Below are 72089 nucleotides of genomic sequence, written 5' to 3' on the forward strand. Positions count from 1 at the left end.
GCGCACACAGTAAACAATCATTCATAGTGCACAGAGTAAACAATCATTCACGGTGCACAGAGTAAACAATCATTCACGGTGCACAGAGTAAACAATCATTCACGGTGCACACAGTTAACAATCATTCACGGTGCACAGAGTAAACAATCATTCACGGTGCACAGAGTAAACAATCATTCACGGCGCACAGAGTGAACAATCATTCACGGTGCACAGAGTAAACAATAATTCACGGTGCACACAGTTAACAATCATTCACGGTGCACACAGTTAACAATCATTCACGGCGCACACAGTTAACAATCATTCACGGTGCACAGAGTAAACAATCATTCACGGCGCACACAGTAAACAATCATTCACGGTGCACAGAGTAAACAATCATTCACGGTGCACTGAGTGAACAATCATTCACGGTGCACAGAGTAAACAATCATTCACGGCGCACAGAGTTAACAATCATTCACGGTGCACAGAGTAAACAATCATTCACGGTGCACAGAGTAAACAATCATTCACGGCGCACTGAGTGAACAATCATTCACGGTGCACAGAGTAAACAATCATTCACGGTGCACACAGTAAACAATCATTCACGGCGCACAGAGTAAACAATCATTCACGGTGCACTGAGTGAACAATCATTCACGGTGCACACAGTAAACAATCATTCACGGTGCACACAGTAAACAATCATTCACGGTGCACAGAGTAAACAATCATTCACGGTGCACAGAGTAAACAATCATTCACGGTGCACACAGTAAACAATCATTCACGGTGCACTGAGTGAACAATCATTCACGGTGCACAGAGTAAACAATCATTCACGGTGCACACAGTAAACAATCATTCACGGTGCACTGAGTGAACAATCATTCACGGTGCACAGAGTAAACAATCATTCACGGCGCACACAGTTAACAATCATTCACGGTGCACAGAGTAAACAATCATTCACGGTGCACAGAGTAAACAATCATTCACGGTGCACAGAGTAAACAATCATTCACGGTGCACACAGTTAACAATCATTCACGGTGCACAGAGTAAACAATCATTCACGGTGCACAGAGTAAACAATCATTCACGGCGCACAGAGTAAACAATCATTCACGGTGCACACAGTAAACAATCATTCACGGTGCACAGAGTAAACAATCATTCACGGTGCACACAGTTAACAATCATTCACGGTGGACAGAGTAAACAATCATTCACGGTGCACAGAGTAAACAATCATTCACGGTGCACAGAGTAAACAATCATTCACGGCGCACAGAGTGAACAATCATTCACGGTGCACAGAGTAAACAATCATTCACGGTGCACACAGTTAACAATCATTCACGGTGCACAGAGTAAACAATCATTCACGGTGCACAGAGTAAACAATCATTCACGGTGCACAGAGTAAACAATCATTCACGGCGCACAGAGTAAACAATCATTCACGGTGCACAGAGTAAACAATCATTCACGGTGCACACAGTTAACAATCATTCACGGTGCACAGAGTAAACAATCATTCACGGTGCACACAGTTAACAATCATTCACGGTGCACTGAGTGAACAATCATTCACGGCGCACAGAGTAAACAATCATTCACGGTGCACTGAGTAAACAATCATTCACGGTGCACAGAGTAAACAATCATTCACGGCGCACAGAGTAAACAATCATTCACGGCGCACAGAGTAAACAATCATTCACGGCGCACAGAGTAAACAATCATTCACGGTGCACTGAGTAAACAATCATTCACGGCGCACAGAGTAAACAATCATTCACGGTGCACAGAGTAAACAATCATTCACGGCGCACTGAGTAAACAATCATTCACGGCGCACAGAGTAAACAATCATTCACGGCGCACACAGTAAACAATCATTCACGGTGCACAGAGTAAACAATCATTCATGGCACACAGAGTAAACAATCATTCACGGTGCACACAGTAAACAATCATTCACGGTGCACAGAGTAAACAATCATTCACGGTGCACTGAGTAAACAATCATTCACGGTGCACACAGTAAACAATCATTCACGGTGCACAGAGTAAACAATCATTCACGGTGCACACAGTAAACAATCATTCACGGTGCACACAGTAAACAATCATTCACGGTGCACACAGTTAACAATCATTCACGGTGCACAGAGTAAACAATCATTCACGGTGCACAGAGTAAACAATCATTCACGGTGCACACAGTTAACAATCATTCACGGTGCACTGAGTGAACAATCATTCACGGCGCACAGAGTAAACAATCATTCACGGCGCACAGAGTAAACAATCATTCACGGCGCACAGAGTAAACAATCATTCACGGCGCACAGAGTAAACAATCATTCACGGTGCACAGAGTAAACAATCATTCACGGTGCACACAGTAAACAATCATTCACGGTGCACACAGTTAACAATCATTCACGGTGCACAGAGTAAACAATCATTCACGGTGCACAGAGTAAACAATCATTCACGGTGCACACAGTTAACAATCATTCACGGTGCACAGAGTAAACAATCATTCACGGTGCACAGAGTAAACAATCATTCACGGTGCACACAGTTAACAATCATTCACGGTGCACAGAGTAAACAATCATTCACGGCGCACAGAGTAAACAATCATTCACGGTGCACAGAGTAAACAATCATTCACGGTGCATGGTGCACTGAGTAAACAATCATTCACGGTGCACACAGTTAACAATCATTCACGGTGCACACAGTTAACAATCATTCACGGTGCACACAGTAAACAATCATTCACGGTGCACACAGTAAACAATCATTCACGGTGCACACAGTTAACAATCATTCACGGTGCACACAGTTAACAATCATTCACGGTGCACAGAGTAAACAATCATTCACGGTGCACAGAGTAAACAATCATTCACGGTGCACACAGTTAACAATCATTCACGGTGCACAGAGTAAACAATCATTCACGGTGCACAGAGTAAACAATCATTCACGGTGCACACAGTAAACAATCATTCACGGTGCACACAGAGTAAACAATCATTCACGGTGCACACAGTTAACAATCATTCACGGTGCACAGAGTAAACAATCATTCACGGTGCACAGAGTAAACAATCATTCACGGTGCACAGAGTAAACAATCATTCACGGTGCACACAGTAAACAATCATTCACGGTGCACACAGTAAACAATCATTCACGGTGCACAGAGTAAACAATCATTCACGGTGCACACAGTTAACAATCATTCACGGTGCACAGAGTAAACAATCATTCACGGTGCACAGAGTAAACAATCATTCACGGTGCACACAGTAAACAATCATTCACGGTGCACACAGAGTAAACAATCATTCACGGTGCACAGAGTAAACAATCATTCACGGTGCACACAGTAAACAATCATTCACGGTGCACAGAGTAAACAATCATTCACGGTGCACAGAGTAAACAATCATTCACGGTGCACTGAGTAAACAATCATTCACGGTGCACAGAGTAAACAATCATTCACGGTGCACAGAGTAAACAATCATTCACGGTGCACAGAGTAAACAATCATTCACGGTGCACTGAGTAAACAATCATTCACGGTGCACAGAGTAAACAATCATTCACGGTGCACAGAGTAAACAATCATTCACGGTGCACACAGTAAACAATCATTCACGGTGCACAGAGTAAACAATCATTCACGGTGCACTGAGTAAACAATCATTCACGGTGCACACAGTAAACAATCATTCACGGTGCACAGAGTAAACAATCATTCACGGTGCACTGAGTAAACAATCATTCACGGTGCACACAGTAAACAATCATTCACGGTGCACAGAGTAAACAATCATTCACGGTGCACACAGTTAACAATCATTCACGGTGCACAGAGTAAACAATCATTCACGGTGCACAGAGTTAACAATCATTCACGGTGCACAGAGTTAACAATCATTCACGGTGTTAACAATCATTCACGGTGCACAGAGTAAACAATCATTCACGGTGCACACAGTAAACAATCATTCACGGTGCACTGAGTGAACAATCATTCACGGTGCACACAGTAAACAATCATTCACGGTGCACACAGTAAACAATCATTCACGGTGCACTGAGTGAACAATCATTCACGGTGCACTGAGTAAACAATCATTCATGGTGCACAGAATAACTTAATAGACTTTCCCAACAAAAAACATGCATGCATACAGCTGGGTTGAATGAACTAGTGAAGTGCCAGTTTCCTATGACCCAAGTCACAGCTTTAATATAACTGTATCATTTCCTGTTTATTTACATCCCTTTTCCAACAAAAAATATTTAACTTACTCAAGATTTGTTTAACTGGGCAGTTGTTGCTAGTAAATGTGCAAACAAAATTTTCATCAAGGAAAACAGAAAGAGAAATTTACCTTCAACATCATAGTCCACCTCGTCTGTAGCCTTGTACAGCTTCTTGTCCTCAGCGAGCCATTTCTGTGTTATCTATAATCGAAGAAAGCACCAAAGTCATTTATATCAGTTGTCATGGATCTACTGGTTTGTTAAATTAGTACTGTGCATAGTTCATGTTAGGGGAATCAATCATTGGTAATAAAAGTAAACAAGAAAAAGAAACAAAGAGAAATAAAATAGCTACAGTAATCAGACTAGAACCAATTCCAGTTGGAGATATTTCCGAACAATCCAATGTTACCACATTTCAGCTATTTTGTTTTTATGATTAGTCTCAAAAGAAGCAGGTAACACCAGGGACCAAGGACAACTTATATAGGATATTTGAAAGATTCAGTCAAGTCTTCTCAACAAATAGTGATACCACACTCCTTATACTGACCTCTATAATAGACTTGTGGTCATCAATAACCTCTTCCTCCATTTCCTGCATATGGTTGACAACTTCATGGAATGTCAGCATTTCATCTGTTACCTCCTCCTACAAAAAACCCAGAATATTCATTCAACCGGTATACTGGAAACACCATGCAAAATGCATGACACAGATCAGGACAACGTGCATAAACCTCTGACAAAACTGGGTTAGATATGACATCTGTTGGATTTTAAAATATGAACTAGTAAATGTACCACCTGCAGACTGATCCAGAAGTGGCCCATTATAACCAATTTCCTTTACCAGAGTCCTAGAACAAGGGGCAGAAAAGTTTGCTACCTTGGTATGCCTTTACAAGCCAGCTCTTAATCAAGCAGAGGGGGCTAATAGTAGTTTGCATATCCCAACCCATGAAGTGAATAAAGTGTGGCTAAATCACTGTCAATATGAGTTTTTTTTTATTCAATTATTTTCAAACACTTGCTAGCGGAGCTTACACTGTATAACATAAAATAGGAGATTTTGGATGTGGATTAAGCTTCGCTTCATTTATTTGGCACCTTGTCTGAAAGTGCTTACATAAAATATAATTCAATACTTTGTCAGTATTAAAATGCAGATTCTTCTGCAATACAAGCAGGTTATTTTGTAGCTCAAAAAATCTGACTTAAGTATGACAAGAACCCTAAAATCAAATACACAAAAAAAAAAAACCCCGTCCAAACATCTTCCTCACAAAATGTTTCAAAAAGTGAAGAATTTATGTAACATCAATGTGATCATGGTTACTTCATCTTTGTAATAATATAGGTCACATGTAAATAGTATCTGTATGTAGTTGCAATAGAAAAATCAATCATCAATAAGTTTTTGACAGTTAAACATTCTAAAGCTGCACCTGTATACAGGCAATATATGGAACTGATTCATTACAGCATACTGATTGCGATTTTCGTTGAACATGCACAGGGTTAAAAGTTGGCATCCTGGACATTTGAGAAATGTAAACACATCCTATCTCAATATCTTGAAATTGCCATTGAAAACAAACATCACTGTTAACAGGTTATTAAATAGTACATTTTGTATCTACATAATGACGAGTATGGTGAACCCAAGACCTACAACAGGCTACAGCCATAGCACAGTCCTAGTAGTGACAGTAGATATTCTGTACTGGTATTGGCAGCGAATTGTACACAATTACTGTTACGTTACTTACATTAGAGGTTTTGAGCATCTGTAGATCACTGTTCTGTGGAGACATAGCACCAAGGTTGTAGTTGTTGGGAAGGGCTACCTCTGATGGCTTTCCTTCTACAGGTCCTCCCGGCCCCAATTCCTTCACTCTGAAACAATAACAGTCAACATAACAAAACAATCATGATATTTCAGTTATTTCTTTCTTTTAATCAAAATGGAATTAAATAATAATGAAAAAAAAAACACTGAAAAAAATCATACCTGATACCAAATATAGATTAGTATGACTTTTAAAACCAGGAAACATTTGTTACCTAACATCATCTGCTGTCACTTGTATCAAGTTGATCTTTCTCGGGTAAGGTAAAATGACTAACAGTAATGTTGATATTTCAATGATGGATAAAGTACCTATCATTAAGTAGATCATTTAATGTTTGGTTATTTAACTGAGATCAACAACTCATAGTGATTGTCTTCACCAACTTCATCCATACATCCTATTATTACTTCACATTTAAAAATCCTTGTTACTTGTGTTTATGAGGAATACCGAAAATCTAATAAATTGCATCGTATAATTTTCTTAATTTTCTTTTCTGTATGCTTATAATAATATTCTGAAAAACTTCATGCAATATATACAAGAGACACTGATTTCTTTACCCTGAAGAAGAACTCTAATTTGAAAGGCAATCAAGAATCGGTCTCTAAAAGAATATTGGTCTTTGCTCAGCTATGTGCCTGAAATCTCAAAATCACCCCATCTGAGGATATTTATATATAAGTATCAGGTTTTCTTTTTCAAAAAGCAAAGGCCAAAAAGTTAATTTTGAAATTGAGGACAAAAATTGACATACATTTTGTCGTGATATCAAATTACTGTTGTGCATAGGAGCCTCCATACAATACAAAGTGAACATAACTATGACATCAATATAAACTACATCTAATATGGGTGTTCATGCAATGTCTTAAGCTTATATGGAAACCAGTACAACATTCTTAATACAAAATACTGTATAGAATGCGAAATGCTTATTGCAAAATGTTTTGACATTAAAGTAGTTTGATAGGAGATAATCTATTGAGACAGGTTACACAAATTGTCCATGGTTCCTTGTAGGCCTCAAGCTGTTATAAGAGTATCCGGAATTTCAATTACTAGAGGCCGTTTCATCCAAATTTCGCAATCAACATTTCGAAAAATGTTTCTTAACCATTTAAGCGTGATTGATGACAAATAGAAACTTGCTAATTTATTAAGTAGATATATGAGTAAGAACTATTCTGTGGAGGTTTCGTGAGCTATCAAGCCCATGGTGTTTCTGTTGTAATACAGACACACAGACAAAGCAACAACTCTATGCCTTCATTTCTTAACAAAATATTTCCAGCTGTTTGGCAGTACTAACCTGTCTGCATATCTGAGTGTGTTCAGTGTGTGTTCACAGCAGCTCATCCCAGGAGAGATCATGGAAATCTAGGAACATGAAAGAAAGTTCAATAGCCTAGAACCAACAGCCTGCGTAAAATTTGCATATACATATTAGAATGGCAACAAAAAGTGATCTACATTGAAGTGACAAATCCCTGCTGCAATGGAAACACTATAGCAGGGTAAAAATGACTTCATTTGAGGAAGCACACCTACTATATAGATAATGTGCTTGTTACACTAATCACAAGATTTTCACTTATAACTTAAGATTGCTGTCTTCTGATGTAGCAATGGTGAATCGGATATAAAACAGTGATGTGCTAGTTGTGATCGGATGTTGCTGCAGCTTTGGCATGTTATATAAGCTATGTAATGACAGAACACATATTCTTTCAGGCCCCACAACAAAGGCAAATGCTGTCATGACATGTGAGAAAACCTAAGCGTTTGTTGGACCCGATATGAGGAGATTTACTGGTATGTTAAAATGATCATGTCAGTCTGTCACCCTAATGCAATATCACATGATCATTCACAATACACATTCTGGAGTTGTCTCCCATAAATTGATTGTGTCAGTCTGTCACCCCAATGCAATATCACATGAGCACTCACCATACATGTTCTGGAGTTGTCTCCTATAAATGAATCTCTCAACACCTGGGTCAGCTTGCTAGCACGGAATGGCTGGTGAGCTCCTTTTCTACTTAATGCTCTGATACACTCCTGCAAATGTAATGCAGATCAAATAATAAACCTACAGAAACATATCAGTTTTCATCAATTCCCAAACTTTTTGTTTTTTATTTATCAAAATCTGTATCTCCTGAAATCAAATTCCTACCTAGGTCTCCAATGAAGACCTTGTCAAGTTCCTTTATATTCAATTCATCACAACTTTTTTCAAGAAAGCAACACACAGATAAATAAACAGGGACTGACCTTCAATGCCAGGAGACTTTTGTTAATTTCAGCACCTTCCATCCTTGTCTGCCTGTCAGCACTGGACGTGTCTGCTCCACGTTCATTACCTGAAGTAAACAATGGACATAGATATGATGAACTATAACAACAGCCTTTCTAAGGAGAAGAATTATATTACCTACCTGAATTTTGCACAAATTTTTCTGAAGTCTATCTAATGCATTTTTAACTCGTCTGGGGCCTTCAAAGATTCCATACATAGGGTCTCATGCTACTTTTGGAAGTATGCTTTACAATCTCTCCACCAGAATCTGTACTTATTAATATTAACGACTGCCTTTGCTAACAAATTTCCTAGTGCATAATGGGTTTGTGAATACTGGTCTATAATTCCATATTTCTTCCTCTGTGAGCTGTATTGAAACTACTAGGTATTCACATCATAGACATGCATGGTGGCTGTTTTAGATAAACTTATTGTCTGAGGATCTAGTGATGAATTTCATGTCCGTTTAGAAACATGTCTTTATCTTTCAGGTAAGATACATTACTTAACAATGAAATAAAAAGAACTGGTACAGGTATTTAAGATTTCACTGATAGTGTATGTACCAGTGTGTATGCTGTCATGGTGGGGCCCCTGTCTGATTTTTCTGCCTATTGATCCCAGTGGGCAATAGTCTATTGCAAACTTTTGCCATGCCTTCTTGTAGTTATGAAAGTTAAGGAAATATCATTGGGACCCATATTCAAAGTTACAATTAATATAATTCATGAGATTGTTATTTTCATTGCAGTTGTATACTGCCTTTTGTCAAACTATGCTGTAAACAATGACAAATGACTGTTCTACAAGATCAGCATTTACTCAGTTTTACAGTCACAACTATGTGGTGGGCAGGTACACACAAAAACATAATAAATTACCTAATTTTTCATGAAAAATTTCACAGAGCAATATTCACTAAATACTAAGTATTTAAATTGTGTATATTGTAGGAAAACAAATAACTACATTAACAAGCAATAAAACGTACCTTGGAATTTATCACACACCAATTACCTAAGTTTTTTTTTCTATCATTCTTTTTTTGGTCCACATACAAGCAGCAACAATTTATAAACCATATTTCTGACACACACAAGACAGAGTAGTGGCTTAAAAGCCAAAGAAAATATGTTGTTCAAATACTTGACCATGGAGTAAATCATAAGAGGACATGATCACTGTTGAATAAAATTATTGAATTCTTATTACTTTTTTTTTTAACTGGGATAATCTATCTGCTGGACTTGCTTATAACCTAGACCGTAAAATGATGAAGTAATGCTAAGTGGGAATTTCTATCTGCTATAAAACTGAATTGTCTTCTAACAGTAATGCAATATCAGTACTGTAAGAGATAAATGGCAGGAAATTTGACATCTGAGAAGTCTTGTTTTCCAAGGGGCACTACAAATGTTAGTTTGAGAGAATACTTGAGAGTGTAAATTGACAAAGTCTTACATTGGAACGAAAGTTTTTGGATGAAAGCTACCAGCTTAAAGCTTTAAATTTCTGTTTACGTAGCAAGCACTTTATACAGAATCAAAATTTAGTTTGCAATTTTCAGCCAATACAGAAGTTGTTCTTTCCTTTGTTATGTTTCGTTGTGTTTCAAATTTCGACAAAATTAAAAACCACTGTTAAAAATCAACATCCTTAAACAGATACATTTGAGTCAAATCATAACATCCTCTTCACATTTGTCAACTTTTAAAGACAGAGGTACAAACCTGCTAAATCAATCAGTGAAAACTTCCCATGAATCTTATTTGAATTCCTGAAAAAACAAAGAAATCATTTTCAATCACCATTAAATACACACAAACAGAAATTGCAATATCTCTTTCCTTAGTGCAATGGTCACTCGGAGTCTTTATTTTAGATGGTGAGGAAATTCAACAATTTTCTCAAGAATTCAGAGATTAGGTCAGATGTAAAGCACACAAATAGGATTTTTAAAAAAAATTCATATAGCGTGAGGGTGTATTAATCACTGTGAAAAAGGCACCTCTCAGAACTTACTGTATAGGTGCTTGATTTTGTCGTGCTGTTGGCTTCAACTTGCTATAAATATAGGTAAGATAATTTCAATTTGCTATAAATATAGGGAAGATAATTTCAATTTGCTATAAATATAGGAAAGATAATTTGAATTTGCTATAAATACAAGGAAGATAATTTCAGTTTGCTACAGGTTAAAATGGGAAAATGCCTGGTTTTAAAAAAACATTCCAATTCATATAAATGTCTTGATGCTCCTTTATTCCATTTGATAACTGGACAAAGGATAAATTTGTTAACAAATATTAAAGTATAGAGCACAATACAACAAGCAAATGCTACTTTAAGTCAAGACAACATCCAATTCAAACTTAATGTAAAACATCCTTTTTTATTGAAGAAAACATACCTTCGTCTGAGGATAATTTGAAATACTGCATGAGACCTAGAGGAATGCTGATTGGCTGAGGTTGTTCCAGATGTCCGAACATTGTTGCCATGCTGAATAAGACGTAGGACATCATCTGGATTCGATATTGGCTCTTCTTTTAGCCCCACAACTTGGACCTGCTGTTTGTGATCCTCAAGCACTCGTAACTTTTGCTTCTTATTTAACAGATCAAAAACCTGAAAAAGCAACACATTGGCATGATGTCTGACCGCTTTTCCTTTTTGTTTTTACTTCAGTCATAATCAACTGTTAAAAAAATCTAGTGCTCACAACACTTGCTGCATTGTTGGTTTAAAGTCGAAATAACAAACCCAGGATTTTTTAACAGTTGAATTTTAGAAAATAAATGTCTTGTTCAATACACTAAACAACACAGTGGTTAAATATAATATCAATAAGCAGGAATAGTGCTGTGTGACACCATCATTGTAGGGGTACAGATTTAATAACTGGTACACAATCTAAGAAACTGGCTTGTCATATCAGCAAGCTGAACTAATATCTTTCATTTAAGCAAAGTTCTTAGCAGAGCAATTTACATCACTTGTGGTCTTACACCAAACAAGAGCACACCTTCATCCATTACCTACAGTTTCATTTAGGTCACTATAAAACACTTACAGAAATGATTCATTATTTATCAACAACAAAAGCCAGCTGACTGTAGTCAGAATACTGTCAAGCAAGCAAAAGTTAACCTCAAAGTCAATATAATATAGTTCAATTGTGGAGCAAAAGATTTAAAGGAAGGATATTCAAAAAGCTCTTGGGCATAATAGCTAAAGAAGCTGATTAAATAAGTAAGAAAAATATCTGAGGGGCACTGTAAAGTGATAACAAATATTGACATGGTCAAGTTTCAAAATTAAGAAAGTAAAGGTAAATTTTCTAAAAACAAGATAGTTTATGGCAAGTGAAACCAAAAACAGAATCGTGTAAAATAAATGTGATGATATTTATAATCAAAGGATTCACGGACAAAATACATTATCTTTCATGTTTGGATCAGAATACCTGCTAATAACATAAATTCTTCACTAGTATCCAATCGCTTTCATGGGTTAAAAAAAAATCCCAAGTTGACAATCACACATAAGGACACATTATAATTTTCTTCTTCAAGGTTTCAAGTGGTAACTCTTTCAATGTATTAACTTACTATTAACTTACCTTTCCACTATAAATTTCAAAGAAGCTAGCTCCCACCGCCAATTCTTGCTTCTTGTATTTGGTATGTAGCAACTTGAAAACATCCCTAGCTGAAAGTTTAAGTGAGACTGTATTATGCAAAATTGCAACATAAAAAGCTTCTATCAGTACTACGTATTTGATTATTGCTGTTCCTGACACACTCTTTGCCATATGCTAACTTCAAAAGTTGATCTTTTTGATCATTCCATATTCTGAGAAATGTTGTTGACTTTTATTATTTTCATAATATGCCTCTGAAGATAAAGACTTGCTATAAATCATCGTAACTTAATCAGGACTAGATTTGAAGCCTTTTCTCTCACATCTTGATATACCTATGAATCCAGTTACCAAAGAAGAAAACACATAGACTTCTGAGTATTTGTTGAATGTGTGTACTTACCAGCTAAACAGTAAATTCCTTTTGAACAATCCTGCTGTCCCTTGACGGAAAAGTCACCACCCATCGTCTAAATGTAACAAAAAGGTCATACATCAGGATCTTTGAAGAACATGTGTTCCTGAAGGTCATTACATTGAATGACAAAATTCCACAGTCATTATAATTTTGATTTTGAATTGGACATCACAGTCTCAGCCTTGTTTTCTCTTTTCTTCTCTTATTTGATTTTATTTGTACAGGCAAGTGAAGCTTAGAATTTAACACACATGATTATGGACAAAACAGGAACCTACCCTACACATGCAATTCAAAACAATGTATCAAATGCATCATGTGAAAAAATATTGATAAACTTTTAATCATCTGAATTCCAAATGGCCACCTCTCGGCCGCTTTGCTTTTCCAATCAGTCTAAAACTGAATCATGCAGTAAGGAACCTTATTGAACCTGTTCAAAAGTTTCATATTATCTCTGGATATAGCAGTCAACAATTTCTATCGTCGAAATCCAATATGGCTGTTGGCAGCCATCTTTGATATATTTGATCATGAACAAAATTTTGCATACACAAGGACCCATGCTAATATGCACATGGAGTTTCTGGATAATTACTTCAGTAGTTCTAAAGATATATAGTAATTGCAAGATTCAAATGTCCACATTTACGAGAGCCACTTGTAGCCATATTGACATTTCAGAAAGATCCTTTCATCACTTTGCGTGTTCACAAAAAATAGAATGATGGACAGGCCATGCAACCTACCAACCAATTTCATTGTTGGGGACAGAACTAGTCACTATCTGTGTATTGTGATATCTTCCATTACTTACAACAACACCTACCAACAAATTTTAGTGTAGAGGACAGAACTAGTCACTATCTGTGTATTGTGATATCTTCCATTACTTACATGGGTTTTACCACTCCCTGTCTGCCCATATGCAAAACAAGTAGCCATTCCACCTTCAAATATGCACTCCACTAACGGTTTGGCAGTGTACCTGCAGGAAGAACAGAAAGAAACTTAATCACTTATCTTATTGATATGTTTAACAAATACTTAACTACCTTGTGATTTTTATATATTTTTTTTGAAATGTCCTCTATGTGATCTAGCTATGTACTAAGTTTTGTAAAAGTTGGACTTAAATGTTTTGAGCAACAGATCAAAATGCAAAACTTTAAATTGAAATACTAGCAATGACGCTGTTATTGTGGGAAAGGTGACAGCAGAGTCTTCCTTCTAAGACTTTAAGTCACATGCAAGAGAAACACTAGTTCAGGGATCATCACAAGAATGAGGATAAACTTCCTCACCAGAGTAACAGTTTATTCCCAAACCACAAGGAGAAATCATTTTGGTAACATTGAAGCACAGTTCCATTGGATACAGAATCATAGATACATTAACTTGAAAAGTAGTTTTCAAAGTTTACCTATACACCATCTCATTTGTGCTGTTCTCATCAAAAGAGTAGTCAAAACGAAAGTTCTGATTCTCCAGATATTTTGTAAGGTCCACCTTCAGTTTTGGTTCATGAACTATCACATTTTCCTTGTTAGGGACTGTTATTACATCAACATCCTTTTTGGTCAATTCTGTTGGACAGAGAGGGAGATAAAACAAAAATCTTATCTATAGCATAAAATCACGTAAAATTCATTAACATATAGTAATAAAAAAATTAAATTTACTCAAGTCTTCATCAGATTATCAGAAACACACTGATATCCTTCACATCTAAATTCATTTGTAAATCAGTTGTAAATATACATCATATATTGCCATATGCTTAATTTTTTTTTTTTATTTAATTTAATTTACAACTTTTAAAAAATTGTCATTAAGATCAAAGTGTTAAATTAGAAATTACCTTTCTTGTTCATGGGGCGTTTACGGACACAAACAGATATTGTATGGTTGACAATAGGATCTGATGACGTTAATGGACGGAACTCTAAGCTTGTACGGTATTCACTAGGGAATAAAACAGGTTAAAGTCATTAGGAAATATTTTACTTCATTTTAAAGTATCATTTGAAGGTTGTTATTCCTTTTTTATGTCAGGCATCAGAAATTTGCAAGTTCCTTCAACAAATACAAAGCCAATTCTATTATACGACACTGAAACTTATATCTATGGCAGTCCCATCAATTTCACTAATCCTTCCCTCTACGATCTTGCTTTTACTGGAAGTAGATATTAGGTATATGTCTGTGTACAGTTCCTAGGTGACCAACCAGGATATGTACTTCATCTATTATTCATGCAGAACCACTATCCCTTGCCACTGGACATGCAGACATTTAAAGCCTATAACCTCCAGCCATCGACATCAATAATTAATATATGAACTGATTGTGCTCCCACATAATGCTAACCATCTCAGCACCTCAATGTATCGACCTATCTTGCTCAGGTGCTCTTTATTTCAACATCAACAGTTAGGAATCAATTTTAAATATTAACTTTCCGATACATTTTCATTATTTTTCTTAATAATGAGTTTATTTTTTATATGGAAAACAACCCTGAAATAATAGAAAAAACAGCCACTATTTTACTAGGATATTTAATACAGATTTTGTTTAGCCTTTGACTAAAAACACATTATAAAGATCTGTAGTTGTTTAAGAGGTCATTCTTACTTAATCATTGCTATAAACTCCCAGTTTGGATCATTCAGGTCGTATTCATTTCCTCTTTCTTCCTTGATGGCGATCTGCTGGGCTCTGCGTTCCTCTCTCTTCAAACGGATCTTATCGACCTCTTTGACACAGTTAGATTTCCTGCGAGCTACAATTTCAACCGTCATTAGACTATATCTGACTTCTGACATCAAAGACAGCTCAACGCAAATCTTAGAAACAGCAATATGACGGCCTTAAAGTCTGATCTATCCGAAATAAATTACAGTTGAATGCATTAATCAGGAAAAAAACATTCACATACATGTACTTCAAAATTAAAGTAAAAAATAAATTGTGATACAGCTCATCTATGTAAATATTCCATTTTAACATAAACTGTCCAATAAAGGTTTAATATTAGCCATTTTAGACTGCTGCTGGTGGTCTCTAATTAATTAAAAATAAAACCAATTAACCTAACACTATTCCCTAGGGACAAGGATATAACCTTTTTGATTTAGCTATATCTGTTGGTAAAGAGTCTCCTGGGTATCTGTCCTGCTAGATAGATTCCAAACAAAATTAAATGTCCATCAGAAAATCTACACTTAGCACTGTCTGATAGCATAGATATGCAGAAATGTTGTTCAGAGAAAAGACTGATGACAAATTTGAGATAATACTGTAAAGTGTAACCATCTCGTAAACGTCCTAAATGAGAATCTCCATTTCTACTGACATATATTTTAGAAAATACTGGGTATGACCTGAGACATTCTATACAGACCTGCAGCATCCTTTGATGCAGCTGATGCTGCTGATTTGTCTGAGGATTTATCCGCTTGTCCATTTTGTGCTACTACAGATGGCTGGGCATTGGCAGCATAGCTACGTCTTGACTTTGCTGAAAGGGGTGCTGTCAACCAGAAAAATCAGATACATTCAACTACATTAAAAATGAATAAAAGAACGATCACATAAAATAATTAAGATAGAATAAGTAGGATAACCATTGCAACAAGTCTAGAGTAATTTAATATTATGTATTGTCGACCAGTTTCGCCTAGAACTGTGGGCTTCATCAGGACATCCAAGTAAGAAAATTTTCTCCCAAAGTATTCATAATGTGGGCAAACATATATTGTGACGTTAATAAAGTGTGTGACCTTTGACCTTCTATAGACTTCTCCCTCTTCCGTTTTAGTTCTTGACTACAGATCTCCTCTTTATCATTTGTTAGTTGGGAATCCGAACGAAAAATTGTCAGGCTACTAAGGAGAACTTTGAAGATTCTTTTGTGTTCATATCCTTGATAAAAGCATATTCATCATGAAATAAAATTATAAGTTCTGCCTGTTAAATGGTAAAGAGTAAATGAGCAGAGAGGAAACTGTAACAGAATGACAAAAACCGGTAACACAGTATGATTCCAACTGTGAAATGGCGAGAACATAAAGATTAATGATACTGAAAATTGTGCATTATGGAGGCTGTACTGTACAACAGCAGGTGCAACTGTAGAAGCATGATTAGGCAATAAAAGACATGTTGTCCATTTAATATTGCACTTCAGCTATTCTTGTTGTACCCAATTCCATGCCCCCGCCGATCTAGCGTCTTAGATCCAATAATGTCCTTTATAATTTTAGGTAAAAATCCATTCATTTGTTAGTAAAGGGAATTCTTTTCAACATTGACCTTCAATGAACTCTGTTTATCTATCCAAGTTTTAACACAATATTGAGCTCCTTTTTCCTATCAGATACTCAAAATCCAATAGGATCAAAAATCTTCTTATCAATTCAATTCAACCTTAATTTATCAGCACAATTATAATAACAAGTACATGTGTAATGTGATGGCTAAAACAAACAGCATAGAAATAATGAATTAAAGTCTACAAATGTAGAAAAGAATTTTAGACAAATAACGGTAATACTTAAATTAAAAAAAAAAAAATTCAAATCCAATAACAATTTTCCCTTCCTTTCCTTTACTTCAATCTCTACATGACTTGTAAAGTCAAATCCTAGCATCATTTAACACGAAGTCTCTTTCCTTTATACCACATCAGATTATAGGTACTACACTTTGATAATTCACATTGTTTCTTGAAAATTAAGTACAATTTTTTGTATGTTACGGATTCATTTTAACTTTTGGTAACTCTTCAAATCTGAATGAAATATAGTGTCGTAACACTTTGAACAGTTTTGGAATAGGTGTTTTTTAATCTATATGGCTTCATCCAGACCCATTTTTTTCTTTTCTCAGAAGTTGTTTTTCACATACCCAAAACATCACAATACATAAAAATTAAACTAAGAACTGATAGTAAAAGAAGAGCTCCTAATATGTTGCTATTTCTGTTTAATTCTAGACTTGTCAAAAAACTGCTAAAGAGCGATTTATTTCACAATAAATAAAGGAATACTAAAGTTCCTGTCCAGCTGGCGCTATATGGATAATTACAATCATGTTCAATTTTATTTGATTACTACAGACATTTCTACACAATTTTCAGTTAATTTGATCACTACCCACCTTTCTACACAATTTTCAGTTAATTTGATCACTACCCACCTTTCTACACAATTTTCAATTAATTTGATCACTACCCACCTTTCTACACAATTTTCAATTAATTTGATCACTACCCACCTTTCTACACAATTTTCAATTAATTTTGATCACCACCCACCTTTCTACACAATTTTCAATTAATTTTGATCACTACCCACCTTTCTACACAATTTTCAATTAATTTGATCACTACCCACCTTTCTGCACAATTTTCAGTTAATTTGATTACAACAGACCTTTCTACACAATTTTAAGTTAAAAGTAATGTTTCAAGACAATTCTCAGTTCAGTGGCTATCAAGATTTTCAATATATGGCAGCTATGAAAACCATCTTACAGGTGAAAGGTCAAAACTTCACTTACAGCCATCAGTGACCCGTACCCCATACATATGAATGGTGATGATATTCCTTTCTTTATACAGAGAAGTAGAAATCAGGATTTCTAAGATGGCTACCATCCTAAATGCAGCTAGGGGGTTCTAATTTTGGCAGGTACCATATGTGGACCACATCAGTCATTAGCATAATATAGGTGCAATGTAATTACCTTTTCTACCAGCTTTTGGTCCATCTCCAGACTGTGCATTTGGTATTCTGGAGCTCTGTTTAAAACAAGTCAGAATGTTAATAAGTACTTCTTTCTAATATTATATACTTCGGCAACAAGTGCTAAGTTTGTCTAATCAATGCTAAAAATAAATTTTAAAAATTGCATCCCGAGCAAGTAAATTAAAGAGTTGGAACATTGTATTATTTTTAAGTATAACTTTCTAGTTTCTTTCAGTTTATCTGGGATAACTACAATTAAACTCTAGTAAATAACTAGTAATACAAAATTCACCACTGTTAAATTATTATTATTATCCCTTAACCTGAACACAATAGAAAGTTAATCCTTATATTTACAATTTTTCTTCATTAAATAGCTTCCATTTTAATAAATTCAAAATTTACATACACTGAAATCATGAAAACATTGCTTGTTAGCATTAAACTACCACCATGGCACAGCCTTTTGTTTCAGTCTGTCTTATACTACAGCAATAAAATGAACCACACTTTTTTGTCTATTTATCTATTTATGTATTATACACTTAATACAACTTTATTTTGCAGTGGCATTTCAAAATGTACGAAATTCAAGCCCAGTGTGTGATACAATGATGTAATGTGGCATTTGATCATTCAAAATATGAATCCACTCATGTTGATTAAGTTGGGAGAAAAAAAGAATTTGTAAAACCATGAGCGAAAGTTGAATGAAGCACTTTTCTTCCTCTTGTAAACTTACCTTTGAGGATTGACTTTCACGCACAGGTTGCACAGGTGTTTGGAGATCTGGGTTTAGAGCAAATATTGCTTCCACCTCAATCTGGAATTGATTGTAATTTACACAGGTAATACTAAATTTCATACAACACCTCTCTAATATGGCCCCATACACCAACAGTAATCATATTACATGGTTAAAACGGCTATATCAAACCATTTAGCTGGTACAAGTAAGCAACAATGACATTTTAGGTGGATCAAGCTGGACCAAAGTGTAATGGCTGGGCAATCATAAATGACAAATAATGGAGATATCTCCACCAGATGATAAAGACTTTTTAGTTAAGCAAAATTTTTGGGAGTGCTGATGAACTTCAAAATCCCATCCACAGTGTTGAGATTTTCATGCCAAAATCAAATTTAAGTGATTTCTCATTTTTCCCTCACACTTCCTGAAAAGGTTGTACATCAGACAGTAAGTGATGTATAGAACGTGTAAGTTGATGATGCTAGTCTATTCTGACATGATTATCTTACAGAAAATTATTAGCTTGACCTTCATGCCAGTGATAAGTTAATGCTTTTACTTTTTAGTATACCCAGAATATAAAGGCACATGTGTAAGCTATCTTAGCTTGGTCAAAGCCCCATAACACAAGAAACACCATGTTTACATGTACTACACCCAGAAATACCAAGTACACATGTACTACACCCAGAAATACCATGTTTACGTGTACTACACCCAGAAATACCAAGTACACATGTACTACACCCAGAAAGACCATGTTTATGTGTACTACACCAAGAAATACCAAGTACACATGTACTACACCAAAAAATACCACGTTTACACATACTACACCCAGAAATACCAAGTTTACATGTACTACACCAAGAAATACCAAGTTTACTCGTACTACATATAGAAAAACAAATTTACATGTACCACACAAGAAATACCAAGTACACATGTACTACTCGAAGAAATACCAAGTACACATGTACTACATCAAAAAATACCACGTTTACACATACTACACCCAGAAATACCAAGTTTACATGTACTACACAAAGAAATACCAAGTTTACTCGTACTACATCTAGAAAAACAAATTTACATGTACCATACCAAGAAATACCAAGTACACATGTACTACACCAAGAAATACCAAGTTTACATGTACTACACCAAGAAATACCAAGTACACATGTACTACACCAAGAAATATCAAGTACACATTTACCACACCAAGAAAACCAAGTACACCTGTATCACACCAAGAAATACCAAGTACACATGTATTACACCTACAAATACCAAGTACACATGTATTACACCCACAAATACCAAGTACACATGTATTACAACAAGAAATACCAATCACACATGTACTACAACAAGAAATACCAGGTTTACATGTTCTTCGCCCAGGAACACTCAGTATACATGTACTACAACATGGTTGTATATATATGTTACACAATTTATGTATCTTCACTGTAAGAGTCCATGTTTTATTTGGCTACAGTCCAATAATTATTACCTCTTTTCCTTTGGTTTCTCCCTTCTCAAACCATTCAACTGTGACACTCCTCATCTCAGGATTCACACCACTGATCACAGCTGAATGGATACGACCTTAAAAAACATTTAAACTCATATTAAAAATCAGAGAGATTGTTGAATTTCATATAGGAGTATGGGTACCAGTTACCTTTTGGGATACCCAGTGTCAAAAACTAGCTATGTTACTTGCCTTACTTTTGGAGTTGCATATCTTATACATCTCTACCACTTCTTCATTTCGTTTTCAAATAATACACTTCTTGGTCATTTTCTAGTTATGTCTTCTCAAGCAAATAAGTATACTTCAATTAACATGTCCAAAAACACTGTCTTGTATGTAAGTATGTTGTGATTGGATTGCCAAATTTTTGTATGTAATTACCACTTGGAATGACAGTGTCAGAACTAGTTGAACTGTATGTGTCATCGTCCCATGACATCACTCGCAAACTATCTTATATCCTTCTGCTTATATATTACACCTAATTTTGGCTGCAGGTAGCGTTTCATTTACCATTTTGAAACAACAGACCTACTGTAATTTCGTATTATAGCCTACGTACAAATTTGTAGTAATTAAACTGTCAAATCTTTGCCATTTGACAAATGCAAAACTAAATTTATTACAGTCAGGAGGTAAGAAACTAATAGATTTGATAATCTAAATATCCCTTGCAGTCAGATAATGACTCTCAACATGAAGAAAATGCCAAGTATTCATTCTCACCCTGGCCCTGACACATATTTCTCTAACCAATATGCTTTTATACTGATGAAAAATAAAGTTAGTGACAAAACACAAACAATGTACATATACACATATGCTGCCTTTGACAGGAAAAGAATCTGTCAAAAGTGTTGCATCATTTAAAACACTTGAGCATTGTTGGATTACAGTAAAACTTAGTGGTGGTTCATGTGTTTCATAAATTGATGAATTGACATGATTCTCTTTCCATTTTCTGTAAGAAGGTGTGGCATTGGAGGGAATCAGTACTTGGCAAACAAATTAATCAATCAATCAAGTCTGTGGGAAAGATTTTACCAGGCATAACAGGCAAGTTTACAGAGGTTGTCAACACTGATAATCAATCATTATCAATTGATCATACATGGGAAATGGTACATTAGTATATTATATTTACAAATCATAAAATATTAATATTGCACATATATTCAAGGGAGAATCTATGAGGGGTCATGCTCCTCATTTGGGACAAGGAGGACGGGGAAGAATTTGAACAAATAAGGTAACGTAACATGATGTCATAAGGCACTTTTTGATCTTTACATACAAATATTATGTCAAATTTTAAACCAATGACATTGTCAACCAGACGTCAAGTGCTACTTGACACTTTCCACTCAAATATGATAATGCATCAATAATTTGCCTCCAGTTTTCATTTCTTATATTCAACATTGACCGAATATAAAGCTTCACTAATCATTCACAGTATAGCAAATACGTGCACAAAATGACAGGCCTATTACAATCCTAATTTGACATAAATAATAAAAAAAACATTCGATGCAATCGACTGCCATTTGAACCGATTTGAATATTTTACATTCATGCAAAAGTTATGAATGGCATACAGGGAAAAGATTGCACTTTGAAAATGTAAGCATACAGTATGTGGGTCGCAATATACCCGGCTCCGATATAAATATTCTCAGTAGCAACGAAACCCGCGACTTTTCTCCCGATTTGTTGTCAGACCATCTTACCGTCGGTCCGCTGAATGTCGACATTAACGCCGACTTTCAGACCCGCCATATCCATGATGAAACAAAGTTGTTTTCCTGAAGAGGAAGCAAAATTCCAAAAAATTGGTTTTAGAATTAATTATATGAGAAAATTCATGCGAATATTCACATGTCCATTGGGTCATCCGTTGAGAATTTCAAACTCTATGTACGCATGCGCACGATGTTTCGGAGTAAATATTACTTGGTCCAAGTAGCCTGAACCACACCGTTCGCGCACGGTCTCTATTGATTGGTGTGTTTTCATTGAAATTTTTGTCAAATTCAGTCCTTACAAAATAACAGCATTCATTCTCAACATTGAAACGAATACATATGCATATGATGTTGTCAATAAATCATACGTACTGGATTTATTTATCATTTATTGCTGAAAAATATACTTTAAAGTTGATTTTCGGTCTATATTTTAGCGTACTGGTACAAGATGTTACTAGATGGGATCATTCATTTGAATATGTGATTCATGAAACGGTTCTGCAAAGCGGTGGGGCTGTTGGTGTGAGTGTTGAGAGTGGTAGGGGAGCTCGTTTTAATTGAATGTAAAAGGGATAACGGCTTTCAACCACGTAAAATAGTTCACGTGAGTTGTTTTGAATTTCAAACCTCAAAGTGCGACCAATTTTTAACGGTATCTAAAAGGGGGGCATTGCACATAAAATGATGAAATGTGGTTCAAATATCAACAACGTCAGTAGAGTACTATTTTTTTCTTTATGTTTTTACTCAATATATCTCTATTCATAATAGTATTAAAAAAAGAAACAGGACAGAATTATTATATTTTGTCGTATATACCTAGATTAAGTAACGTTCAAATCAGAGACGTTTATAACACCTCAAACAGCGACAGTAACTACGGATATCTCCAATACTTTGTCAGGCCTTAGGTCCTCACACAGCTACAGTAGCTACGGACATCTCCAATACCTTGTCAGGCCTCAGGTCTTAAGACAGCTTCAGTAACTACGGACATCTCCAATACTTTGTCAGGCCTCAGGTCTTAAGACAGCTACAGTAGCTACGGATATCTCCAACACTTTGTCAGGCCTTAGGTCCTCAGACAGTTACAGTAGCTACGGATATCTCCAATACTTTGTCAGGCCTTAGGTCCTCAGACAGCTACAGTAGCTACGGATATCTCCAATATTTTGTCAGTTCTTAGGTCTTAAGACAGCTACAGTAGCTACGGATATCTCCAATACTTTGTCAGGCCTTAGGTCCTCAGACAGCTACAGTAGCTACGGATATCTCCAATATTTTGTCAGTTCTTAGGTCTTAAGACAGCTTCAGTAGCTACGGATATCTCCAATATTTTGTCAGTTCTTAGGTCTTAAGACAGCTACAGTAGCTACGGATATCTCCAATATTTTGTCAGTTCTTAGGTCTTAAGACAGCTTCAGTAGCTACGGATATCTCCAATATTTTGTCAGTTCTTAGGTCTTAAGACAGCTACAGTAGCTACGGATATCTCCAATACTTTGTCAGGCCTTAGGTCCTCAGACAGCTACAGTAGCTACGGATATCTCCAATATTTTGTCAGTTCTTAGGTCTTAAGACAGCTTCAGTAGCTACGGATATCTCCAATATTTTGTCAGTTCTTAGGTCTTAAGACAGCTACAGTAGCTACGGATATCTCCAATACTTTGTCAGGCCTTAGGTCCTCAGACAGCTACACTAGCTACGGATATCTCCAATACTTTGTCAGGCCTCAGGTCTTAAGACAGCTACAGTAACTACGGATATCTCCAATACTTTGTCAAGACTTAGGTCTTAAGACAGATACAGTAACTACGGATATCTCCAATACTTTGTCAGGCCTTAGGTCTTAAGACAGCGACAGTAACTACGGACATCTCCAATACTTTGTCAGGCCTTAGGTCCTCACACAGCTACAGTAGCTACGGACATCTCCAATACTTTGTCAGGCCTCAGGTCTTAAGACAGCTTCAGTAACTACGGATATCTCCAACACTTTGTCAGGCCTTAGGTCCTCACACAGCTACAGAAGCTACGGATATCTCCAATACTTTGTAAGGCCTTAAGTCCTCAGACAGCTACACTAGCTACGGACATCTCCAATACTTTGGCAGGCCTTAGGTCTTAAAATAGCTTCAGTAACTACGGATATCTCCAATACTTTGTCAGGCCTCAGGTCTTAAGACAGCTTCAGTAACTACGGATATCTCCAATACTTTGTCAAGCCTTAGGTCTTAAGACAGCTACAGTAGCTACGGATATCTCCAACACTTTGTCAGGCCTTAGGTCCTCACACAGCTACAGTAGCTACGGATATCTCCAATACTTTGTCAGGCCTTAGGTCCTCAGACAGCTACACTAGCTACGGACATCTCCAATACTTTGTCAGGCCTTAGGTCTTAAAATAGCTACAGTAACTACGGATATCTCCAATACTTTGTCAGGACTTAGGTCTTAAGACAGATACAGTAACTACGGATATCTCCAATACTTTGTCAGGCCTTAGGTCCTCAGACAGCTACAGTATCATTGGATATCTCCAATACTTTGTCAGGCCTTAGGTCCTCAGACAACTACATTAGCTACAAATATCTCCAATACTTTGTCAGGCCTTAGGTCTTAAGACAGCGACAGTAACTACGGACATCTCCAATACCTTGTCAGGCCTTAGGTCTTAAGACAGCGACAGTAACTACGGATATCTCCAATACTTTGTCAGGCCTTAGGTCCTCAGGCAGCTACATTCACTACGGATATCTCAACTTTCTGGTATGCGGTAGGTATCTATGTATATTGTGAATAGCTTAATTATTGTATCGATGTATGTATATATGTGTCATTTGAAACATACAAACCACTTTGCTTTGGTGTGAGATTCACTTGATAAAATAGAATCTCAGTTTGTTCAATACAGACAATGGAGCCGACCCATTATTATGTAAGTTTCCAGCAGAGCGATAACCCTAATTATTTCTGGACTGTTAACTCTGAAAGCTGTCAATACGTATCATCTACACTAACAAACACTGTTGACAATCACTTCATCAAGCATTCAGAATCAGACTTTGGAATGTATGATACAATTAAAGGATTTATTGAGGGTTTTTTTTATCAATATTTATTTTTCAAGAAACATTTAACAAATTACAGCTACAAAATTAAAGATGCTTTGGTAATAATTATGGAATTTTAGTGCAAGTAAACAAACATTATTTAACCCTGGTAAAAATACTAGCCGCAATATACCATTCGGATAGAGAGAACTTCTCTTTAGCTCGATTGTTTGAGCGTCAGAATAGTAAGTTAGGGGTCACGGGTTCGATTCCTAGCGGAGATATTGATATCGATAATGACCTCTGTTACAATCACATGACACCTACTGAAGGAATTATTTCAAATGAGACAAATCGTATATGAATTGACTTACAACTGCAGTATTGATATAATTTGACATCAATGTAACACGGATAATATCATCTGGTATGAATATCTTTTATAATATAGTCTTTACGTTTTGATTACTGGGTAGGGACAACCTAGTCTATATTTACACATTTTAACTTATTCTTTTTCATAACGATTTAAATACACTATTTATATATTGACATGAAGTAGTGGCCGATGTTGTATCAGATTTGGTACAATGACTACCTAGAGTGTAATGTGCCTAACATAAGGTTATAAGTCGATCTGAACACACAGAGAGGGCATCTCGCCAAATATGATACCAAAAGTCTACTATCCACAGGTGTGTGCCAACAAAAGCAAATGTTTAGGTTATTGAGCAGCAGTTTTAATGTCAATCTAATGTCAGAAAATTAATGAGACTTAAAAGTTATGAATGTCGCGTATTTGTTACTAACTTCCTATACAAATCTCTCCAACGTGAATACAGTGAAAGTTAGACGACTCAAGAAAAGCATTAACTAGTGTTAAAGGTTGTTTAAATGGACGGAAAGTGGTGGAAGAATAATAAAAGGTAACCTACAGGTGGGTTCAGGTCTATTACTAGTTAAGGTAGATTAAATATTTACAATAAAAGCAGGCAGGTACACACAACACGGGTAGCCGATAGGTGTTATTGTGGAGACCAGATTAACTATCGTATTTGTGAGTGATCAGTTTCTATTACTGGTATACACATTTCTTCTGCATCGATCAATGACTGCGATAAAACAAAATATCGTTTACTTCTCGTTTCGGTCCAGCTGAAGGATGAGAATAATGGACGCACTGGAGCTGAATAAGTCTTAGTGTTGTGAAGCAGGGCAGAGCTAGGACACAGGATCAGCTGAGCGATGTGTATTACACATAGGGAAGTGATTCATGTGACCTGAAAAACTGGTTTTCTAAATCGGTTTGGAATGATCGGAAAACATGACACATTCATATAATCAAGTTGTATTCAGGTATTTCATTACACCTGAAATGATACAGAAGGCAACAAAATATAATGTTTGTAGATGAATTTACTGAAACAAAATATACGTGTATGTTGCTACCTGATAACGTACATCAACACGTCGGTACATTGTATCACATCACATGCACAATGGTATGGAACTGCTGCTGTACCTTATGACTTACAAAATCACACATATGTACTTTTGTACCTTATGACGTACACAGTCATACAGAAGTACTTTTGTACCTGATGACGTACACAGTCATACAGAAATGCTTTTATACCTTATGACGTATACAGTCATACAGAAGTACTTTTATACCTGATGACGTACACAGTCATACAGCAGTACTTTTATACCTTATGACGTACACAGTCATACAGAAGTACTTTTATACCTGATGACGTACACAATCATACAGCAGTACTTTTATACCTGATGACGTACACAGTCATACAGAAGTACTTTTATACCTGATGACGTACACAGTCATACAGAAGTACTTTTATACCTGATGACGTACACAGTCATACAGAAGTACTTTTATACCTGATGACGTACACAGTTATACAGAAGCACTTTTGTACCTTATGACATACACAGTTATACAGAAGCACTTTTGTACCTTATGACATACACAGTTATACAGAAGTACATTACTAGAAAATATACATCTGTTTTATCATGTGGACTTTGAGGTACCGATTAATTTTTTCTCTCGGACGTTTTCAAGAATCCTCATGTTACGTTATGAATACATCAATTCGAATTCAAACTTCATTCTCTTTAATTTACACGTGATTTTTCCAGACTTTTCAGTTCTCTTAATGGTCAAATTAGATCAAAGTGTGAACGGTGTTTTGAGATAAATAAATATATAAAATAATAAATTATATAATTTATAACTATAAGAAATTAACAGGCTAAAGTACATACAGTGTAGCTTGGAGGCAATTAAATCCGTCAGCAGGCGAAAGAAAAATCATTACTCACACAAAGGAAATACTAAGATATTAGATACTTCTCATACATTAAATTTTGTTGATGAATAAATTAGTTAAGCATGTTGCTTAACTACAGAGTTTCTATAAGACCTATTAACCTTTCTATATATATTTGGAGAGAACATTTTACAGATCTCCAAACTCTTGTAACAGAACGGCAAGAATTGGACCACACGTAAAGACCGTGCATGAGTTTTCATTCAGACGAAATTTAGGAAATTCGTCATAAAGTTTTCAATTCAGTAACGGAAACGACAGATGACGTAAGAAATTCTATTTACCACGTCATTTTACTTTGCAAACCTTCGCGAAAATAGCATTTTATTTTAATGATACGAAACCGAAAATAGTGATATTTTCACTCAATTAGCTTCGTATTATTTAATGAAATTCTGTTTTCACGAATGTTAGCTAAAACATAAAAATTGTCATGTTTGGTTAACAGACTCACAGACAGACATCCTATAAATAGTCATATTCGTCATTTAAAAGACAAACCGTTCGAAACAACGATCTTACTTGACAAATACTTAAAGAGATTCGACCTTAGTCGGATTCAGAAAAATGTTGTTAGCCTTTCTTGTGTTCATTTCATATTGATTATTAGGAGCCCGCAACATCATAGCGTTTCGTTGTATGTATCTCCGCTCCTCTCTCTTTAGCAATCAGTTGTGAAATATTTAGTTCAACAATATTCACTACAACAATATTCTTTCCTTTGTGATCGCATATTTATATATTTTTTTCAGCAAAATCTAACAGCTGAAAACCACATTATGGTAATGTATCACGCTATTGAAAAAAAGAACCACGCTAGACAAAAAGGAAATTTTCCTGTTTTCTTTTTTTTTTTTTCTTGAAAAAAAATGATAATGACTAAATACGGAAATCCTAGAGAAAGGGACGTGAAAAATTTTGTGATTTCCATATGACATATTCAATATAAGCTACATACCAAGGGGGACAACTCTTTTAAATATGTGTTGACTTTCTCCCTTGGATTGAAGAAATGACACAAAAAACTTAAAAAAAAAAAATACTTTAGTCAAAATACCCAGGAAATTGCACCCGCAAAACTATTTCTTTCTTTAACACTCCATATGAAATATAAAATTATACTTCAAACCTATTCATCAGCTATTTTATCTTAAAGATCTGATTCCATCTGAACTACAAAGCGTTCCACGACAGTTGATAAATAAGACTATATGAGAGCCTACACAACGTGACGATTTCTTGGTCTTCTTTCTGGTTTTATCTCAAGGCAAGCCTTTCAAGTTGGCATTTCTCGATTCGACGGTGTTTCTCATGGAGAACACATGATCTCCCTACCATGCCACAATTCCCAGAGAACCAGCCCGAGATTGTAAACGTCCGACATGGTGGTATGCCTTGCTGCTGGTTTTAAAAGTTCGGGCGTACACTGACTAAAAGCTAGTTCCGAAAGGGCTAATTTTGACAAAATTTAGGCATGAAATTAACAAAGGACGATAACTCCTAAATTATACAAAAGAAAGTGATTGGCATGTGGTGACACCAAAGTAAGGTGACACTACCCAAAAAGTAACACTTCTGGAAAAAAAATTGTATTTAAAAATTCTTTATCAAAACTTACCAATTTTTTGGGGGTCTTCTATTTTGGTTATGATCTCCATTTCAGATTCAAAATTTGAAATAATAAAAACATCCCTGATAGTCATGCCATTCGGAAACACAATCATTCCTGTTTTTAAACCATGAAAAGTGTTACTGAAATTTATATTTTTGAAAGATAAGTGACTGATATTAATGAGAAAGTACATGTAAGTAAATTTTACAGAATAAAGAAAAATATTCAAGATTATGTCAATCATTTCTATAAATAAACAGAATGTAAAGGTGTTCAATTTTGGGTACCCTTACCTGTTGAAATATATAACATAATCTGGCATGTCTTGCTGCGTTCTATTTATATTTTTTAGTGCGTCTCAACGACATCAGCAATAGTCGCCATCTTTGCTTTCCATTTTGATCAATTTCATACAAACCAGAATGATCAGTATACCAATCAGTGTAACGGGAAGTCACGTGATTTTACTAATTGACTGCCCTGATTTGTGTACAAGTTTGATAAGTGTAGAGATTACAAAAGGTGTAACTCATCAATTCTAGATCTAATCTAACTCTAATCACACACGTACTTTAACACGTGTAGACATATGAAATGATATGAAGGTTTTGGCAAACTGTATCGATGATTTTATCTGACCTGCCCCACCCTCGACCAGACAAGCACACTGATCTATTTTAAACTTAAATACGTTAATAGAGTCTTGAAGTTAAAAAAAGGTTAAACATACTTCATTGTACCAGTGTAATGAATATGTTATAAAGATGTATGGATGGGTTTGATTAAAATTTATTAGACAACGTTTTGGCTAAATCGGTGATTTGTAATGAAACCTTAACACAATAAGTGGTTTGGAATAATAAAAAAAATTGGGGGAGAAGAGACTAATTTTCTCACTGATTAATGTGGCATTACCTTTTTTTTTGGATTGACCGAGATTTTACATCGTCGGTGTTATCGCAATGACAGATCTCATTCTACCTTTCGGAAAACTTATCTCGGTCTACTTTTACTTATTCAATGGAAAATGCCTTTTCTTGATATTTGGTCCTAGATTTATCGATTTTGAGTTAGAAATTATGACATGCTATTAATTCGGTTATTTTCTTGTTGTTTTAGTATCCGAAAACCCATCGGAGTGACGATATACCAGTGGGCCAGGTATGGGAAGAAATTATGTTTATTTTTGACTGCCATTTCCTTTTTTCAACCGATATTATTATTCATTTTATGTCATTTTGACATGGTGTTTGTTTATTATGCACGTGTTTAAATACATGTTTATCTCTACCCTGCTCCTCTATTATCATCACTATACATATATTTATTATTCTGTATAAATATATAACCTGGTATAACGACATAATATGATAAGATTACAATTGAACATCTAAATAAAGAAAGCTTATCAGGGTCGCTAGTTAGATAGCCGGGATTTATATTCAGGGCTCGTGACTTTGTTCTTAACAAAATAAAATAATAATAATAATAATAATAATAATAATAATAATAATAAATATTTTAAGTTCTTGTAAAATAATAAATAAGCCAAACTGATTAACAAGATACCAAGGGACTTTCCCGAGGTAAGGTTCGATGTATTCCTAGTTTGAAGGAGACTTTTCTGTAATGGGTAGGCTGTTGATGTTAGAAGTCATGTCTCGGTGAAGGAAGGAATACACATTCTATTCATTAGGTCTAGTCACAGTGAAGGAAGGAATACACATTCTATTCATTAGGTCTAGTCACAGTGAAGGAAGGAATACATATTCTATTCCTTAGGTCTAGTCTCGGTGAAGGAAGGAATACATATTCTATTCATCAGGTCCAGTCTCGGTGAAGGAAGGAATACATATTCTATTCATCAGGTCTAGTCTCGGTGAAGGAAGGAATGCATATTCTATTCACTAGCCCTAGTCACGGTGAAGGAAGGAATACATATTCTATTCATCAGGTCTAGTCACAATGAAGGAAGGAATACTTATTCTATTCACTAGGTCTAGTCTCGGTGAAGGAAGGAATGCATATTCTATTCACTAGCCCTAGTCACGGTGAAGGAAGAAATACATATTCTATTCATCAGGTCTAGTCACAATGAAGGAAGAAATACATATTCTATTCATCAGGTCTAGTCACAGTGAAGGAAGGAATACATATTCTATTCATTAGGTCTAGTCACAGTGAAGGAAGGAATACATATTCTATTCATCAGGTCTAGTCACAGTGAAGGAAGGAATACATATTCTATTCATTAGGTCTAGTCACAGTGAAGGAAGGAATAGTCACAGTGCAGGAAGGAATACATATTCTATTCATCAGGTCTAGTCACAGTGCAGGAAGGAATACATATTCTATTCACTAGGTCTAGTCATGGTGAATGAAGGAATACATATTCTATTCATCAGGTCCAGTCACAGTGAAGGAAGGGTTACATATTCTATTCATCAGGTCTAGTCACAGTGCAGGAAGGAATACATATTCTATTCATCAGGTCTTGTCACAGTGCAGGAAGGAATACATATTCTATTCACTAGGTCTAGTCATGGTGAATGAAGGAATACATATTCTATTCATCAGGTCCAGTCACAGTGAAGGAAGGAATGCATATTCTATTCATCAGGTCCAGTCACAATGAAGGAAGAAATACATATTCTATTCATCAGGTCTAGTCACAGTGAAGGAAGGAATACATATTCTATTCATCAGGTCCAGTCACAATGAAGGAAGGGTTACATATTCTAATCAGCATGATATGTAGAATATTTATTGATATATTATTAACCAGAAAACATCTGTGTGAAGAAAGTGATAGATTTTCTCTCCACTAGATAATATTTCTATGAATCAAACACGTTTGGGTGATGGTCATCATGAAACAACCAGGAAACGGATTTTTTTTTCTAATTCTGCCATTTCTGGACAAATATTGTTCTGTTTTGTTTTCTGACACGTTCACCTATCCGTTTTATAAAGTTTATAAATATATCATGTATGATTTCTGTACATATATCAGTACACAACTTCACTCATTATGACAGGTGCTACAACATTTGTTTGTTCTTCGTTTATCTGTTCATGGGCCACGTGAATCAGCAATTTATTATCAATTAACAGTATAGTTAGACTTGTACAAGGATATGTATCGCTTAGCACGTATATTCCCGAGGATTCTTCGTGTAACAAAAATTTTCTGTAAATGAGGGCGTCCTGAAGCTTAGGGCATCATAAGTTGAGAGAAGGTAAGTAGATTAGTTTTCGTTCAGTGTATGAGGGCGTCCTTCCGGAAAACCTGGTCTTATTCTCTTTGTACTTTTCCAGGAATCTCCGTGTAAATCTATCTTTTGTTCATATTTTGCCCTTGGTTTATTGAATTTCAGTTAGGATTATGTTAAGGTTGACATGTTGGTATTTTCCTGATTTTCATAAGAACGGTGTAGTATATACAAATGTAAGCGTGTTTTATAAACGTGCATCTGTGTATATTGAAAATGCCGTATAAAAGATTTCATAGAAAACACTCTTCATAGATGAAATTTATTCCATCGTACAGTGCTCTGTGCGCCTCTTCAGTGATGCTAGTAATCAATACATGTTAATTCAGAAAGTTAATCATTCTATACAATCTTAATGAGTAAATATAAAAAACATAATCATATCGGATTAGTTTTAATGAAAATAAAACAACTGCATTTCCACTGAACGAGTGGTATTTGTACGGTTTAAAACCTACAAAATAGTTACACGTTGGTGAAATTACTTCCTGGGTCATTCAAATCCCTCTGTCCAGGGTAGATAACAAGTACTTGATATCCTTGATAACGCTATTGTCATTCGGCCTGAAGTCGTTCAGTGCACAGATAAAGGGATAGCCTGCATTATCTCTGGTTTTTACAGAGAAATGAAATTTCTGTCATAGGTTTTACAACGAAGCTTTAAGATAAATTCTAAATCTCATTACTGAGGCTGAATTACAAAATCACACAGCAGGATAAAAATCAGTTAACTGAAGCTGGTGACTTTTGCACGTAGAATTCAGAAACAACATGAACAGAAAAAAATTTCAAGTGATCAATGTCTGTGTTATATCAGTGCTATAAGTATTCATACATATCCCTTCTTATACTTTCAATGTTTCAATATTGTCGATTTTATCAAGTATCAGTACAATTTTCATATTATATGTAAAAGAAAGTGTTTATTGAAGTTGAAGATTATATATTTCCAGCAATAGGTATCAATAAATAACACCAAGTTGATAACATTGGAAAATACATTGTGTTGACTAATTACATTCAATAATGAAAGTTAAAACAAATAACGTTGTTTAGATAAAAGTAATAATAAGCATATTATTTTTTGTTGTTGTTTTGTAAAATCGATTTTCCCCTATACTTTCTGTTGTACCAGGGTATATCAATATCCTTTTAAATATTTTGTTAATCGTGATAAAAAATTCTTCATATTAAGTGACTAGCTGTATTCACATCATTCATGAAAGTAATTCATAAATCAATGATAAAGAATCCCTTATAGAACATGTATACTTCAAACAGCACATATTATGCCTCATTTTTTATAGAAAATTATTGCTGAATTCAACCTGGGTGGTCTTAAAGAAAACCACTTGATTAATTCTAATTAAAAAAAAATAGAAAGTATTTGTGATTATTTTCATTTCTATAAAGAAAACCAATTTCAGTCGCAAAGGGATAGTTGGTTTTTCCTTCACTCGAATACGTTTTGCTGGAGCATTAGAGTAATGATCTGACTTGTTATGTTAGAGCATTCTCTGTGTTATCTGCTTTCGAAATATTTGTTTTTGTGGTGCAATAGCTTAATGACTTGCTTTGGCCTGACTTTTGTTCTAAATAGACATGAATAGTGCATAATATAAAAATATCGCTTTCTTTTATATTGTTTCCTTACTATAAATGACAGCACACACAACTCCTCGAATGAAACAAGCAGTATCCGACGATTTGCAGAATGTGACTGACATAGTTAGGTTGGAAAGTAAAACCAAAAATATGACATCCTGATGTTTGTTTTGCTTGTGTGGACTTCACATTGGTATGAAAGGCATTCAATATAAAAATTCTGTAAGTAGCTATTCTCTGTTGCTCAAATAGTTGAAAAAATAATATGCTGGTAAGAACTAAATTGCTACCGTATCCTTTTATATTAGCATTCGGTGGTAAACTGATCGTATAAAATCACTTTGATATTTACTGACGTCAACTGAATTTTTTCAATATAGTAGAACGCACGATTTCTAGTTACAAGCATCGATATACGAAAGTTAGCAGAGAAAAAAAGTTCTTTCAAAATGCTAAATATCAAGCGTACACCATAACGTGTGTGAAGACAGATAATTGTACAAACGTCACACAGGTGAATAGGACCGTTCATACAAATATTAAATAAGAAGATTGAGATACGGTAGAAAAATCAGGTTATGTATGTTAGTCAACACGAGGTTAATGTATTTATAAACCGATCTATATTTACGAAATGACTACATTGCATCCACAGTTTGTGCAAATCCATGGAAAGCAACATTTACGGACTTCCGTGGTTCATCGTTGATATCGATATCTTACTGATTTTGATAAAAATGAATAGAAAAAAAATTGTTTTAAAATCAAGCGATATACTGACACCAATACTGTTGTATTCTTGTCAGATGGCACGTCTCCTACAAGCGTTCCAGTATCTGGAGCAGTTTTATGGAGAGTGTTACGATCTGTATCATAAAACTCTCAGCATGCTCAACAACGAGAACAATAGTGACATTTTCAACGTAATCACACTAAGTATGCTGAAAAACAAGGTGAGTGACAGAAGTGTGAATACCACTAGAGAAATGCTGGAGACGAGGATGAACGACTTAAAACCTGCTGAAGATCTAGAGAGAACTAACCCAAAAACTTTGGAATGGAGTCAGTCCGAAAGCTCACTTTCAAATAGTTTCTCTAGCTCCAGTGACGAGAGTGCTTCTATACGATCAGGGAGACCTAGGGAACTGAAAATTATGCTAACAGGTAAGTTATTATCACTAATTATTTCACATGTATATTATTTCCATGTGATGCCGTGTTTTTTCGATAGAGACAAAGTAAGGCCTCATCATGGGCCATACTATGTAAAAGGAATTTATGGTTGACAATATCCTCATTGAGGTGATAAGAACATCCAACAGAACGTTGGCATACCAATGGGAAGAAACGATGTCTCTCTCTACTGTCTAATTTGAACAGAACAGATAACAAAGCCCTTGAAAACTCCCTCATTCAACTTAAGATACATTGATGATGTGTTGTCTTTAGATGACAAGATATTTATTCCCGATGTAGATCGTGTTTACCAACCAGATACACGTCGTAAATTAAAATTTCCATTTTGTGAATCTTACTTCAACCCTGCTCCATAAAACCACTGATGTCACAGTTTATTCCATATTCAAGAGCTCGTTCCCTATATCATAATTTTCGAGAAATATGTCGACGACTAGCGAATAAATTGAAAACGCAGAGTTTTAAGATAGCAGGTCATTGACAATTATAAGAAAGTTTTATGGTTGTCAAGGTGATCTTATTGAGAAATTCCATTTCCTTCTGTTATATGAAGTTGGATGCTTGGTGATTCCACGGTTGCCAACATTGTCTCTATTTGGGAACATGACACTACTTGCATGTAATTTGATTGGCCAAGATTTACCTAACAGGTGTTGATGACAAAGCTGAAAACGCTTACCCTTCCGGGACACCCGGTCTTATCGTTCTTGTACTGTTCAGGAATCTTTGTGAAACCCTTTCTTTTGGTCAGGTTTATTTATATCGGATTTTAGTTCGAATGGTTTGAATGGAGATTCTGTTAACGGTTGTTCTTTGATGTTACTATAGTGGTGCGCCAAGCAATACAGATAAGAGGCAAGAGTGTTTCACAGGAACGAGGGAAGAAATCAGATACACTATTAGCAGAATAAATGTATAATTCTCTCCAGTTGCTTAATATAACATTTAAAATTGTATATGCGTAACTCTTTCGTGTAATGATTTCAGTCTATTTTGCGGCATGAACATCCAAGACCAATTGTGAAATCTATGATAAAAATAGAATAATTGTCTTGACTGTTTTCACAAAATTACCACTTATTATTTTTTATCAGATTCACCTATCATTGGAGTATAATCTTGATCTTCAGCAAAATGTTTGCTTTGTTGTATCTACTTTTTTAAATTGTACATTCTAATGATGTCAAATTGAAATATGAACGTCCGTAAGAAACGCAGATGTAATATCACATTATATAGCATCTTATTCACGAAAGAAACTCATCTTATTTATCTGCAAAAAGTTTATGTGTAGAACACCTGTATTACTTTGAAGTTGAGGAATAATGTGTGGTTAATGTAGGTGACGTTGATGCTGGAAAAAGCAGTGTGTTGAATGTGCTAATGGGCGGTCGTTACCTTCCATCTCACAACACGAAAACTACGTCAGTGCCTTGTGAGATTCATAACAGTAATCACAGCTTCGCGCAGATATGTTTTGAAGGAGATGATTGCAGAAAAATTGAGTTGTCGGACTACACCTCTGACAAGTGTTGGAAGGTTCTCGGCGAGATGATAAAGAAAGGAAAGGATGGAGACAAGACAGTGTCGAGAATTAAAATTTTCTGGCCAATTTGCATTTTACGAGTAAGTAATCATCACTTATGTTCTTTTCAAAACTTAAAAAAAATGCTTTCTAGTTATTTATTGTTAAATAAATGAAAGATTATAAATCATTACTATGAAAGGAAAACATGTGTTTTTCAGGATGTCCACAACTGGAAGTCGGTGAGTTCTACTTATTTATTAACAGTATTCATATATATACCCTCCATTACCATTCTTTAATGTAATTACGTATTTACCGTTATATTTTTAATTTCATACGTTAGTTTGTATTCTGTATCTATTAATACACATCATGATGTGTTCTGTATCTATTAATGCACATCATGATGTGTTCTGTATCTATTAAATGCACATCATGATGTGTTCTGTATCTATTAATATACAAATGCACATCATATACATCATGATGTGTTCTGTAACACACATCTATTAACATACATCATGATGTGTTCTGTATCTATTAATACACATCATGATGTATTCTGTATCTATTAATATACATCATGATGTGTTCTGTATATATTAACACACATCATGATGTATTCTGTATCTATTAACACACATCATGATGTATTCTGTATCTATTAACACACATCATGATGTATTATGTATCTATTAACACACATCATGATGTATTTCTGTATCTATTAATAACACACATCATGATGTATTCTCTATTAACACACATCATTAACACACATCATGATGTATTCTGTATCTATTAACACACATCATGATGTATTCTGTATCTATTAACACACATCATGATGTATTATGTATCTATTAACACACATCATGATGTATTCTGTATCTATTAATACACATCATGATGTATTCTGTATCTATTAACACACATCATGATGTGTTCTGTATCTATTAACACACATCATGATGTATTCTGTATCTATTAACACACATCATGATGTATTATGTATCTATTAACACACATCATGATGTATTCTGTATCTATTAACACACATCATGATGTGTTCTGTATCTATTAACACACATCATGATGTATTCTGTATCTATTAACACACATCATGATGTATTCTGTATCTATTAACACACATCATGATGTGTTCTGTATCTATTAACACACATCATGATGTGTTCTGTATTTATTAATGCACATCATGATGTGTTCTGTATATATTAACACACATCATGATGTATTCTGTATCTATTAACACACATCATGATGTATTCTGTATCTATTAACACACATCATGATGTGTTCTGTATCTATTAACACACATCATGATGTATTCTGTATATATTAACACACATCATGATGTGTTCTGTATCTATTAACACACATCATGATGTGTTCTGTATCTATTAACACACATCATGATGTGTTCTGTATATAACACACATCATGATGTATTCTGTATCTATTAACACACATCATGATGTATTCTGTATCTATTAACACACATCATGATGTGTTCTGTATCTATTAACACACATCATGATGTATTCTGTATCTATTAACACACATCATGATGTATTCTGTATCTATTAACACACATCATGATGTATTATGTATCTATTAACACACATCATGATGTATTCTGTATCTATTAACACACATCATGATGTGTTCTGTATCTATTAACACACATCATGATGTGTTCTGTATCTATTAACACACATCATGATGTGTTCTGTATCTATTAACACACATCATGATGTGTTCTATTAACACACATCATGATGTATTAAGTATCTATTAACACACATCATGATGTGTTCTGTATCTATATTAACACACATCATGATGTGTTCTGTATCTATTAACACACATCATGATGTGTTCTGTATCTATTTATACACATCATGATGTGTTCTGTATCTATTAAAATACATCATGATGTGTTCTGTATCTATTAACACACATCATGATGTATTCTGTATATATTAACACACATCATGATGTATTCTGTATCTATTAACACACATCATGATGTGTTCTGTATATATTAACACACATCATGATGTGTTCTGTATCTATTAACACACATCATGATGTATTCTGTATATATTAACACACATCATGATGTGTTCTGTATCTATTAACACACATCATGATGTATTACGTATCTATTAACACACATCATGATGTGTTCTGTATCTATTAATACACATCATGATGTATTCTGTATATATTAACACACATCATGATGTATTCTGTATCTATTAACACACATCATGATGTGTTCTGTATCTATTAATGCACATCATGATGTGTTCTGTATCTATTAAATGCACATCATGATGTGTTCTGTATATATTATCACACATCATGATGTATTCTGTATCTATTAACACACATCATGATGTATTCTGTATCTATTAACACACATCATGATGTGTTCTGTATCTATTAACACACATCATGATGTGTATCTATTAACACACATTCTGTATTATTAACACACATCATGATGTGTTCTGTATATATTAACACACATCATGATGTATTATGTATATATTAACACACATCATGATGTATTCTGTATCTATTAACACACATCATGATGTGTTCTGTATATATTAACACACATCATGATGTGTTCTGTATATATTAACACACATCATGATGTGTTCTGTATATATTAACACACATCATGATGTATTATGTATCTATTAACACACATCATGATGTATTCTGTATCTATTAATACACATCATGATGTATTCTGTATATATTAACACACATCATGATGTGTTCTGTATCTATTAACACACATCATGATGTGTTCTGTATCTATTAATACACATCATGATGTGTTCTGTATCTATTAATATACATCATGATGTGTTCTGTATCTATTAACACACATCATGATGTGTTCTGTATCTATTAATGCACATCATGATGTGTTCTGTATCTATTAATATACATCATGATGTGTTCTGTATCTATTAATGCACATCATGATGTGTTCTGTATCTATTAAATGCACATCATGATGTGTTCTGTATCTATTAACACACATCATGATGTGTTCTGTATTTATTAATGCACATCATGATGTGTTCTGTATCTATTAATACACATCATGATGTGTTCTGTATCTATTAATACACATCATGATGTGTTCTGTATCTATTAACACACATCATGATGTATTCTGTATCTATTAATACACATCATGATGTGTTCTGTATCTATTAATGCACATCATGATATGTTCAGTATATATTAACACACATCATTATGTGTTCTATATATATTAACACACATCATATTTTTATTATAGGAAGTTAGTATAAGTTCTCTTTTCTATAAATACACGTTAGTATGTGTTCTGTATCTGTCGATATACATTATTATATAATCACACAGTACCATGTTGTTTTTATTTAGTTTTGGTGTTCAGATATTTGTTCCTTGTAAGATGTGATATCGTTCATTACTACAGTATTGAGCAAGTTTCAGTATCTACACATGTTTTCAAATTGATGTTGAACACAGGATCCCGAACACACACCAGCGAAGCAAGTCGTGGGCACGGTAAGTATTTTACCATTCCAAAGTGGACAAATAATTTACTCTTTAAATTCATTATCAAACCTTTGTCTATGAAAGAGTTGAAATGTCAGGTTTAATAGCTGCCCAATCCTATGTGGTAACATCAATGTTATATTTTAGATCCCTGAACGAGAAGAAGAGGTGGAGAAATCTGGCCCAGTAAGTATCATTGGTTTGGTTTTAAGATAAAAGGTTGATAATTGAAATCCTCGGTTTGTTTCGTTAGTAAAAACACTTATGTGAACTCAATTCAGTGTCCTCCTATGTTTCAATGAAAGACGAAACTGCTATGTACTGTAGGTTAATTCATTATTTGTCTCTAATTTCATATTTTTATTCGATGATGCAGTTCGGTTGCGTGTTATTAAAAAATAACATAATTTTCATGTGTTTAACATTTAATGTAAACTTTGTTTCATTCCAAACAGAAATATAAACGCAACAAAGCAAGTATATCATCGAAGGAATAGGAATTGGAAACAAGTTGATAACAACTTATATAAATCCGTTTCCATTGTTTAACATTTATCGACTAGATATTTTTATGTCACAACCAGAACAAGATTTCGATGGCTATACTGTCACCTTCATCAGACAAATGGATTGTATGGAACTTATAATGCAGAGGCCAACACTGTATGGGACAGAAATAAAATCACAATACCTTTCGGTTATAGTATGATATATTATGATATATAATATAGTATAGTAAAGTGAATAGTGGTGTGACGAGATGGTAAAATATTGTACTGGCGAGAAAGGTGACATTGGAATAATCGAAACGCCTTGCAATTTCTTACAGGTTTTGATTCAATATTAAACGCTGTCAATAATTTTCATTAAGTATTTTATTTTCTGAAATCGAAGATCGGTCTATGTCTCCATCGATTCCGTATCTACAAAATAGTAACATAATATATTATCTTATTTAGACCTAATTAACATATGATAATAGCATAAAAGTCATCTTCAGATAGAACAAAAATCTGTTTCACAATATTTACACTTACAAACGCCATTTTATTTTTAAAATTGAAAAAAAAACTCACGTGAACAAGTTAATCTTAGAGAAAATAAGGATGCATTTTGTTCTGTTTATAAATGTATGCTAGGTTATACCAGTAGTGTTCCTTGACCTGCCTGGGATACTGGACGAAGAGGTGGAACAGGTGCTGGAACACATCCCCGAATACCACCATTTTGTAATTGTTGTCGACTGTACAGCGGTCATCAGAAACACGGTAGGGATGTTTACTTGTTTCATATTATCATATACGTGAAAGTAAATATTCATAACGATTGTCTGAATAATTTTATTCTGCAATCTATTGTATGTTATACAATTATAATTTTTTCAGAAGATATCAGATTTTCTTTAAAATTGATTTAACAATCGTGGGCGTCAAGGGAGAATCTATCAATGATAGTAGCATCGAAATAGATTTTGCACGAAAGATGCAACATATTTCATTAGCAATATTATTGAAGTAACGGTAGCACTAAGGAAAGTAACATATCACAAAACAAACAGTGTAGCTTGAAGATGTTAACTTAGAAAGAAAAAATGATCACAGCCTACTTTTGTGTTGTGGTCGTCATAGTGATCTCACTAAAAATATTCTATTTCTTTGTGCGATATGAAGCTGTACGTGTTTCATGCTTGTTGATTGGTTGTTGGTTCCATCGTTGTATATATCATGTCCAATTTGAGAACGTGACATTACTTACTTAAAATGACCAGGATTTACATGAAGAAGAAGACACTTACTCTTTCGAAACACCCGGTCTGATTTTCTGTGTGTTTTCTTCATTATTCTCAATGTAATTTTTTCTTGTTCGAAACCGAATAACAACACAAGAAAAAAGAGATTATGATAACGATTAAAGAAGTGATTAAATAACAGTCATATGAAAGCGGTTCCAATGAGATATGAATTAATTATCTTTGTATAAATGACTGCTTCAGCTTGACAAGTTGTTGAACGGCATAGAGGACAAAGTAAGACAGCATGGTGTCATCTTCGATCCAACAGCTGTGATATTCTTGCTGAACCGTTCTGATCAGTTAGATGAAGATCCAAGCAGCAAACCATTGAAGACCGTTATTTTGGAGACAATACAAAAACGCTGGCCTATCGTGACAGACAGCCAGCTTCACAAGATAAGCTGCAAAGAGGTAGAGTATGATAGTTCGTCAAATTATACAGTTTACTTGGAGGTTATTTCAACTCCGGGAAACATTCAGTTGGATCAAATGACAAAAGCCTCCTGACAAGATTTAAAATTGGGAGCCTGAAATGGTGTTTGTCCAACTTGAATCTTAAAGCGACAGTCATATTAGATTTCATACCCCGGAATTGTCCTATGGACATTGAAATTAATCTGCTTTAAAGAGATATACATATATATCATCAGCTTTATTTCCGGGGCAGAAACATTGTTTATAAACACCACAACGTTCGATTAAGCCCGAAGTAAGCCGAATGATCACATGGTTTTGTTGATCACTTGACACGTCCACGCTACTTGCACTGATGAGGCACATGTGAGCGCAAACAAACGCACGTGTACAAGGTACAAAGTACAACATGTGTAGTTCCCGCATTATTCTGACTGGCTTTGTGATTACGATTGTCATACAATGCTGTAATCGAATGGTTTTTCCAATAAAGAATAATAATCGGTTATGAAAAAATGTCGATGAGGGACTACATACAGTTATGAAAGTAGTTAATAACTTTCTTGATTCTGAAATTTTTGGTAGCATTTTACGTGAGAAACCAATAGAGTCAATAACTTTCTTGATTCTGAAATTTTTGGTATCATTTTAATCTATTGTTTTACTCTCTTGGTTTCTAACGGGTATGGTGCAACTATGACCGATGCTAGGCCTTCTTGATTCCATAAGGGATTGTGCCACTCAGGCTGTTGTTTGGCCTTCTTGATTCCTAAAGCTTTGGTGCCACTCAGGCCGTTGTTTGGCCTTCTTGATTCCTAAAGCTTTGGTGCCACTCAGGCCGTTGTTTGGCCTTCTTGATTCCTAATGGTCTGGTGCCACTCAGGCCGTTGTTTGACCTTCTCGATTCCTAATGGTCTGGTGCCACTCAGGCCGTTGTTTGGCCTTCTCGATTCCTAATGGTTTGGTGCCACTCAGGCCGTTGTTTGGCCTTCTCGATTCCTAAAGCTTTGGTGCCACTCAGGCCGTTGTTTGGCCTTCTCGATTCCTAAAGCTTTGGTGCCACTCAGGCCGTTGTTTTGGTATTTTTGAATTCCAAATCTCCTCGTTCTTTTTTTTTATATCATTTAAAAATTTTAACAGCAGTACATCATATCACATTTTTAATCATCTACATTTTTAAATACATGAGAAATCATATCTCTTAGCATATACTTGTACTATAATACATGCAACTAAAGCAAATGATTTCAAGTTGAAAACAGCGCTTTGTATTGTTTCTAGAAAAAAGAAAAACAGAGAGAAGAAGACAGTTATTGATAAGAAAAGATGGATGAAAGGACAGAGAAAGAAGGCTGTTGTTTGGCATTTTTGATTTCCAAATCTTCTCGTCCTTAATAAATGTAGCAATCGCTATTTTTCTCATGCGGAAAGTAATCAAAGATAAATGAAACCCAACGAAAATGCTTTTGAAAGCTCTTCATTGGGTAGAGGTAAAATAAGTATATAAAAGTGTGAAAAAATCAAAATTGTGTAAGGAACGTCAGCACTGACCAGGCTGGTCATCAATAAAAATGGACATAATTTGTTAATGTAATGTTTCATTTTACAAATATCATACTTGGACTGAGTAGAATTTCAAATAATGAAATGTCACTACAAGGTTCAAGGAGATAATTCGGAAAGAATTTGGCCGGATACATCGTAACACATCATTAGTTTAAACTTTAATGAAAAGCATCATTATATGAATCAACTACGCTTTACACCAGAGGAACGCTGGCTTTCCACATTCTGTTTAATTGAAATGGGTATTGTCCTGTTTCTCTCAGGTCAAATTTTCACTGTAGCAGTTTTCAGTTGATAGATTTACTTTTTTTTTTGACGTCGAAAAAAAATCTTTCTCTCTTTTTTTTTTATTCCATTGACAAAAATAATGAATTGTTTTCAGTTTGATAACGACATCCCTGCCTCGTATTAACACCTAATCATCCGTAGCCCATGGGTTAATTAATCAATTTCCCCTTTTGACTGAAGGCTTGCTAAATATTACACTGGGTACTGAAACCTCTCTGGCCACGAGATGGTGAATGATTCCTTACTCAGCTCCCACCCCCGCCACCCCCACCCCGCCACCCTATCCTTATTGCAATGTTACGTTGTTGACATCGTATTTGTGGTTTACTAACGTCAATATTAACCCAGTGACCCTGTTGAATTTATTTGACAGTTTCGTCTGAAATACTTAACTGCCGCCCGATACACATATATCTTTGTTTGTCTAGATGCTGAAAGGCGAGGGAGATATAAAGAGATTCAAAGATACCATCTTGGACTTCGTTGGACTGATCAACCGTCGGAACCTTGAGGAACATTGCTTGTATGTACAGTTATAATTTACATATTAACGTTTCTTTTCTAACATGTTTTTGTTCCTATCACCGTTTAATACATACTTCACAAAATACAGCGGGATAAATAGTGTTACTTTTACCTGGGAATAATTTCATTTCATTATGCTGTAATGGTTGGATTCTTCAATGGTTCAACTGTTTTGAGATTTTCATCAGCACTTGAAAAAAAAACCCGACGTATTTTTCATGAAAGTCATGAGATTGACAAGAGGATTTTCCGTAAATCTTATTCTCAATGTTTCTGTTTTAGGATTTTTTATCTGGTCGTCGAAAATAGGGAAAAATGAAACCAATCAAGAATAGCAACTTTAACAGTATATATTTGTGGTGAAGGTATATCAAATATCTCCTTAATTTTCCATCATTTATGCAAACATTTATCTCTTACTGTGATGAATCAACGCACATCTCCATCTTGTGAGAATGCCTTTCACTTCTTCTTTGAGTGTCAAACTTTCAGAAATGAAAGACGCACTTTGTTTCATAATCTGGCTGAATTAGAAGTAGATTTGAATTTAAAGCTTCTTTTGTTTGGTAGTATTGATCTTTCTGAGGACCTAAACTATTTTGTCTTTACACGTGTGCAAAATTTCATTAAATCCAGCAAAAGGTTTTAAAGATTCTTACACAATGATGTATTTATGTCTGTGTGTGAATGCTTAATATGTATAATTTATGTTTAAGCCTATATCTGTATAAGCATGTATTTGAAAATGTATGATGGGAGAGGGCTCCAATAAGTTGTAATAACTTGTGCCCAATTCCCTTGTACAAACTTATTTTGGCAATAAAATATGTTTAAACTAAAGCACATCTCCACAGACTAATAAGCGTTGTTAGATTTTGGAGATTCTGGGTAAGATTTAGTGCTAAATGATGGATAAAGTTCATCACAAGTAATGTTCATTATTGAACAATTTAGGTCAAACGGTCAAACTTTCAAAAAGCAATTACCACATCTCATCCTAAACGTTTATGTCAAAATTGTGATGCTGTAATTCAGTGACACTGAATTGTATGAGAAGTCTGTTGTGGTAGTCAGACCTCAGATTGGATCACTTCATGTATTGTATCTTAGTGCTGTCCTAAATTATATTTTCACAGTTGGCTTACTAAACTGCTAGAGGGCGTTGCTGCCTATTTCAGAACAGGATACAACTGGTCGTATTTCGATCAGTGCTTGAATGGGATTAAAAAACATGCAGAGACCGACAACAAATGTCTTCAAAACGAACTTGAAAAACTATGTAACGGAAAGACGTCTTTTTGTGTAAGACTGCTTGAAGTAGCACAGAAAAGAAAAAGAATGCTCAAAACACATTTAACGACAGAAATACAAAACAGGCAATGGAATTTGGATACTTACGCCGCAATATCAGATGCTCTGTTATCAACGGAATGTGTACAAATCAATGCGGAATATGAATTAGAAAAACAAAAGCTTGTTGACACTTATAAAAGTGATTTGAAGAAAAAGATCAAACTGGTTGAGCATTTGACAGATGGAGACATCTTATTACCAAATTACGTCGCTAGAAACGAGATAATTGTCGCCGTAGGTAGACTTGTAATGACCCATGTTGCAGTGGTACAGGTGCCTGTGAGAACACTTGAAGAAGAATTGCAACACATTTGTGGTGCAGACAGAAGTAGAGACAGAAACGTTGTGGTTAACCTTCTCTTAGAATGGTACGAAAAACAAGCAGAGATTGAAAGGCAAAGAATGATTGGGATGTTACGACTACAGCGTGATGTAAGACTCAAGATTATGAATATTCAGCCGATGTCTCAACCTCAGAACACCGATAAACATAGGCGTCTCGCAAGTATTGCAGACAAAGACGTAAGAAGACTTCATAAGATATATGTACAACACGTGTTAGAGCATGAGTTTCGGGGCGGATTCGAGGAAGCGTCAAAAGACTGTTTCGTCCGATACCGCCGGGGGAAGATGCCAACTTCAGGTGGATTGCCACAACATACCGATATATACCGGGAAATGAACATGTTGAGGTAAGTCATTCTTAATAATCAAAAATAATAAAAAAACTGATGTGTTGTTGTGTAGTGCTGTTGGATACAATATTATTTGAGGTTCGGTTACCAACATTTACAAATTGTCATGGTCACACAATAGAAAGTTTGATTTAGAATTTACACGATCACTTTGTTTGACAAATATGGCCTTCATCAAAGCGTATAGGTAATGTGAATAAGTAACAATACTTCTTTATCAATAATAATTATAATCTTGCATTGCTCCAAGAAGTCAAACGCAATCACGCAACTAAACACCTTTTGATATGGTCAGAACTTTCAGAACTCTGTTACAATAAATAAATAAATAAATATATAAATGACCCCCGTGTTACGTATGTGGTTACTTGGTTATTTCAGAGCTTTGACCAAAAAAGAATTAGAAGAACAGGAGAAGAAAGGTCATTTTCTGTTGATGCAAGGCACTTCGTCCTTGGTCCAGGAACTCGGCCGTGTGCTTGCCATTTTGATGGAAAGGTGCGACATTCCATTGAGCGATTTCATCCACGACCTCGACACTCACAACATTTACTGGAAAAGTGACAGACAGAGGTTGGAGTATGCGTTAGGCGCAGCAAAAGGGCTACAGTTTATGCATGAAAACGGATTTGTGCATTGTGACGTGAAACCTGAAAATTTTCTGGTATTTATGAAATATTTTTCAAAATCGTTGTTGTATATAGTTATATGTGATAAAGTTAGTAATAATTGGCGTTGTCAAAGAGAATATTTTGTAATAATAACAATTCACTGAACATAAGGTACCTTACCCGAGGAAGTGGAAAATATGTGCGCTGCAGTGTATATGAAAAGTTGTAACATGAAGGATACTTAAAATTTTGTATGATATCATGTGCATCGTGAATGTGATGAATACGGGAGTGGGGATGGGGGATTGGACGATTTATGCACAATGTTTAATACTGAAAGAAAAAATATGCATGTTGCATGGATATAGTAAGACCTGAATATTTCAAAATATTGCTACTTTAGGTGAAGTTTGGTTGCGATGGAGCGAAGGATTTGGTAAAAATATGTGCTGTTGGACATACCGCAGAGATGATTGAGATGGCAGAAGGCTATGGGACCAGAGAATATTGTGCTCCCGAGGTAATCTCATCAGAACTCTATTCCACCAAGTCTGACGTATACGGCCTTGGTCTTGTATTATGGGAGATGTGGTATTGTACAAAGATAAAAACAGGTGAGGAACCCTTGCTGGAACCGGAACCGGAAGGAGTGTTTGGAATTATTCTACCGCAGTGTTTGGATCCCTGTCCAAGAAATCGACCAGACTGCTCATTCATTGTAGAGGAGTTGGAGAAAGAGCTCGCGGCATTATAGGATGTTGTGGTAGACATTTCACTTTATTGGGTGTAAAAAGAAATTGCATATCGCAGTTTAACATCAAAGAAATGGGAAACTTAAAATCAAACATACATTGAAAACTCCTACTGCTTGTACACCTCATATCATTGAACGCATTTCGGAAAAAAAGTTTCCGGGAAAATACAAACTGAGCTCCATTTGCCTACCGATAATCAAGATTCTAATCTATTATTTTGACGGTTTGGAAACATGTTATAGAGATTTTTTTTTGTCCCGGATGTGCTAAGTATAAAAGCTGTGCTGACGTATCCACTGACATCCCTATCTCCACACCTATATGTTCTTAGTCTGGTGACGATGTCCTTCGCTGGTTACATTTAATCTGTCCACTAACATCCCTATCACCACACCTGTACGTCCATCACCACACCTGTACGTCCTAAGTCTGTTGACTATGACCTTCGCTGGTTACATTAGACCTGTCCACTAGCATCCCTATCTCAACACTTGTTTTAGGGCTGTCGACGATGTCCTTCACTGGTTTATCGTCCTGTCTGCTGAAGTCCTTTCGTGGTTGTCTTTTCACATAAACATTTTCAAGATCCTATTTCTGGCCTCAAACATGTGGTTTTATCAAGGAGTCCTGTAGAGTCGTTATCATTTCTCAAATATTAAAATAAAAAACCCACAATACTGGTATTAACTTAAAAGCTTAAAAACAGAACCTTTTATCTAAACATCAACGTAAAATTTCATTTTGAACAAGTTCCATTTGTCTATATGTAATGACAAATTTGTTTCAATTTCCGATCTTTTCCCGCCACCTTGAAGAAATTTTCTCTAAAATGGTCATAATTTTTTTTATCGATATTTGACTCGGTGTTCCGCTAGGAACTGACAATAAAATAAAGAAAATAAAAAGATATCTGAAAATTGACTTTATAAATAACTTCAAAATTTTATGATATCGTTCCATTTGTTAGATTTTTTTTTTTTTTTTAAACTTAATTATGAACTTGGATTCTATTTTTTTGTTCATTCTCGTATACCTTGTAAAATAATCTGGATTATTTCCCTTTAAGCGAATGTGTATTTGAACGTTTCTGTCAGTTGCCTGCAATTGCCATGTTTGTGATACACAATACAACAAATAAACACGCTACATTGGAGTTAACAAAATAAAAGGCGCAGTTAAGAAAATAGAAATAAACTTGAGGTAATTTTGGAATCACTTAATGATGAAAATTACGAAATTTATTAAATTTTGGGGTAAGTAAAGCGCCTATATGGTTATTTTTCAATTTTTTTTTTCAACCAATTTTGATTTTGTTCAGTCGCCTAATAAGTTTCATCAATTTAGGGCCTTACAATCACGAAACAGATCTAAACGCAGTTTCATTAATTATCTGTCTCTTCAGTATCAAATTGAATTAAATTGAAAGGTGATACGCACTTGTGTGTGTTTTTGTATACTCACTTTAACAGAAATACAATCAAATACTCATTTTATAGAAAAAAAAATCACCAACAAATACCATACAAAAAAAAGGTATATTAATATTCATAAAATGATTTCTACTTATATTTTATATTTATTTACATTCATTTCAATTTAAATAGTATTAGTTTAAGCATAAATTTATCATAGCGTTTATTACGACACTGCAAGATCATTATAAGTAAATTAACAAGAACTGGGATACACAAACTACTGCTCATCATGGTTGTAAAGAAATAGATATTTCTATACCGATTCATGTTTCTTATGATATTTGTCAATGTAATAGGTAATGTAATAGTTAAGTTAATGTGATAGTATATGTAATAGTTATGTCAATGTAATAGTTCGGTTGATGTAATATTTAATGATATAGCAGTAAACGGTACCAGAAGTACCAGCAGTGATGTGATACGATTGACGTCATACAACTAATTATTTATCATAATAGAACCACGTGTATTACTATGTATTACAATTGATATCAAACTTACTACTTTGTTTTACAATTGGTGTCAAACGTATTACAATGTATTACAAATAACGTTATATATATTATTATTTGTCAAGACAAATTCAATAGTATTACTTTGCATTACAATTGATGTGAAATACATTGTAAGTGACGTCACATGTTAGTGACGTCACATGTCATAATAAATGACGTTAGAAGTATTATTAGCAACATCGTATGTATTCTCATAGACTTTTTTAAATGGTAATTAAATATACTTGTTGTCAGTGATGCCACTTGTCATCCCTCGAGTAACATTTACTTGCATTATTTTGAATTATTTCATGTTTGTCACACTTCTATTTGTCTTGCTATTTATTGTTTAACGTTTTTAGTGACGTCACATACCCGAGACATATAATACATATGCTTTAATCTACCATACTTTGGTTTTCATTATAAAAGTGAATTTGCATGTTGACAATCGCACTTACAGTCTGATTAAAAATGTTTCATGTAGTTAGTTAACTACAAACATTCAGGTAGCGGATACGACTAGAACCAACACAGTCTACCAAACATCACCATAAAGTCTTAATGTTATTTAGTATTTTTTTAAACAATTGTTATGTCTGTCTGTCTGTCTGTCTGTCTGTCTGTCGTGCTGTCCGTCAGGCTGTCTGTATGTCTGTCTTTCTCCACGTATATATTTGGATTTTGTTTCCACGGTGTTAAGTAGGAACACAACGAGCTGAAAAACATGGCCGTTTTTATTTTCGTCTTCAGATGTTAAACATCGATAAAATTATGAAGTCATCAATAGTGATACACGCTGTTCATTAAGTGACGTCATATTGAGACCGGAGATTAGTATTAAAATTTTAAAATAACGTTATCTAGTCTCGTATTCAATGTGTTTTCCACCTGATTCCAAGTGTTCTTGATCTGATGATACTGTGATACTTATGTTTTGTTGTTTATGTACACAAACACGGGCTTATAATGTGTTCACCGGTGAAAAAATCCCAGCTATCAGGACACGTTAAAACATAAATGACACTTTTTGTATACCATGACATAGGGGATGTTACGTTAAACTTGTTAAAATTTTTATATGCCATTATGATGCCGTTTGATTTTTTTCCCTTAAGACAGACTTTCGTTGTAATCAGTATGTCGGACCAGACACACATGTGATTATGTGAACCGGACACACATGTGATTATGTGAACCGGACACACATGTGATTATGTGAACCGCACATGCATGTTATTATGTGAACCGGGCACACATGTGATTATGTGAACCGCACATGCATATGATTATGTGAACCAGACACGCATGTGATTATGTGAACCGGACACACATGTGATTATGTGAACCGGACACACATGTGATTATGTGAACCGCACATGCATGTGATTATGTGAACCGGACACGCATGTGAATACGTGAACCGGACACGCATGTGATTATGTGAACCGGACACGCATGTGATTATGTGAACCGCACATGCATATGATTATGTGAACCAGACACGCATGTGATTATGTGAACCGGACACGCATGTGAATACGTGAACCGGACACACATGTGATTATGTGAACCGGACACGCATGTGATGATGTGAACCGGACACACATGTGATTATGTGAACCGGACACGCATGTGATTGTGACGGTATAATGTTTTAAATACCCACGTAACATTCAATTGAATGTTAACATGTCGTCAAATTGACGTACTACAAACAACATCCAAGATTATAGCTATCTAAATCATGATGTTTTAGAAATAAAGGCGATAGCTTATCGACAGAAATGTTCCGAGTGTTGGTCAATCTAAGCTTATCGACAGAAATGTTCCGAGTGTTGGTCAATCTAAGCTTATCGACAGAAATGTTCCGAGTGTTGGTCAATCTATGAAACGTGAGTGTAATGCAACAGAAGAGAAATGGTAACTGTTTTTGGAAAAAAAACAAAGGTCATTTGGATCTGAAAGAACTTTCTGGTTGATTTTTTTAAAGAATAAAAAGTTCAAATTCCTGAGAATGTTTAGACGCTATAAATCAATAAAAAAAATCTAACAGCCTAGCGATGGATATAACGACGCCATCCTTAAGCCTTCTTTGAAATTCCTAAGATCTTTTCTGGCCCAACACACCAGGCCATTTATCACATAGACACAGGAAACGCCTACTCTCCATAGTACCAATTTCTGTTTCCTCTTCATGGCATATCTTCGTATTTTCCATGTCTAAAACTCTAGCTCGGCTTTGTTTTGTATCGATAATCTTACATGGGGTTCCATTCTTATAAGGTTAATGAAACGAGACTTAAAATATTTCAATTCACTTGGTAATAATAAAGATAATAATAATGAAATAGTGACTAATTTCGTAATTATTAGAAACGGAAAGCAGTGTAAGATTCTGTTTATCACAATAATTAAACATTTCAAAATGAAAATAGTAATTTGTTAGAAGGATACAGAAACTAAACTGCTCTCATTCTTTAGAATTGTCTCTTCAATAACATCGCAATAAATGTTACTAGGCCAAATTACACATGTTTTGTAGCCAAGATTTAATGTAACAGGTGTATTAAACTGATATCCGTGTCAGAAATCAATTTATGATATTACACACATGTCTATAATCAACACCAATCACAAAACAGAGGAATACATATTCATAACATCATTTTATTGAAGAAAACCAACATTAAAAATCTGTTTCTTTCTACAGAAATATGACGTCAAAGTCCTATACGGAATGTTGTAATAGCACTAAGCTGTAGGCTGACTATTTTTTCCTCACACCACGCCTATATAACATTTTCTGGTGGTCTGTGCGACAGTCGACGGGCTGAAATAAACAAAATTATTATCAATAAGATTCAGATGTACATCCAATTTTGTAATGCGTTATTGTTTTTTCGCAAGAAAGATGTAAACATTTATGATTTTCGTTGGTCAGTACCATGGCGTCTACAATCGATTTATTTTACTATAATGACGTCAACTATCAATTTATTTTACTACAATGACGTCTACTATCAATTAATCTTACCAAAATGACGTCTATCATCAATTTATTTTACTACACTGACATCTACCATCAATTTATTTTACTACAATTACGTTCACCGTCAATTTATTTTACTACAATGACGTTTACCGTCAATTTATTTTACTACAATTACGTTTACCGTCAATTTATTTTACTACAATGACGTTTACCGTCAATTTATTTTACGACAATCACGTCTATCATCAATTTATTTTACTACAATTACGTTTACCGTCAATTTATCTTAAATTTATTTGATATAGAGGTGGACCTTGTCATTGTCATAATTTGTTAAACATAAAGAATGGATAGGTACACGCGATAATTAATCTTAATTTTCCCACTTCTTTGTTAATTGTATATCGGTACGTCTCGTCTTTGGTCCGGTCTATAATGTTAGTTCCACCCCGTATAACACAACAGAATATCATTATATACAAATAAATATTTACCTTTCCGTAAATATGTATAAAATAGGGATAAGTATATACTTTATAAAAACGTATACAAACATTTAGCGATAGAGAAGATATTTTTAGGATTATTTTGGGCGAGGTGTTTACTGCTAATTAAAAAAAAAATTTTAATAAAAAAACTGTGATGCGATAAGAAATCATCATCATCAGCGAGATACTACTTGTATCATTTGGTATAGGATTATAACAGACCTGAGGATCATATGGACGGGGCTACATGCGATGCGGTAAACCGTCTTTAAAAAACTCCAATATCATAGGGATTTATCTATCTTAAGAAGAGAGTATGATGTTGTTTTTTCGTTTGATTTTCATAAACAACCGGTTGCCACGCATTTTGCAACGTATAACTCTCCTTGTTTGAAAGGAACAAGAAACATCGACACGTCAACAAAGTCGATCTCTAAATTAATGAAACGATTGCAAAACATGTACAGAACAAAGATTTACAAGGACTATCGGGGACCAGGTTCTCTGGTTCATTGACGCTACTTGCCTTGTAGATACATGTTATTTCACCATGTTCTCAGATAAGATCAAGGCTGCAACAACGAAACCACCAGACAGACTAACAATATTGGACACATGAACGCCATATCACACAACGTAACCACCAGACAGACTGACAATATTGAACACATGAAAGCCATATCACACAACGAAACCACCAGACAGACTAACAATATTGAACACATGAACGCCATATCACACAACGAAACCACCAGACAGACTAACAATATCTAATACATGAACGCCATATCACACAACGAAACCACCAGACAGACTGACAATATCTAATACATGAACGCCATATCACACAACGAAACCACCAGACAGACTAACAATATTGGACACATGAACGCCATATCACACAACGAAACCACCAGGCAGACTAACAATAATGAACACATGAACGCCATATCACACAACGAAACCACCAGACAGACTGACAATATCTAATACATGAACGCCATATCACACAACGAAACCACCAGACAGACTGACAATATCTAATACATGAACGCCATATCACACAACGAAACCACCAGACAGACTGACAATATCTAATACATGAACGCCATATCACACAACGAAACCACCAGACAGACTAACAATATCCAACACATGAACGTCATATTATTATACACCTGAGTCCGAATAAGTGACAAGAAAATTCACGGGCACATAAACGTAGATTAGAATATCATAACGTGCTTTCAAATTATTTTCTTGGTGATGAAGTCGCGTGAGCTGTTCCTATTGTGCTTTATAAATATCACAGTTCCGCTACGATGTTAAACCGTGTCCATATTTAGTACCATTTAAAAGTAAAAAAGTGTTTAAATCAGAAGTTTTTGTCACAATTACAATATCAACGTCACAATGACAATATCGACGTCACAAAGACAATATATACGTCACAATGACATTATCTACGTCACAACGACAATATCTGCGTCACAATAACAATGTCTACTTCACAAAGACAAAGTATACGTCACAAGTACAACGTCTACTTCACAATTTACGTTAAAAGGGCAATGTCTACTTAATTGAAGTTTTAAAATGGTTGATGTCAATAACAGATAATCTACTCATCTTATAATAGTTTCCAGAGTCAAGTTGATGTTACATTTTCATTTAATTAGTTCCTAACAAATCATGTAACATTAAACATATTACAAAAAACACGAAAATGAAGAATACCTTTCAAGATAAGTTTCGATTTAGAGACTGTAGAATGAACTTATGCTACCATGTTTCGTCCTTCTAGGACTCGTCAATGATGCTGCATCATACGAATGTTTCGTCCTTCTAGGATTCGTCAATGATGCTGCATCATACGAATGTTTCGTCCTTCTAGGATTCGTCAATGATGCTGCATTATATAAATGTTTCGTCCTTCTAGATCGCGTCAGTGGAAACCAAAATTGATCGAAAGAAATGTCAGAATCTAGCTAAAAAGGCGCACCAGTCTCATAAATATATTTGATAACTTCAATGTTCACAGCAAATCGCGGGAAACGAATGTCCATCATTAGTATCTACCCCTACAATCTTGAACATTGTATACAAGACACACAAGTAATTTGCAACGTTCAATACAAATTTAGAAAAACTCGAAAAAATCGTTTTCTTCGTTAAATATCGTCTTACAGAAAGACAACTATATCTCTCTCTGACACACGTGAGTTGATTAGAACCTATCCAAACGACACATTTACCAACAACTTTTGTTTTTGTGTCGGTTTTTTATTACTTACATGTTCTTGGGTTGACCCATGGTTTACAAGGCGGATATTGTCGACCAAGCAGAAGACGCTTACATTTTCGGAACCCCTTTATACTTTACCAGGAGTCTTTGTGTACGTCTTTCATAATTTGCCCTAATGTAATCTTTAAGTTTGAATTTAGATCATGTTGGTATATTCTTTGTTCTTATGGTAGCCTCGGATCATTTTGCTAACAGAATGGTGACTTTCATGGTTCATGGCAGGATTCTGATCAAATTAATTTCTAGGGAAGTTACTGTAAGCATTATGTCTTACAACAATTATCCAATGAATACTCAGAATAGTTCGAAATAATTTAATTCAGTAAAAATAGTGTTGTCAGCAGGATTACACAAATTCTTTACTGAAGTCATTGGCAAGAGAGAAACATATTTTACAAAACACTTGTTGTAGTAGGGTAACCTTGAAAAGGTGCATTGGAGTTTTTTCATATACCAGATGAATCTTTTTTTAAACTAGAATCTAATTTGAATTGAAACTATAAATATTTAAATCTGTAAATATGAATCAAACTAGAAACAGAACAAAAAGTGTCATCCCTTGATAACAGAGAAATGTTAAGTTTGTTAATAAACACACATAGGTGAGTGACGCCATGACAGGGTGTGACGTCATCACTGAATGAAACGTAGTGGCTGAGCGGGTGAATACGTGTTATCTGTAAATATTAACACAGACGGGTGTGGTTTTACTTGTTAGAGTAACAAACAACAGCTAAGTTAGTCATTATACTTACACAGACGCCTGGTCCTATACTTTCAAAACAGCTAGGCTGACAACTTCCTGTTGTCCTTTGCGCATGCCACACCAATAGATCCAAATGTCCATTACCATGCCACGTGACGCTTTAAGGTGCTGTGGTTTAGAGTTAGTTCTATCCTCAGCACGGCCTTACAACACTTGTTAGGTTTACACACACCACCTCAAGTCAGTCGTTCTAGGCTAACAAAGTTCTGTGATCCTTTGCGCATGCCTTAACCCTATGTCTTGAATTACTACGCTAATATTGCTTTGGGAGTTTTCGGTGGATGTATAGCCACTTATACGTACATGTATGAGTATCATGTGTAATAGATACACCATTTACATAATTCAGCAGTGCCCCATTTCTGACGGGCTAATGATGTGTTGTACTTTACCGCTGTGAAATTCATCATTTTATTAACAGAGACGACTGACAAAATAATTAATCTAAAAATTGTGTTCTTATAATAAAAAAAAAAAAATCAAAACACGCGCAGTGATATTTTGGTAGCGTTCATTAGGATTCAATGTTCCTGAGATTTTTTTTCCCTTTCTTTTTTTTCTGCGTGAAACACACACACTCTGAAACCGATACGTGTTCAGCAAAAATGTGATATCTTAGCAGCGTTACAGACGCCATGAATGTATAGCGATATTACAACGATGAGTTATTTTTAATGAATTTCAATGTCAAGTCAACATCTGGTATGCTCGGTCGCAAGAGATATGTTTCAGTTGAAAGAGTTTGTTGAAGTAACCGGGTAATTTAATACGTTATAATTTACTAGTATGAATGACTCTCTAGCTCCGTCAGTGCATTGCTATCACCGTTTCTGAACTTGACCTGTAGGCGGTGAATTTACTTGATACATTTCATCATTTGAATTTTTTTATACAACATTTTACCCATGTCAGTATCAAGTACTACAATAACTCCCGCCCAGCCACACCCTACTAAACACAGTGAACAGTGCATTAAGCTGGATTCAAGCTGATTTTCTCCAGAACAGCCCATCAATGTTTCAGGTTTGCACATATGACATTGTTCAGTATTACGAAAAAGTGACAATTTTTTATACAGATTTCAGCTTCTAAGTCAAATTTTCATTATGATTTCTTGACTTGTGTAAATAAATCATTTTGATTTTTCAAAAGACATCGATCGTGGAATTTTCTTATCATATACATTACAATTTTCTGATTACCATGCACAGCGTGTAGAGTGATTTCAGTGCTTAGCGTGAATATATTGCTAATACGGATTAATACAAAGAACACAAATTACTGACTTCATCGACCAAATCTCTTCATATCTCTCTCTTCGATTGATGGTTATTATGCCAGTGCTGAATAGAACGAACTGTGATTTTGTAACGTGTGATGATTTTACAATCTGAAGTGTATTCTGCTCCTGAAAATGGCTTCAAATATAATTAATTTGACCCCGTATTCATAAAAACCAAACTTCGCAAAACATGTTTTTGCCATTTTGAATTCTGGTCTGATACCATTATGAAGACATTTATTTGTCTTTCCACGTTAGATTGCCTTACCAAAACAGGAATCTTTTCACTAAAAAAATTAACTTGAATATGCAGCAAATTTGGTAAAAATGTTTTTGATTAGACTTTACAGAATGTATTTGCCAACAAATTCAAAATCACCGGCACTGAACCATTAAATGCATTTTAAGGAGAAATATAAAATTTGTTCAAGAACGCGCTCTTTTTGGTCGCTTATATATATACCTCCTTGATTAATGCAAATTTGAGGCGGTAACCATGGCAATTTTAGTTGAATCAACAAATAAATGTAATTACAATGGTATCAGGGAAATATTTTGAAATACAGTGATTGTAGAGTATAAAAAACGATGAATTCGGAGGTCACAAAGACCGAAATCATACATACGGTGTAGTTTTTCGTTGTTGTTTCGAGATCGTTTGATATGATAAAAACCAGAAGTTATGTTTCGACAAGAAAATGTCTACTGACGACAGCAAAACAGTTTTATTAGTCAAACACAAGATAAACACGAGACAAATAACAAATAACAAAAAATTGGTCAGTTTACTAAATAAGCATTAGAATGATAATGGACTAGATTGCTATCGTTTGCTTTGGTTTTGATTTTGGTTTTTGAGGGTTGTGAGTAATTGGTTAAGCTCCTTTTCGGACCCGAAGCGTGGTATCCGAGAGTCGTGCCTAAGTCCCTCTACTTTATACTGCATAGGAGATGTTCGAACTATAGTAGATCGCCGTAACTCATATTCACTGGTGGAAAACAGAGATTCGGATCGGGGTCTTTTCATCGGCGGATCACACATGCAGTGCAGACAAAACCTACAACATGATTGGTTCTCACCATCGTTCATAAGGTTAGCCTTCTGGATGGTCAGTTCGTAGTCCGGTTCATTTTCTCGGACTCCAAACAAAAATTTGATGCCCTGGATAACCTTCCAAACTACTTCCCTCCTCAGGAGGATGTAGACCCAAGGATCAAGGATTTGATTCAGAGACGCAAACCGGATCATAAGTAAATCTGTTTTGAGGTCCGGTTTCACTCCTGTCTGGTTGATAAGTATACGGACCTGCAAAAGACAACAGGAGAAAAATGTACTTATGTCGTATTTTGTTTTAAATTGGTAAAACTGCAAATATTGATGGAATTTATTGATAAATATTTTAAAATCATCAATGTAAATTGTATACAACACTAACTATACACAATCCCATGGACAATAAAAAAGGGTTATTAAAGATAATGATCTGTTATAAATCAATTTTACGATAGTAAACCAGGGACTTTTTCAAAGACCGACATGACAATTGTCATACCACACAAATTGAAGACACGTTCTTCGTTGTATAATAATGCTCAGCAATGCCGAGGTCATGCGTTTGAAACCAGCAAATCATCTACATAACCTGTAATTACGTACTTAACAGTGAATGTACCATCAATGATGTTATTACATAACTCTCAGCAAGGTGTCCTTGTTGTCAATTAGAAGGATTACGGGACAGTGACTGGTCTAATGAAAGTCTATACAAGTACCTTAGTTGTGTCGTGACTACTTCAGACCAATGCACGACCATTCAATGGTCAACGCCAGAGTTGTAACACTCGTTAATACATAGGTAGTCAAGTGGTAGCGTCCATATGAAGAACAGATTTTCTCTCAAACTCTAAGCTCCAGGCTGATGGCCCTCTGATTGGCGATTAGCATTGATAACTAGAAGGCGTATCAGCATGATAAGTTAACCCTAAATTTGATTTCCAGAGAATAAATGACATTCCTTATTAATAAATATTCGACAGGACACCTAATATGGACGTAATTGTTGTTGTTTGGTTGAATAGAACTTAGAAACTTATATTAGTTTTCCTTTTGAATGCGTGTTTGTGTGTGTGGTGTGGTGTGTGTGTGTGGGAGGTGTTCTAACTGCCAGTACAAGTTTCTGAGAGGGCTTTCTCCCTCTACCGAAAAGAGCGATGGTGATAACTATATCTGTAACAATTCTGTAAAACAAATTTGTTTTTCTTTTATTTTCTCTTTTTTTTTATCTAGAAACTAAAAAAAAAAAAAAAATTAATCTATTTCACTCACTTCTTTTTCTGGCCCCAGATAGCGGAAATCAATTAGTTCAACAAAAACAACAAACGAGATCGACCTCCATTTTTATAAAGTATGTCAGCGCCAGTTTATTACTTACAATTAAAAAAGTTCTTGATTTTTATCTACTCTTTAAATACTGTTGCGTTGTCAAGGTTATGTCATATAAATTACCAGTTTATGGTTACATCGAGTCCGTTTTAAATCAGTGATCACATGGAACCCTAACACAATGTAAACATAGCTTTTCAGTTCATGTGTTTTGTATTGAAGTTCCATTAGCACATTGTCAACATGAACTGGAAACGGAAGGACGGATATCAATAACTTCTCCAGCTGAAGCGTTAGGTACCCATACCCTATTAACTTGTACGGGTACTCGAGGGAGGGCGTTAAGTGGTAGTCTACCTTCCTATCAGCTGGCTCTCTCATATCAGTAATTGACAGTGATGTTAGAAAAAACAATGTGAAATGAAAACTAAACAAAACCGGCTGTTCATTCGGTGGAGACTCGTGCCACCAGTTAGTACCCGGATGTTGCAGTCATTGTGGTGTGTTCGATTTGCCAAGAGAGTGGTGTTACATCAGTCGTTTACGAGAACGCGGAGGAAATTTGTTAGTCACGACTTTGATAAATAACTCCCAAAAAATAGTGGTGCTTTATCTGGAACTGGTTTTCATTAATGTCCACATCTCCCTCATCTAAATGTGATAACATTGTTATTCAATATCTACCAACATGTACAGGGCGAGAAAACTTGAATTACCACCAACAAGGTTTAAAAGTGTTGAAATTATCAAACTAATACACTCATAAACAAACTAATATGCCAATTTACGAAACCGATGCTGCTGTTTATAAACACAAGGAATGTATTATGTAATGTGTTTAACCCATCATCTAAGCCTCGTTTTAGGAGGAAAAAAATAACCATGTATGAGCAGACATCGTAGAGCGAAATGAACTTAACTACATCATACAACTGTTTCCTACTTCTGGGATTCGTCGGTGATGCTAGGGACCTAATTGTTGAAGCCTCTGTCAACATTTGCTCGTACATTTAAAAACGTGATTTTGACAAAACATGTTTATAGAAATAAACCAACACAATCTTTATACAGCCGACTATAAATTGTGCATATACTCCTTAAATTTATAATTGAATAAAAATAACAGCTTTAAACATAAATTCATTTATTTTCAGTAGGTATATTTATTTAAAAAAAATACCTCAATTTACAAAACATACTCATGGAATAAATAAAGCATATATATGCGTACCTTATGCTCAGTGCCTCGTTAACTTTCAACACTTTCTTGCTGGTTTTTAATATTTGTGAGTCTTCTTTCGATTATCACAGGGTTTGTATACCATAATAAAAATAAATACATAGAGGATATTCATTATTCAGTAATAAAATATATTTCATGAGTGTGTCTAGTATTTTATGTATCGTTCACGGGTGCTAAATGTTACTTATTCAATCAATGTCACTAACAGACAAGATTTGCTGTAAAACGTTCAGAAAGTTAAACCTGTGACAAGTTACTACGCGGCTAAAAAATGTCGGCAACGTACAGATGGCGCTGTTGACAACAGGAATCCTCTTGAAATGTCTAACGTGTTAGCTCTGCATTTTAGACGTAAGGCTGGGGATTGGGTTCGATTTCTGATAATGTAATTTTTGTTACATTGTTTACTGACATTCATGGAAATGAAAGTTTACCATGGAATTGAATTGTGTTACTAGTAAACAAATCCTTCAGGTTTCTGGTTTTGTGTTTTTTTGTACCGGGCTTTATGATTTGTCAATTTTATAAGATGCTTTGTGTTCTCTCTTTTCATTGGTGTAAATCTGCAAAAGTGTTTTTTTTCACTAGTAAAAAGTAACACATTTATCAATGAGATATACGTGTAACTTAATATTTCACCAGCAAAATGTAATAAATCGTAGTTACATTTAGTTACAAAGTACACCCCTGTAGTTACATGTAGTTACTAAGTATACCGTAGTTACATGTAGTTACAAAGTACACCGTAGTTACATGTAGTTACAAAGTACACCCCTGTAGTTACATGTGGTTACAAAGTATCTGAGAACCGGTTTCCCAAACAGACATTTTGATATAGATCACAATCACCAATTAATTACAATTAAGTAGAATATATGCTGACATACGCGAATCAATCCGATTGTCCAGGTGTGAGTGACTTTTGCGCATGCGTGACCTCACGGGTCTCCACACCAAGGAGTCAGAAACACGTCAGATTCTGGCTTTCTAACGATGCGTATGACACCGATGCTCATGCGCAAATCATCACGTGTCGTCCGTGTGCTTGAGGGTTCGTTTGAAACAGGGCCTGCTGGGAATTCTAACGGTAAATGACAGTTAAATATGATGACGTAGACACAACTTCTGTGTACATAATCAAGTCTGCTGGGACAACACGGTCGAGCGTAAAATCCGCATAGCTTGCGATTAATTTACAGATTTCATTCAAAACGGACCAAATAGTCACAGATTAGGACTTACAATAATAAACGACCAGAATTATTAAGACAATGATTCCAGTATGCTGTTATCTTTAGCTTTGAAATCTCAAGAAATGAATAGTATTTCATTATCATCGGTTGGTGCTCAAATAACGGAACCAAAAGCCGCACTGGACCTTATTGGTAAATATTTTACCACGCCGCAACCACATGATGGCGCCTAGGGGACATAATAATATAGTCGGACAATTAGTATTGCGGAAAACTCAACATTTTATAAAGCATGTCAAACATTTTATAAAGTATGTCAGTGAGTTTTGGGATACTCCACATCTTTATAAAGTATGTCAGTGAGTTTTGGGATACTCCACATCTTTATAAAGTATGTCAGTGAGTTTTGGGATACTCCACATCTTTATAAAGTATGTCGGTGAGTTTTTGGGAACTCCACATCTTTATAAAGTATGTCAGTGAGTTTTTGGGATACTCCACATCTTTACCAACTGTTGTTGGAAAGCATGCCAACAAAGGAACTCCAGATACTAGTACTTAACGGAGACATGTGAACAGGCTCTGTCGAATTAGCTGTGAGAGGTGACTTTCTGATTCTTAAAACCACGATCTGATGTAGAGTAGAGAATTAGTCACTACATAGAAAGTAAATGGAACGTTTATATCTGGGGAACAGAAAGTTCCTTGTCATGAAATTTAACAGACGATGCAACTTACAAATAATGCGTTGTACTATTTCTTTTGATGCCAAACCTTTTACAATCTAGGCATGCTGTTTGAAGATTCATCTGAAGATATTTTGAGCTCAGAATGAATAAGGTGTATCAAGCACATAGTAAACTGAACTGCATAATTGATGTTTGGGTAATAGTATCATATTCTGAAATGAAAAAAGACCTATATTTCTGTATATAATTCCGGGAAAAAATTTAATTGACGAAGATTAGAGAACAATGTGCCGTATGTTTCAACTTTTAATTTTTTAGAGCAAAAAGTTATCATACAAGACAGTTGTAATCTCAACGTGTCTATATAATCATGAAGCTTCAAAATCATGTCGTAAAAAAGTTTGGAATTCTCTGTGAAATTGATTTGAATAGTTGGGTGAAGTAAAACAGAGGTTTTGATTAAGATAATTTTTAGGACTCGTCAAGTGCTGCCTAATGTTCTGTTTGTACCAAACATCATGTAAATACACGTAACACCATCCTACCTTCCTTTTCTTTTACTAATTCTCTGTACAGACATCAAAGTCACCGTTAAATCAAACATCGTCATTTAATCGTCTTTGTGCGTAAAGTGATGCTGAAAATTACTTGATTCCACGAAATAACTTCCCAGAGCACGCTACCATAATCAAGTCAGTGTGATAGATTCCGTACTATTACCGTTTTAAAGTGTTGTGGTATCTTTAAATAGTCACAGGTAAGGTTCTGTACGTAGTAGCTGCTACCGTAATGAGGAGACATTTAGTCCCATGATAAAACGGAGTGCTGAGTACAATTAACTAATACAACTGAATTGTCTTTACCCATGAGGCAATCTCATTAAATACACACCGGTTGATGTTCGGTAACGTTCGGGTTTTCCAAATACTCCTTGATCTTTGACGGAAAGCATGTGAAAAACCACCAACTTATATTTACATGTTAAACGCTGTACTTCGTACTGTGTCATTCTATATTTAAAGGAATTTGCACGGAATCACGATAATGACGTCACCACCATGGTGTGATCTAGTTCGTAACCCATATTTCAGGATCAAACTGACAATCTGCTAGAATTTACGTTTTATATTTTTGTCAGAGCCCAGTACGACAATTTTCTACACGTGTTTCATGTGTTGTTTTAGGCTATTGATAATAGATATGTGTTTGTTTTGTCTCACAATTTAATTATATCCTTTGTTCGTGCGACATTTGAAAACAAACATATTCACGTATCTATCGAATCACAAGTATGGTAATCATATTTGTGCTGGAATACAGAGCTCGATGGCTGTGTTTTATCTACATTTCTGATATAGCAGAATAAGGGGTATATGAATCTGTATTCATGAATCCCACAGAAACTACTGTGTAAATAAATAAAAGAAATAATAGCCATTTCCTTGTCGTTGAATGAATAATTACATGGTCTTTCCAACTAATCCGGTCAATGTGATTTAATGATACACGTAAAACGAATTCCCTAACGCTAACTAGCACTCCAAATCTCCGGTAGGTCACATGTCAAAATCGACAAAATCCTGTACATAGTGATTAACGAATCGTTGGAACCGTCCTTACATTTAGTGATTTTTGTTCATTTCGGAATAGTTTATAGATAATTGATAAATAATGGAATTCGGCAACTTACGAAGGCTTACAAAGAGTCTCTCCAAATGCACACACCAATCAGCCGGTTGGTTTGTTATATATCTAAATGAGTAAATTTTATTTCATAAGTTGTGATTTTAATGACGCTGAATGATTTTACAACGGTAACAAAAATAGTCCTGAGATCACATTTGAAACGGACTAATTGTCGCAAGGCCCATTCGTGAGTTGACAAAACAGACCAAAAATTTGTGACAGTATTTGTGTTAAATAGTTTGTAAAAATGACGCCCGGTATCTAACAGATTTCTTAATCAACTCAAGAATGGATTTAAGCCTGTGTGAACCTCTGAATGTTTAGAGGGCGATTAACGTGGTGAGAAATGAATGAATCCAATTTTTAAAAGATTGCTTGCAATTTTCTGTCTCAACGGTGTTGAACATCTATACCGGTTTGTAAGAAAATTCTTTATTCTAAAGCATTAACGTGAAAAACATTCTATTGGTTATTCCATTCGCACGCGCGCGCGTGTGTTTGAAGTAGGAAGGTGTGTGTTTGTGTGAAAAGAGTAGTAATGTACAAATGGCTTCTGAACTATTTGTAGTTTGGTAGTTAAGTGGTAAGGAACATGTAGTGGTGAGGGACATGTTGACAACTGTATCATAATGTTCAATCATTCGAGTCATGTTTTCTCGTCACACGTCTAATTCTAATGCCTAACATCAATACAGCGTATTATGGTACTAATACTGGCTTATGTGTTTTCACAGTTCGAAAGTTCATACTATCTGTCGCCAGGAAGCAGATATGTCCGCAGTAATACTCCACGCCATTACTAACTAGCTCTTTAAATGAACGGCATTCCCAAACTCTCGTCTATCCTGACGAAAGGTTTGTTATCGGCAAACACCTAACCGTTCCTGCCATATGGTCAACTGTTTAACTAAACAAAAATAAGCAAACACGACAAGAAAAAAATATGCCTTGCATTATTCAGTCATCATTACTGTTTTTAAAATGAACTTATTTGTCTGTGATGCAGTTACAATGATATCAAGTTTATTTCATCGATTCGAAAGAGCGATAGAGAGTTTCTGAAATGAACAGGACATGGAGATGACTAATCTTTTGTCAAACACATCCAGGACATTGACTCTACGGCGCGTGAAGCAGTTTTGTCTCATCCAATCACCGCAATTTCCTTGTAATTACTCTACCAAAGCTCTGTTGTGGAGCATCAATTTCGTAATATCAGAATTCCATTCGTCAACAGGAATTCACGGCTTACTAAGCACAAATTACAGTAAAGCACAACATATTAGTCGGAACATAAGTAAATCTCGATAGCTATACCATTTTAATCCACAGACAATATCACATATCATTAAAGATGTTTGACCTTAAATTGCTATAACGTCTTTGAACCAGGACGTAACGACAGCGTCTAGGTTTGTTGTCCACTTGTGGAATATTTTTACATAAAGTTGATTGAGTTTGCTTCAATAACAGTAAATATATATCTTTTTGTTTGTTTATATGAATCATCCACAAATCAGAATCGCGTGATTTAAGGGTGGATATAGGACACCAATATAACAGGAATCATTTACCACTTAACCTCAAGCTATACAACGACAAACACGCTATCCCTAATCGCATGAGAGGAAAGGCTGATACTAAAAACTGGGTCCGACTCAAAATTCTTTCTAATCTTGACTGAGTTGATGTAAACAAACTTTACCGTAATACCAAACACTATATATAGTCAATTTTGAAAACTTCTTCGTCCAGAGGCAATGAATGAAGCAAATATGCATTGACACCATAAAGTATAAATTTCGGCGAATTATGAGTTTGAAGTTAAACGACCTTGTATCTTCATACACGGGTTAAATAACACAATCCTTCTAATTTGCATATCTCAACACTTTTTCACATCAGTATTGAAAAGATATCAAAGAAGAAATATATGTTAGCACATTTGTAAATGCATAAATCAATATCAATAAGATTTTTACATGCATGATTTGAAACTATCATGCCAAATTAAACACAGTCGGGATATACAGAGATCGCGCGAGATGTATAGAGACCAAATGGTGATACGAGGTTTTGTGTCATGCATTTCAGATCTGCATGTGCCTTTGTATCTAAAAGTTGTTCAAAACAACGCCGTGGATTTCTGGTTGGTTTTGACAACGATGTCGCAGCAAAATGGTGGTTGGTTCCAACAACTAAATCGGAAAATTTGGTTTTTGGTATAAACTTTTTGAATGGGAAAAATGGCAGTTTGTTTGATAGAGACTGAAGTTGGCCGTTACAACACCGTCGGCGGGAATCGTCGTTATCAAAATGTTTTGATGGGTCGTCATAGGGACGTCGGCGGGAATCGTCGTTATCAAAATGTTTTGATGGGTCGTCATAGGGACGTCGGCGGAAATCGTCGTTATCAAAATGTTTTGATGGGTCGCCATAGGGACGTCGGCGGAACATCGTCGTTGTTCCTTATATGTACGTCGAAGTGAAATTGTGACAGGTCATTCTAGAAACGTCGGCATGGCTTTAAGGTATGATCCTATAGAAATTGTATCGGGATATTATGGTTGATAATTATTGATAGGTCAGTGGAGAATGATGATAGATTGTTATGAATAGCAAATGAATAGCACCTTCCTATACAAAGATTGTACAAAAGACACAAAAGTGAACATCGCTTTCTATTTATAGATTGTACAAAAGACACAAAAGTGAAAATCGCTTTCTATTTATAGATTGTTCAAAAGACACAAAAGTGAATATCGCCTTTCTATTTATAGATTGTGCAAAAGACACAAAATTGAATATCGCCTTTCTATATATAGATTGTACAAAAGACACAAAAGTGAATATCGCTTTCTATTTATAGATTGTACAAAAGACACAAAAGTGAATATCGCTTTCTATTTATAGATTGTACAAAAGACACAAAAGTGAATATCGCTTTCTATTTATAGATTGTGCAAAAGACACAAAAGTGAATATTGCCTTTATATTCAAATATTGCACAAAAGACACACAAGTGAATAACACTTTTTTCAAGACAATTGAAAATCGGATATAACAGTGCTAAATCCTAAATGAAACCGCACCACACAGGTGTTTCGTCCTTCTAAGACTCGTCAATGATGCTGCATCACACAAATGTTTCGTCCTTCTAGGATTCGTCAATGATACTAAGGACCTGATTTTTTAAACATAGGGGGAACTGAGGAAACCAAAAGAAATGTCAAAATCTAGCCGAGAAGTAAACACTGACTAGTCCCATAACTGAACACATTTGGCAGTTTTCATTAATCTGAGTAATTGAGGTATACGTATGATATAATTGGCATTGGATGTGCAGGTTTGCACGTACACATGTATAACTTTCATCAGCTTTAAATGTGCCTTTTGTTTATCTTTATGATTATATTTAGAGAGTCGGAAAAAAAACCTACATCCGCGTCTCACTTTCTGTGATTAGCTGACCGTGTTAAATTTAACGTCATATGACTGATCTCTGAGAATGCTCAGGCGTCAAAATAGATCACAGCGTTGAATGGCAGCTCCTCGTTTTTCACTCACATATCGGTGAGTGGAAAAACAAAGTAATAAGTGTCTCCAATAATTTTATAACATCCAGAATGTTTCTATTAATAACTAGACGGTGTTTGGGTAAGATATCAAACTTTTCGTCCTTCATGGTGATAGTTAGGTAGGCCGCTGTTTTAAGTTATCTGTAATTCTTACGATGGTAAATTTAGGCAAAATTACCGATATTTTTCCTAATGTATCAAAAGTTTCATATTTCATTCGTTGTCATGGAGCGTCCTAAGATCATATTTCATTGGCATAATGTGTTGTCATGGAACATCCTAAGGTCGTGTTTCAGTGGCGTCACCCGTTGCCATGGAACATCCTAGGTCGTGTTTCATTGGCGTCACCCGTTGTCATGGAGGGTCCTAAGATCATATTTCATTGGCATAATGTGTTGTCATGGCATAATGTGTTGCCATGGAACATCCTAAGATCATATTTCATTGGCATAATGTGTTGTCATGGAGCGTCTTTAGGTCATGTTTCATTAGCGTCATCCGTTGTCATGAAGCGTTCTTAGATCAGATTTCATTGGCATAATGTGTTGTCATGGAACTTTTCTAGGCCATGTACCATTAGCGTCATGCGCTAACCTTGTACAACATTTGCAACAATTACATGCAAGATCTTATAGGCAAAACCATATGCCATATATCAATTACGATGCGGTAAGAAGTGTAAAACGTAAAACAATCTGAAAATATCAGTAAAAAAACCTTTACAAAATACCAATGAAGATGTCACAGATTTTTAAACAATTTGTTCAAATATTGTCTTGCCGAATACAGATAACTACTTGAGTCACGTGACTATGAAATTGATTAAAGCCGATATGATAATATCAGTCACTGTCCCCGGGCGTTTTGTGGAAATCGTGCTCATTGCTGTACTCTCCGGAGGGAAGGCATGTGATCTGTTTAATCACGACTAACAGAGTACTCCGAACGATATTGGAATAATCCCGACAGATACATTTATGGTGTTGTGTGAGTGCGAAAGTAGGATGCATTAGTAATAAAACGATTACCAGGATGTGGAGCAGGGTACAGAATCAAATAAAACGTTATGGACGAATCAAACACGGGATAAAGAACTAGGTTTGTTAAATCTACCAATCAAATATAGGATAAAGAACTAGGTTTGTTAAATCTACCAATCAAATATAGGATACAGAATAAGGATTTTAGATCTACCAATCAAATACAAGATAAAGAACAAGGCTTGTTAGATCTACCAATCAAATACAAGATAAAGAACAAGGCTTGTTAGATCTACCAATCAAATACAAGATAAAGAACAAGGCTTGTTAGATCTACCAATCAAATACAAGATAAAGAACAAGGCTTGTTAGATCTACCAATCAAATACAAGATAAAGAATCAAGTTGTCAGATCTACTAATCGTATGATTATTAGCAACTTAGGCCCATGAATCCTTTTTCTCGACACTAAGGTGGTTAAAGTTCTAAAAGCTGTTGATACAGGTAAGCGCAAAACACTAGATATGTCATATGCCGACAAGAATTAAGACACATCCTAGTAACTGGAACTACAAGTAACAAAGGTTTTGATAACAAACACCGATATACTGTTGACCATTGAAGAACATACAAACGACACACAAATGAAAAGTACCTGTCCATACGTGATATGGTACAATACACCTACACAATTAATTAAACGGTAAGATACAACTGTTTCGTTGTTCTAGGACTCGTCAGTAATGCTCAGGAGCCTAAATTGTTGAAGCCAGCACAGTAATGTTCACATATCTATCGAAAGATACAGTATTTTGTCTTTGCTTTTTAAAGATAGCAATTTTGATTTGTCAACGAAAGGCCAGTAATAGTCTTGTGTCAATTGAATAAGAGCAATGTTCCCTTGTCCATCATCATCATCATCATCATCATCATCATCATCATCATCATCATCATCATCATTGTCCATCATCATCATCATCATCATCATCATCATCATCATTGTCCATCATCATCATCATCATCATCATCATCATCATTATCATCATAATCACCACCACCACCACCAACAACAACAAGAAAAAAAACCGTAAAAATAAACATCTGACTCTATTTTTCCAAGTGAGCTAATTACTGAAAGAAATTGAGTACAAAAGGATAAAACTTTTTGTAAATCTTTAAAACATTGTCCTGAAACATTACCTTTCTCGTGGTCGAAAAAATATAAGCATTTTGTTTCTGTGATTGGTGTTCTGTCTTTTACAGGACACCCAGAAGTGGATCGTGTCTATGTCGGAATTTTTCTCATTTTTCTCATGAATCTCAATTTTTAATTGGAATCTCCAAGCCCTGAGTGGTGCTTGTGACCCCATGTTCTGTTACTCTTAACATAATTCGGATCTGGGAGCTAACAAGTGTTTTGTAACTGACTGTGTAGTTCTCCTGTTTGGGAGACTCACTGACTGTAAATACACAGTTCTCCCGTGTCTTGAATTGACTAATTATAGATATCTATAGCTGTAATGATTCAAGACACTCATTTACAAACGCTCTCAATCAAATCTTGGCAGCATTTTTAAAATACTGGCTCTACCATTTAAAGCTGTTCCGGTACACCACGACTTATGTAACGAATATTTTCTCATTACACTTTCAACTCGCCATGTTTACATAATACGACCTTGTTTTTTTCTTACAAACTTTTTTCGCATTTCTGTACGAAGATATCGTGCAATTATAATCATTTGCCGCTAAGTTTATTTCAGTCTGCACGAAAGCATTGTTTATGCGATTTTAACACAGATAATTGTGTGGATGTACACATGAAACAGATGAGTGAGGAGTGAGACAACCCCTTAAAGAAAAACGGTTGATCGAATGTGTTGATAATAGAAACTGACAATGTTTATAACCAATTTGGCTTACATTTCCATGTCACTAACTTATTTCCTTGTTTCGATGCCAATCTCTATCATTTATCGATGCTATCGCGTGCACAGCACGTGTGATA

The 72089-nt window shown here is 35.1% G+C and overlaps 2 protein-coding genes across 2 annotated transcripts in view; both read right to left on the minus strand.

The window, feature by feature from the left end:
• Positions 1 to 4418: 4418 nt before the first annotated feature.
• On the minus strand, positions 4419 to 22425 carry LOC132552126 (kinesin-like protein KIF2A; the record flags this gene model as incomplete). Its single annotated transcript, XM_060216265.1, has 20 exons — positions 22293 to 22425; positions 20539 to 20633; positions 19011 to 19091; positions 18267 to 18321; positions 15922 to 16050; positions 15153 to 15300; positions 14377 to 14480; positions 13939 to 14101; positions 13413 to 13503; positions 12501 to 12567; positions 12077 to 12165; positions 10865 to 11082; positions 10477 to 10518; positions 10185 to 10231; positions 8427 to 8515; positions 8100 to 8210; positions 7459 to 7526; positions 6063 to 6189; positions 4844 to 4942; positions 4419 to 4491 (listed from the first exon to the last, which is right to left on the minus strand). Coding segments are annotated over exons 1-20 (1951 nt in total), but the record flags the coding sequence as incomplete, so codon positions are not given.
• A 36689-nt stretch (positions 22426 to 59114) lies between these two features.
• LOC132552123 (prostaglandin E2 receptor EP4 subtype-like) overlaps positions 59115 to 72089 on the minus strand; it is a 25734-nt gene continuing 12759 nt past the window's right edge. Inside the window, exon 3 of the mRNA XM_060216262.1 lies at positions 59115 to 59635. Within this exon, the coding sequence (XP_060072245.1) occupies positions 59153 to 59635 (483 nt within the window). The 3' untranslated portion in view covers positions 59115 to 59152. The remainder of the gene's footprint in view (positions 59636 to 72089) is intronic.

Source organism: Ylistrum balloti, unplaced genomic scaffold, assembly GCF_031769215.1.
Source record: "Ylistrum balloti isolate Yb309-2 unplaced genomic scaffold, AGI_CSIRO_Ybal_v1 Utg370238, whole genome shotgun sequence".
In the NCBI taxonomy this organism is placed as follows: domain Eukaryota; kingdom Metazoa; phylum Mollusca; class Bivalvia; order Pectinida; family Pectinidae; genus Ylistrum; species Ylistrum balloti.